The sequence below is a fragment of the Aegilops tauschii genome, chromosome 7 (assembly GCF_002575655.3).
Source record: "Aegilops tauschii subsp. strangulata cultivar AL8/78 chromosome 7, Aet v6.0, whole genome shotgun sequence".
Classification (NCBI taxonomy): domain Eukaryota; kingdom Viridiplantae; phylum Streptophyta; class Magnoliopsida; order Poales; family Poaceae; genus Aegilops; species Aegilops tauschii.
This window is the reverse complement of record NC_053041.3, coordinates 545,258,335-545,330,423: the sequence shown is the minus strand read 5'-3', so window position 1 is coordinate 545,330,423 and position 72,089 is coordinate 545,258,335. Positions and strand designations below refer to the sequence as shown.

Genomic DNA, 72,089 nt, shown 5'->3' with positions numbered 1-72,089 from the left:
TTTATCTCTAAGTATTTTCCTCCCGCTAAGATCATCTCTCTTAGAAATGATATTATGAATTTTAAGCAACTTGATCATGAACATGTTGCACAAGCTTGGGATAGGATGAAATTAATGATACGTAATTGCCCTACTCATGGTTTGAATTTGTGGATGATTATACAAAAAAATTATGCCGGATTGAATTTCGCTTCTAGAAATCTTTTAGATTCGGTCGCGGGAGGCACTTTTATGGAAATCACTTTAGGAGAAGCTACTAAACTCCTAGATAATATTATGGTTAATTATTCTCAATGGCACACCGAAAGATCCACTAATAAAAAAGTGCATGCGATAGAAGAAATTAATGTTTTGAGTGGAAAGATGGATGAACTTATGAAATTATTTGCTAATAAAAGTGTTTCTTCTGATCCTAATTATATGCCTTTGTCTACTTTGATTGGGAATAATAATGAATCTATGGATGTGAATTTTGTTGGTAGGAATAATTTTGGTAACAACGCGTATAGAGGAAACTTTAATCCTACGTCGTACCCTAGTAATTCCTCTAATAATTATGGTAATTCCTACAACAATTCTTATGGAAATTTTAATTAGATTCCTTCTGAATTTGAGACTTGTGTTAAAGAATTTATGAATTCGCAAAAGAATTTCAATGCTTTGCTTGAAGAAAAATTGCTTAAAGTGGATGAATTGGCTAGGAACGTTGATAGAATTTCTCTTGATATTGATTCTTTGAAACTTAGATCTATTCCTCCTAAGCATGATATCAATGAGTCTCTCAAATCCATGAGAATTTCCATTGATGTGTGCAAAGAAAGAACCGCTAGGATGCGTGCTAAGAAAGATTGCTTTGTGAAAGCGTGTTCTTCTAGTTTTTGGGAAAATAAAGATGAAGATCTAAAAGTTATTGATGTGTCCCCTATTAAATATTTGTTTTGCAATATGAATCTTCATAATGATGGGACTGAATATGATCCACCTTTACCTAGAAGGCGTTCCAAAAAATCAGAGTTTTTAGATCTTGATGCAAAAATTGATAAAAGTGGGATTGAAGAGATCAAAACTCTAGATATTAATGAACCCACTATTTTGGATTTCAAGGAATTTAATTATGATAATTTCTCTTTGATAGATTGTATTTCCTTGTTGCAATCCGTGCTAAATTCTCCACATGCTTATAGTCAAAATAAAGCCTTTACTAAACATATCGTTGATGCTTTGATGCAATCTTATGAAGAAAAACTTGAGTTGGAAGTTTCTATCCTAGAAAACTTTATGATGAGTGGGAACCTAATATTAAAATTAAAATTAAAGATCATGAATGCTATGCTTTGTGTGCTAGTGTTTCCATGATCCCAAAAACTTTGTGCGATTTGCTAGGTTTCCGTGATTTTGATGATTGCTCTTTAAACTTGCACCTTACAGATTCCACCATTAAGAAACCTATGGGAAGAATTAATGATGTTCTTATTGTTGCAAATTGGAATTATGTACCCGTGGATTTTATTGTTCTTGATATAGATTGCAATCCTTCATGTCCTATTATTCTTGGTAGACCTTTCCTTAGAACGATTGGTGCAATTATTGATATGAAGGAAGGGACTATTAGATTCCAATTTCCATTAAGGAAAGGCATAGAACACTTCCCTAGAAAGAAAATAAAATTACCTTATGAATCTATCATGAGAGCCACCTATGGATTGCCTACCAAAGATGGCAATACCTAGATCTATCCTTGCTTTTATGCCTAGCTAGGGGCGTGAAACGATAGCGCTTGTTGGGAGGCAACCCAATTTTATTTCTAGTTTTTTGCTTTTGGCTTCTGTTTAGGAATAAATATTTGATCTAGCCTCTGGTTAGATTTGTTTTTATGTTTTAATTAGTGTTAGTGCCAAGTTTAACCTATAGGATCTTCTTGGATGATAGTTATTTGATCTTGCTGAAAATTCCAGAAACTTTCTGTTCACGAAAATAATTGTTAAAAATCACCAGAACGTGATAAAATATTGATTCCAATTGCTTCTGATCAATAAACAAATTTTATAGGTCGTCCTATTTTGGCTGAATTTTTGGAGTTCCAGAAGTTTGCGATAGTTACAGATTACTACAGACTGTTCTGTTTTTGATAGATTCTGTTTTTCGTGTGTTGTTTGCTTATTTTGATGAATCTATGGCTAGTAAAATAGTTTATAAACCATAGAGAAGTTGGAATACAGTAGGTTTAACACCAATATAAATAAAGAATGATTTCATTACAGTACCTTGAAGTGGTGTTTTCTTTTCTTTCGCTAACGGAGCTCACGAGATTTTCTGCTGAGTTTTGTGTTGTGAAGTTTTCAAGTTTTGAGTGAAAGATTTGATGGATTATGGAACAAGGAGTGGAAAGAGCCTAATATTGGGGATTCCCATGGCACCCCAAGATAATCTAAGGACACCAAAAAGCTAAAGCTTGGGGATGCCCCGGAAGGCATCCCCTCTTTCGTCTACTTCCATCGGTAACTTTACTTGGAGCTATATTTTTATTCACCACATGATATGTGTTTTGCTTGGAGCGTCTTGTATTATTTGAGTCTTTATTTGTTAGTTTGCCACAATCATCCTTGCTGTACACACCTTTTGAGAGAGAGACACATGATTCGGAAATTGTTAGAATACTCTATGTGCTTCACTTATATCTTTTGAGTTATATAGTTTTTGCTCTAGTGCTTCACTTATATCTTTTAGAGCACGGTGGTGGTTTTGTTTTATAGAAACTATTGTTCTCTCATGCTTCACTTATATTATTTTGAGAGCCCTACAAAACAGCATGGCAATTTGCTTTAATTATGATAGGCATTCAAGATTAGTAAAACAAATTTTCTTATGAGTGTGTTGAATATTATGAGAAGTTTGATACTTGATAATTGTTTTGAGATATGGAGATGGTGATATTAGAGTCATGCTAGTTCAGTAGTTTTGAATTTGAGAAATACTTGTGTCAAAGTTTGTGATTCCCGTAGCATGCACGTATGGTGAACCGTCATGTGATGAAGTCGGAGCATGATTTATTTATTGATTGTCTTCCTTATGAGTGGCGGTCTGGGACGAGCGATGGTCTTTTCCTACCAATCTATCCCCCTAGGAGCATGCGCGTAATACTTTGCTTTGATAACTTGTAGATTTTTGCAATAAGTATGTGAGTTCTTTATGACTAATGTTGAGTCCATGGATTATACGCACTTTCTTCCTTCCACCATTGCTAGCCTCTCCAATATCGCGCACTTTTCGCCGGTATCATACACCCACCATATACCTTCCTCAAAACAGACACCATATCTACCTACCATGGCATTTCCATAGCCATTCCGAGATATATTGCCATGCAACTTACCACCGTTCAGTTTATTATGACACGCTCCATCATTGTCATATTGCTTTGCATGATCATGTAGTTGACATAGTATTTGTGGCACAGGCACCGTTCATAATTCTTTCATACATGTCACTCTTGATTCATTGCATATCCCGGTATACCGCCGGAGGCATTCTCATAGAGTCATATTTTGTTCTAAGTTTGAGTTGTAATTGTTGAGTTGTAAGTAAATAAAAGTGTGATGATCATCATTTTTTTAGAGCATTGTCCCAAGTGAGGAAAGGATGATGGAGACTATGATTCCCCCACAAGTCGGGATGAGACTCTGGACTAAAAAAAGAGGCCATAAAAAAAGAGAAAAGATCCAAATAAAAAAATTGAGAGAAAAAGAGAGAAGGGACAATGTTACTATCATTTTACCACACTTGTGCTTCAAAGTAGTACCATGATCTTCATGATAGAGAGTCTCCTATGATATCACTTTCATATACTAGTGGGAAATTTTTCATTATAGAACTTGGCTTGTATATTCCAATGACGGGCTTCCTCGAAATGCCCTAGGTCTTCGTGAGCAAGCAAGTTGGATGCACACCCACTTAGTTTCTTTTGTTGAGCTTTCATATACTTATAGCTCTAGTGCATCCGTTGCATGGCAATCTCTACTCACTCACATTGATATATATTAATGGGCATCTCCATAGCCCGTTGATACGCCTAGTTGATGTGAGACTATCTTCTCCTTTTTTGTCTTCTCCACAACCACCATTCTATTCCACATATAGTGCTATGTACATGGCTCACGCTCATGTATTGCGTGAAGATTGAAAAACTTTCAGAACATCAAAAGTATGAAACAATTGCTTGGCTTGTCATCGGGGTTGTGCATGATTTAAATACTTTGTGTGGTGAAGATAGAGCATAGCCAGACTATATGATTTTGTAGGGATAACTTTCTTTGGCCATGTTATTTTGAGAAGACATAATTGCTTAGTTAGTATGTTTGAAGTATTATTATTTTTATGTCAATATTAAACTTTTGTCTTGAATCTTTCGAATCTGAATATTCATACCACAATTAAGAGAATTACATTGAAATTATGCCAACTAGCATTCCACATCAAAAATTCTATTTTTATCATTTACCTACTCGAGGACGAGCAGGAATTAAGCTTGGGGATGCTTGATACGTCTCCAACGTATCTATAATTTTTTATTGCTCCATGCTATATTATATTCTGTTTTGGACATTAATGGGCTTTATTATACACTTTTATATTATTTTTGGGACTAACCTATTAACCGGAGGCCCAACCCAGAATTGCTATTTTTTGCCTATTTCAGAGTTTCGCAGAAAAAGAATATCAAACGGAGTCCAAACGGAATGAAACCTTCAGGAACATGATCCAGAGGACTTGGACCCTACGTCAAGAAAGCTACCAGGAAGGCACGAGGTAGGGGGGCGCGCCCTCCACCCTCGTGGAACCCACGTTGCTCCACCGACGTACTTCTTCCTCCTATATATACCTACGTACCCCCAAACTACCAGATACGGAGCTAAAAACCTAATTCCACCGCCGCAACCTTCTGTACCCGTGAGATCCCATCTTGGGGCCTTTTTCGGAGCTCCGCCGGAGGGGGCATTGATCACGGAGGGCTTCTACATCAACACCATAGCCTCTCCGATGATGTGTGAGTAGTTTACCTCAGACCTTCGGGTCCATAGCTATTATCTAGATGGCTTCTCCTCTCTTTTTGGATCTCAATACAATGTTCTCCCCCTCTCTCATGGAGATCTATTCGATGTAATCTTCTTTTGCGGTGTGTTTGTTGAGACCGATGAATTGTGGGTTTATGATCAAGTTTATCTATGAACAATATTTGAATCTTCTCTGAATTCTTTTATGTATGATTGGTTATCTTTGCAAGTCTCTTCGAATTATCAGTTTGGTTTGACCTACTAGATTGATTTTTCTTGCAATGGGAGAAGTGCTTAGCTTTGGGTTCAATCTTGCGGTGTCTTTTCCCAGTGACAGTAGGGGCAGCAAGGCACGTATTGTATTGTTGCCATCGAGGATAACAAGATGGGGTTTATATCATATTGCATGAGTTTATCCCTCTACATCATGTCATCTTACTTAAAGCGTTACTCTGTTCTTTTGAACTTAATACTCTAGATGCATGCTGGATAGCGGTCGATGTGTGGAGTAATAGTAGTAGATGCAGGCAGGAGTCGGTCTACTTGTCGCGGACGTGATGCCTATATACATGATCATACCTAGATATTCTCATAACTATGCTCAATTCTGTCAATTGCTCAACAGTAATTTGTTTACCCACCGTAATACTTATGCTCTCGAGAGGAGCCACTAGTGAAACCTATGGCCCGCGGGTCTATTTTCCATCATATTTAATCTTCCAACACTTAGCTATTTCTATTGCCCTTTTATTTCACTTTGCATCGTTATTTCTTTTTATCATAAAAATTCCAAAAATATTATCTTATCATATCTATCAGATCTCACTTTCGTAAGTGACCGTGAAGGGATTGACAACCCCTTTATTGCGTTGGTTGCGAGGATTTTATTTGTTTGTGTAGGTGCGAGGGACTCGTGCGTGGCCTCCTACTGGATTGATACATTGGTTCTCAAAAACTGAGGAAAATACTTACGCTGCTTTACTGCATCACCCTTTCCTTTTCAAGGGAAAATCAACGCAGTGCTTAAGAGGTAGCAACAACCAGCTCCACCGCTGGCCCAACAGGCCCGGGTGGAATGCGGCGACGGGCTCCTCCTCCAGCACCTCCTCCCTCCTCACCATCTCCAGCTCTGGCACGGCTACGTCGCCGGCGGCAGAGAGGGCCATCATGGTCTCCAGGCCCTTCCACTTGCGCTCGTCGTGCGTGTTCATGGAGTCTTCCATGACACGTTGAAGGAGCCGGGCCTCCTCCTCCTCTATCATGCGAGGAGGAGGTGGTAGCGACGGAGAGGGCGACGGCGTCGGTGTGCCGTGCACCACCCTACGCCCGCGCACTTGGGGAGGGCTCGGAGCGCGCGCGCGGCGCTCACATGGCCGCCGCGGCCTCGAGAAGGTGCCGGCGAAGGAGGCGCGCCGCGTTTCGTGCTCATCCTGGAACCACGTGTCCCAGAGGTCGGAGTCGACGGCGTACCTGGGGTCGTAGTAGAGGTCGTCTGGCAGGAGGCGGCGGCGGCGTTCGATCTCCTCGCAGCGCGCTCAGCCGCTCGTCGGGACCGGTGGGATCGGCACCCGGTCGGCGGAGAGATGCCAGTTATTGGGGAGGTGAACGTCGCTCCAGAGGAGCGGCGTCCTCATCTCCTAATAACAACGGCAAACATCTGCGTGGATGTAGTGTCGGTCGCGCTCACCGGCGGCCGTAGGGGCGATGGAGAATGCGGGCGGCGCGGGGGCCCTTCGTGGGGCGTGCCATTGTGTTGAGGCGGGCTCATTTTTTATGCCGCGGCGGCGGCGGCCCGAGGACGAGCCAGCCTCGTGGTCGTGCGCCCCCTTGCGGCCGGTGTTCCACCACCCCATGGCTGCGTGGCGGCCGGCCGGCGAGATCGAGGACGGGGAAAGGGAGAGCTAGGGTTTGGGGAGTGTCGGGTTTCGAGGAGGCAGCGCGGGCTGGAGCGGGGAGTGTGGACTGCGACCGGTCCACGGCTTCCCAATTAAGAAGGACGGCGACCGTTCGCCTGGGCGGATGACAGGTGGGGCCGACCGCGCGTGCGCATTTATGTTAGCCCGTGGGAGGTAGGTTGCCGCCTGTCACGCGGCCCGACGCGGATGAGCGGCGCCATTTGCTATCCGTCTGGACCCAAACCAGACGCATGTTTGCGCTTGAAATGGTTCGGGCCGGACACAAAACGAATAAAATGGGTGCAGGCCATCGCGTGCTGGACCGTCTGATTTGTGCGTTTTGCCTCAAACGGGCCGGATGAGACGGGGCCGCGCTCTGGAGTTGGGAGTTGGTCTTATGAACACGGCCGATCCCGTGACGGCAGCCGGCCCTGCCGAGACAGCTGTGCCGGCGCGTAGTGACGCTCCCGGTACGGCTCCGTGCATGCGCATCGCCCGCCGTGTGGGCCGCCTCGTGATCGGGCCAGCGCCTCGCTGCTCCGGGGTCCTTCATGGTGCAGACCTTGGCAGTGCGACCTAGGCCGGCTTCGCTTATCTCATTTTGGGTCCACACCTTATCTCATTCGTGGTACGGACGCCGGAGACGGGGCCGAGGTCAGTCCCACACCGACGCGAGGTTCCTCGCGTCTCCGTTGCCACCTTGCTGTATGTAGCTAGCCTCCCGCACTGGTGGCGTCTGTGACCTTCTGCATGCACAGCACGCGCACGTACAGGACAACGTGGCCCTCTCGAGTCTCGACCCAAAGCCAAATTCAATGGATCCTGGGCAGGGGTCCTTAAAATATCGCCCCACATCTGATATCCGCCATAGGAAATTCAAATCATGTCTCTGCACCCGCTCTACTCATTCCATCAATTCTCGCGATGCACGGTGATGGCACTGAAATAATTGTTTATTCCATCATTTGGCAGGTGCGACGTTCATGCGTGGCATTCATGGCCGCGCCGGCCGCAGCCTACCGTCGACCAGCCGGACCTACGCACACTGTACGTATTTCACCGGAGCAGCGGTGACCATTGCCCGGTGGCGCGGAGCACGCACGCACGGCAGTCCTGTGATTGGCCTGCGCCTGCTGCGCGCACGGCCGTGGGCCGGGGCGCAGGCGGAAGGCGACGCCGGCGGACGTACTACGGTGGTGATGTGCATGCATGCGGTTGGCGAATGGCAACCAGCTGTACGTAATCTTGGCAAGGGCCAAAGACACACGTCGACATCTGTTTCCTCTGCACTGCTTGGCTCTTGGACTCTGCGACGCTCATGTCGGTTTGCTCATCCCATGCCATGCTACTCCCGCGTGGTGCCTTCTTGCTGCCATCCATTTTCCATTTGTCTAATTTTTTGTTTTGAAAAATGTTACAGTACTATAGTAATACCATCACACGTTTTTCACTCCTATCTGAAGGAGCTAGTCTTAACCGCATGTCCAGTCGTTATCAGGTATGATTGTGAATGTTTGATGCAGATTTGTGAGTTAACCGTGGGGGATTATGACAGAGTAGCGTGAGTGTGCCGAGCAGAAAAACTGCAGAGGACAAGCCTGTAGGCAGTGAGATCCAGAGAAGATTAATAGATTTTGTGATGTCAAGAGCGTTGTTTTCCCTTGGTTTTGGCCTTGGTCTATACACTGCAGTTCGTGGTGCGCTTAGGGCATCTGCAACGCTGACACCCAAATTTTCTTCCCGGTCCGTCTGTGGATTTGAGGAAGCAATCCATGGACACAGATATGGGAGCTGGTCATCCAAAGCTAGCAATATAGGTCCGGTTATATTTCAAATGAATTTTAACGAAAATGATAGATTTGATTAAAACTCAAATGAATTGGCTCCTTCCTGCCACCACCACGTACACCTCTCTGCTTGATGTTGTTGCCGTGCTCGCCTCTGCTGATGTTCTCTGCATTTCTACTTATGTTGTGCCCTCATTCTTTTTGTTTTTTCATGCTACCAATGGTGAGTGGTCCTGTGAGCAGCAAGACAGTGAAGAGAGCATGTTTTTCTGCAGCCGCTGTGAAGTCGAGGTATGATTCTTTCATCTGTTCGTTTTTATGCAAGTAATTTGGTGTTGCAATTTTTTTTGTAACCTCGTGGCTAAACCTGCTCAGGATCTAGTGGTGGTTTATTTGGTGGTCATCTATCTTCACTGTTATTTCTTGATATGGGAGAGGGGGGAAGAAGAATTTAATTCTGGTTGGGACCTATTAGTTGCAGTTCATAAGCTATGTTGACATTTCGTTTCTTTCATTACTTCATTTCTGCTTCGGTACAACCCCCTTAAACACATTAACGGAGGAGATCTCTCCATACCCCTTCATAATAAAGGGTAGGATGGTCCTTTTACAAAATATGCCGGCGACAAAAAAAAATTGAGACAGCCCGTGACAATAAACACAGGCTAAGGGTAGCCTGGGCCGGCCCAACAGCAAGTCGTCTCTCTGAAACACTGGAACACTGCAAAATCTTAAAAAAATTGTGCATGGGGCAGGTATTGAACACACAACCCATGCACTATCAGGGAAATGAGCCAACCACTAGACTCACCCATCCGTAATGACAAAGGAGCAGCGCGGAGTATTAAGACTAACAACAGACATAGTTGAACAATTTTTTAGAATTTTGAACGCGACTTTTTTAAACGCAAAAAAAATTCAAAATTGATTTTCTTAACATGCAAACAAAATTTCCGAGAAGTAGAACTGATTTTAAACTCTGAATAAATTTTGAAAAACAAGAACTATTTTAAAATTCTGAATAATTTTTGAAAACACAAACAATTTTAAAACTCTGATTGTTTTTCTGCAAATGCGATCATTTTTTAAAATAATAATAAATATATAAATATGTTAAAAAAATTGACTTTGCGATTTTCAAAAAAAAAACCTACTAAAAGGTTCCAGACTGGAAAGCGGCCTGGTATTTAGGGAATTCTTTTCAAATCATAGTTCTCTATGTGCACGTCATCGTAAGGGAAATCCTTTTTAGGAACTCTATCATCGCAACTCGATTCGCTGTTGTCGCCGAACACATTCTCTTCTTCTTCTTTCATCTTACATGGATTGTACGACACACCGGCTTTATTCAATTTCTTTATTACTCTCTACGTTGATGAATGTGTAAAAAAAAGTGCTATGGGACGGACTATTCCGACTTAACCGAAACCTCCGTGTTGTACATGATGTACTTGCGGACTTTCATTAAATATACTCAAATTTTGCAGGCAACTGGGTATTGTCATGCTAGCACTCCAAGCAAAATTTGAACGAATTCGGACAACAAACACATGTTGGGTCACGTCCAATCAGTATTTTAGGGATTATTCACCGAAAAACCCTAGAAAATGCACGAAATGTCGACAATAGATGAAACATGGTCTGGATGCTTGCCATGATGATAGAATGATGTGGAAAAAATTTGGGGTCCATTTGATGAATATGCAAAAAAAAATGCTATAGGACGGACTCTTCCGACTTAACCGAAACCCCTACGTTGTACATGATGTACTTGTGGACTTTCATAAAATATACCCAAATTTTTCAGGCAGCTGGGCATGGTCATCCTAGTACTCCAGACAAAATTTGGATGAATCCGTACACCAAACACGCGTTGCGTCACGTCCGGTCAGTATTTTAGGGATTTTTCACACGGAAAAACATAGAAAATGCATGAAATCTAGAAAATATATGAAACATGGCATGGACGCTTGCCATGATGAAGTATTCTGTGAAAATTTTTTGGGTCCATTTGATGAATATGTATAAAAAAGTGCTATGGAACGGACTCTTCCAACTTAACTGAAACCCCTATCTTGTATATGATGTACTTGTGGACTTTAATAAAAGAGATCTCTTAATAAAATATATCCAAATTTTGCAGGTAGCTGGGCATGGTCATCCTAGTACTTCAGGCAAAAATTGAACGAATTTAGACACCAAACACACGTTGTGTCATGTCTGGTCAGTATTTTAGGGATTTTTCACCAGGAAAACCATAAAAAATGCATTAAATGTCAAAAGTCGGCAAAACTTGGCATGGATGGTTGCCATGATGATAGAATGCCGTGGAAAATTTTGGGCCTATTTGATGAATGTGTAAAAAAAAGTGCTATGGGACGGACTCTTCTGACTTAACCGAAACCCCTACGTTGTACATGATGTACTTGTGGACTTCCACAAAATACACCCAAATTTTGCAGGCAGCTAGGCATGGTCATCCTAGTACTCCACGCAAAATTTGAACGAATTTGGACATTAAACATACGTTGTGTCACGTCCGGTAAGTATTTTAGGGATTTTTCACTGGGGAAACCCTAGAAAATGCATAAAATATCAAAAATCAATAAAACATGGCATGGATGCTTGCCATAATGATAGAATACTACAGAAAAAATTGGTTCCACTTATGGATTTGAAAAAATGCTACGTGACAAAAAATACGTCACATGATGAATAATACAAAAATTAATAATTTAACAAAAATACAGCAGACATCAATGCTCTCATTTTGAAGAATATGAACTGTTTGTATGAACCTTACCAGTTCGGAACGGGCGAATATTCATGGTAGCAGTCCATACCCTAAACAAAGAGTACATTGAAGACCGATGCTTATGACTGGCAGAGGAACTGGCTATTTTCTTCTCGTTCGTCTTTCCTCTCGCTCGGACATAGATTGTTCGCACGAGTTTTTTTTTTTGCTTCATTCTTGTGCTCCCTTTCTGTTAGAGTTTACGGATTTTAGAAACTCAAATATCAAAATAGTTTGACAGGTTTAGAATATGGTTTATGAATTTGACAAATTTGGTGGATGTGAAAATAGTTTGCGGATCGGACAAAAAATTCACGAATTTGTAAACAGACAAATTTGAAGGAGGTTCAGGAATTTGAAAAGATTACATATTTGAAAAAAGTTCACGAGTCTGAATGAAGTTCATAAATTTTAATAAGTGCATAAATTTTAAAAAGATCACAAAATTTAAAAATAAGTTCATGAAATCCTCGAAAGTTTAAAATTTTGAAAAGTTCAGGACATTTGAAAAAGATCATGAAAATTTAAAAAGTTCTTATATTTTAAAAAACATGGATTTCAAAAAAGTCATTCATTTTGAAAAAAATCACTGATTTGAAAAAAGTTCACGAATTTGGGAAAAATCATGGGTTTTAGAATAGGTTTGTAAAAACTGAGACAAGTTCGTGCATTTTAAAATCGTTTATGTATTTGAAAAAAATCACGGATTTGAGAAAAAGTTAACAAGTTCAAGAAATTAGACACAGACTTGAAACACAGTTCACGAATTTATGAAAATTTCAGGATTGTAGAAAAATTTCGTGAATTTTAGAAAGGAAAAGAAAATGAAAATGGAATATAGAAGGAGATTGAGAAAAAAAGCAGTAGAAAAATTGGCTAGACAAAACCGGGAAAAAATGAAAATAAGGCGTGGCCTTTTTTGTTTACGTCACGTCTGAGGACGCATGGCTACATAGGTTGTTCACCTCAAAAAAAGGGTACATAGGTTGTTCACGACGTTTTTAGAATAAGTAGAACAAAAGTTAGGATCTGTACAGTAGCATTAGTTCTCCCAGTTGGTTAGTGGCTTTGTATGAATATACAATATACAACGAGGTAACGTGTTCGAATCTTATGACCCGCATCTATTTTTGAATTTTAAAAAATATTAATGGGCCGACCCTGTGGGTGCTAGCACATAGTTGGGTTCCTCGTACTACGGCGCGGGCAACGGAACATGCGTACGAAAATGTATACAAAAGAGTGAAATGACTATATTACCCTTTCTACGTTTTGTAGGGTGATTGTACCGAAGCGGGTCTGAACCTGATGGCCAGTGGCAAGTGTAGCAATAAATAAGGCTTCTGTTAGGCGAAGTTGATTAGGTTGTAGTACACACTGAATGCCTCCATAAGAATCTAGATAAAAAATGCCAAATAAAGATGAGATTGGGCATAGTCTTGATATAGTTTTGTTAAAAAATAGCATTAGTTCTCCCAGTTGGTTAGTGGCATTGTATGAATATACAATATACAACGAGGTAACGTGTTCGAATCTTACGACCCGCATCTATTTTTGAATTTCAAAAAATATTAATGGGCCGACCCTGTGGGTGCTAGCACATAGTTGGGCTCCTCGTACTACGGCGCGGGCAACGGAACATGCGTACGAAAATGTATACAAAAGAGTGAAATGACTATATTACCCTTTCTACGTTTTGTAGGGTGATTGTACCGAAGCGGGTCTGAACCTGATGGCCAGTGGCAAGTGTAGCAATAAATAAGGCTTCTGTTAGGCGAAGTTGATTAGGTTGTAGTACACACTGAATGCCTCCATAAGAATCTAGATAAAAAATGCCAAATAAAGATGAGATTGGGCATAGTCTTGATATAGTTTTGTTAAAAAATAGCATTAGTTCTCCCAGTTGGTTAGTGGCATTGTATGAATATACAATATACAACGAGGTAACGTGTTCGAATCTTACGACCCGCATCTATTTTTGAATTTTAAAAAATATTAATGGGCCGACCCTGTGGGTGCTAGCACATAGTTGGGCTCCTCGTACTACGGCGCGGGCAACGGAACATGCGTACGAAAATGTATACAAAAGAGTGAAATGACTATATTACCCTTTCTACGTTTTGTAGGGTGATTGTACCGAAGCGTGTCTGAACCTGATGGCCAGTGGCAAGTGTAGCAATAAATAAGGCTTCTGTTAGGCGAAGTTGATTAGGTTGTAGTACACACTGAATGCCTCCATAAGAATCTAGATAAAAAATGCCAAATAAAGATGAGATTGGGCATAGTCTTGATATAGTTTTGTTAAAAAATAGCATTAGTTCTCCCAGTTGGTTAGTGGCATTGTATGAATATACAATATACAACGAGGTAACGTGTTCGAATCTTACGACCCGCATCTATTTTTGAATTTTAAAAAATATTAATGGGCCGACCCTGTGGGTGCTAGCACATAGTTGGGCTCCTCGTACTACGGCGCGGGCAACGGAACATGCGTACGAAAATGTATACAAAAGAGTGAAATGACTATATTACCCTTTCTACGTTTTGTAGGGTGATTGTACCGAAGCGGGTCTGAACCTGATGGCCAGTGGCAAGTGTAGCAATAAATAAGGCTTCTGTTAGGCGAAGTTGATTAGGTTGTAGTACACACTGAATGCCTCCATAAGAATCTAGATAAAAAATGCCAAATAAAGATGAGATTGGGCATAGTCTTGATATAGTTTTGTTAAAAAATATTCCATTGATTTTCGTGTTTGCATATATTTATGATTGTTTACTTCTAACTGCATCTTAATATATGCTTTTGTAGACCGTCCTTGATAGGATAATGGCGATAATGTGACTATGTGAGCGACTTGTACTTCCAAAAAATGCACACTAGTAAAATCTGAAATTTCTTCTTATGTTTCTCATCTTTTTGTCTTCATTTGAATGATTAAAATGTAGCTTCAAACCAACAAATAGTTAATATTAAACTAAGTTCTTTTCCTGCTCCACTCTTAGTTGCCAAATCATGATTCATAAAGTTATTGTGCATCTTGCAAAGGTTATGATAGTATGATATTATTGGTTGCAGGGTCGATGATATAATGTGGATTTTTATACCAACTGATAGCCCATGGTCCATTTTAGCTCATTTTGACGTGACTGTGATGATCAAGGTTTTGACCTACAGTTTTGTATTTTCTTTGACTAATTCATGCGGCTTCCTTCATGATATATGCCGCATGCTAATATGAAATTTCTCATGGTATAAAAGTTTTTGGGAGAGCAAAAGGAATAAATATGCTACGGTTTTCCATGTAGCTCAATTTTGACACCCTTCCCAGGTTAATCTTCACTATTTTCTTCTCTGTACACACCTCATCAAAACCGAACCAAGAGGCATCACATATGTTTAGATGATGATGATGTGTGTGTGTGTGTGTGTGGACATGGTTTAAACTATGATGTTTTTTGGAGAGAGGAAACTAACCTTTTCCATTTGATGGTACGCTGATGCCTCTGCTTACCTGTTATTAGCAAAGTTAATAATGATCTCTGAAGGCAGGTACCAAATTAAAGAAAACATATAGAGGTATAGTCAGTCAATTTTAAATTTGATTGTTTGTAGGCGTGTTAAAATAAAACTGGTACATCAATGATGAAATTGCCGCTTTCATTGTCTTCTACGATTGGAATTTCTTTTTATGCATGCAGAACCAGTTTCCGGAGGTTATTATCAGACAATTTTAATTACTTCCTCCTCCTATTAGCTTTTTGTGGATTTACATCTTGTTCATTTGTGAAGAAGAGTTTGTGAGATTTCATACTCGGGAACAGCTCGGTTGACATATAGTACATCTAGGTTACTGTTAGCCAAACATTTTTGCGATGGTATAGCGAGTTGCTTTATTACTTATACAACTATCTATTCGGTTCAGATTTGGATTTTTTCACATGTTCGAAAAGATCATGTAACCAAATTCACTGTCAACACATTAATAAATACGACAACTTGATTGATGCGCACAATCCCACCTCAAGTACGATAGCTTGATTAGTGCGCATAATCCCACCTCAAGAGGCATCACCAGGTGGCGCTCCATCAAAAAGTACAATAGCAACAAACATTTTTTCGAATAGGAGGATTACCCCCACCTCTGCATTATCAATGATGCACACAGCCATTTTTATTAACGAGAAAACTGACGCCCACACGTGTGACATCTTGCACATCGCCCACACGCCTTCATCACCACTCATTTTGCCACGTATGAACAGATGACATCAGCAGGAATCTTTATGGTTTTCGGCTTAAAAATATTTATCTCCTAATTAAAAATTGAATTAAAAATCCGTTTTCACCATTAAATCCGTCTCGACGAGATCTTCAAAACTAGACCCCATGTTGATATGTTTGACGAAAAAACAATTTGCCCAAAATTTGCCATGATGTTTACACTGTAGTTGCCATAGTGCTTAAATTAAAGTTGGCATGTGGCAATTTTAGTTTGTAGAGCTTGGCAATTTTAATTTTTTGATGATGGCAATTCCAGTACTTTGACCATGAAAATTATTTTTTTATGAACCATGCCAATTTTAAGTGCATGTATCATGGCAATTTAGTTTATGGTTCATGGCAAGTCTAGTTTATTAATTCCCCGTTTATAATATGTCAAAATTTAATTTTAAATATGGAAGAAAATAGCTGAAACATATTATGGCAGTGCAAACATCATGGCAATTCATGTGCAATAGACATGGCAACTTTTAACCCAAAAAAATTCATCAAAATATATTGATATGAGATCTAGTTTCGAAGATCTCGTCGCGAGGGATTTAATGGTGAAAACGGATCTTCAATCGGATTTTTCATTTAAGAGAAAACATTTTAAAAACTGAGAATCAAAAAAGATTCTCACATGCATGCGGTGGCGTGGCGCAGTCTGTGTGTTATAAGGCGTGTGGGCGGGTTTGGCTCGCACCACACGTGTGGGCGTTAGCGTTGTCCTTTTATTAATTATTGACCAGAGTCTGACAAAATGAATAGAAGGATCAACCTGAAGCCCCTTCTAGGCGAACAAAGTCGTTACACCTATAAGTATACGGATGTGCCTATCCGCATGACAGACACAATCTAATCCAGTGGCCTGGAGACCATTCGTTCTAGGGGTCCCATAACATGCACCGCCTGCGCACGCTCTAGGATCCGCCGCCGCCATCTTCTGCCATCCCGTTTTCAGAAGGGATCACTGCATAGATCTTGTCAATCCCATTGTCGTCGACGTCACCACGACACCAGACAGCACCACCAGCATGCGCGTATCGATCAATCCGTGTCCAACTCTGAGACTCCACTGCTCCACGCCGCCGAGACCCACCGTCATCCATGCAGTCGATGTAACACCGCTCCACTTGTTGGCCTCTCCAGTGAACTAGTCCTCCAAGACGATGCCCCCAGGAGGGAAAACATCACCAAAGTCTCCATCATCATCCGATCCGGGAGACCCGGATCTAGGGTTTCCGCAGGAACAACTGCCACCTGGAGGAAGAGGGGCACACCATCTGCAACTACCGACGCACCTAAGTGGTGCCGACCACCACATAGCTCTCACGACGACGCCTTCAAGAAGGAGACGGCGCCAAGAGCGTCGTTGCCGCCCTAGGGTTTCATTCGAGAGACCGTGAGGTGAGAAAAGGTAGGTCGGGCCCGAACGACGTCTTCATGAAGAAAAATGGCACCCTCGGGGTTGTCGTCGCCGTCGCGGCCGACAGGAGCCGATCAGGGAATTATCCCAATCTGGATCCCCCACCTCCTGCTCCGTCCCAACCCGGTAACCGGCTAGCAGCACGACCATGTCCGGTAAGGATTGCACGCAACATGAGTTGAAGGAAGGACCAGCTCGGTGTCATTGGCCATCTGGGCAGCAAGCCGCGACACCAACCCGTCGGTGAATCGCCGGCCACCCGGTCCGATCCCCGGCAGCCCACCCGCCCTGCCGCACCACCGGACGGGGAAGGCTCGCCAAAGGGACCATCGTCCCTGATCCATGGATATCAGCCGCCGTACCAGCACCGAGCAGCCGAAGAAGGGCCCGCTTATACTCTTATATCACTTAGAGCATGGTTAATAGTATAGCCAATTGCTGGCTATAAGCAACTTCCATGTCATTTGCAGCCATTGCATGTAGTCACTAATACAATAAGGTTGGCTATTAGACTAGTACTTTTCTTCGCCTTCTCTCTTTCTCTTTCATTGTATTTATTACTTTTGCGGAGCACGCATATAGGTAGGCTCTTCATAAAAGCTTATTTCCACCCTTTTTCAACGTATCTCTCCTTCACATAGACAAAAAACACCATGTAGGCGGGCTATAAGCCCACTTTGTACTTGCTCTTATAGTAACATACGAGGAATCTTCACACTCTTCGAGAGGAAGAAAAAGGTCGACAAGAATTGATCGTCCATCCATCCCTGCTTATTCATTTGTTCATACATTATGTAGTTCCTTTTCTTTTCTACTGCCATTTGTGTACAAAACACAAACCATCTCAAAGGCTGTAGATACAGATCCAAGCGACCAATTTTTCTTTTTAAAAAAAATCAATAGATGTTGCACTGCCGCTAGAAATTTGCTATACGTCTCAATCGATTCTTAATGGCTTCTTGCTGTACGTGAGAGCCCATGGCGTCGCCATGTCGGGGCAGTCGGGCGTCCCATTTTCCATCAGAAATTTGGCAGCTACAGTCTACAGAGCCGGCCTGCCTGCTCTGTCTCCTCTCCTCTCCTCTGGCGCCAACTCACACGCATTACACTCCTCTCCGGCCAGTTCGCAGAACCATCCATCCATCCATCGGGCACACCACGCTCATTCATCTCCAAACCCCTATATAAACCCCTCACGCCCCGCTCATTCCACTCACACAAACACAAGCTTCCATCAAGCTTTCTCCTCCTCATCAACCTTCTTCTAGCTAGCTGCTTCAGTGAGCGTGCTTTCGCAGCACGAAACGCATGGCTCGCATGGCGGCGTGGGTGCTAGCGATCCTGCTCGCCTCTTGTGCCTTTGCGTTGGCGACCTTCGACAAGGAGTTCGACGTCACCTGGGGTGACGGGCGCGGCAAGATCCTCAACAACGGCCAGCTCCTCACGCTGGGGCTCGATAAGATCTCCGGCTCCGGGTTCCAGTCCAAGCACGAGTACCTCTTCGGCAAGATCGACATGCAGCTCAAGCTCGTCCCCGGCAACTCCGCCGGCACCGTCACCGCATACTACGTAATTAAGCCGACATCATCTGCTTCTCGATTTGCTTGGTTCATGTGCGTGCCTAACATAACTCGATTGGTTTGGCGTATGAATGTGCAGCTGTCGTCGCAGGGTCCGACGCACGACGAGATCGACTTCGAGTTCCTGGGCAACGTCACCGGCGAGCCCTACACGCTGCACACCAACGTGTTCACGCAGGGGCAGGGCCAGCGGGAGCAGCAGTTCCGCCTCTGGTTCGATCCCACCAACGACTTCCACACCTACTCCATCCTCTGGAACCCAAAGCACATCATGTAACTTGGTTCATCGCCATTGCCCAACCTTCGTTTGTTCTCAGTCTGTGCCTTGTGCAGCACAATCACATGGACTGACCGATCATGGTGTACTTAAATGCAGATTCATGGTGGACGACATGCCGATCAGGGACTACAAGAACCTGGAGGGAAAGGGGATCGCCTTCCCCAAGAACCAGCCGATGCGGCTCTACTCCAGCCTCTGGAACGCCGACGACTGGGCCACGCAGGGCGGCCGCGTCAAGACGGACTGGTCCCACGCCCCGTTCTCCGCCTCGTACCGCGGCTTCAAGGCCGACGCGTGCGTGGTGACCGCGGGAGGCCGGCCGCGCTGCGGCGCCAGCGTCGGCACGGAGGTCGCCCCCGGCACCGGCGCGGCGGGCGAGTGGTACAACCAGGAGCTGGACCTGACGCGGCAGCAGCGGATGCGGTGGGTGCAGAGGAACTACATGATCTACAACTACTGCACGGACCCCAAGCGCGTCGCCAAGGGCGTCCCCGCCGAGTGCTCCATGTAGCCCCTATGTCCACCCAGCAAGCTAGCACTGGAACGTCCGTGTATACATCGATCGCCGGAGAAAGGGGAGATGGGGGCGTCTGTATTGTATGATAAATAAGGACCGGTGTGGGGGATAATGTGAAATGTAGGCGGTGGTGGATCCTTGTGCTCGTTCTTTGTCACGCTCACGCCCACTTCGTGTGTAATATATGCCACTTCTTTGCAACGGCTTGGCTGGATTGTTCGATCGCGGTACGTGTACTGTGCGCTGAACTTATCCTGAGGCTTGACAAGCCAAGCCAGCAGTTGTTATTCACTGATAAAGCTTTGCCCCGTCAATCAGTCACTCGGTGGATGGAACTACGCTGCTGTACATGCATGCAACGTGACAAAGAAGTCACAGGGCACGGCCACTGCCTAGAAGACCACTAGCGTGATAGGGGTTCGTAATAATACGTCAGGTACTCGGGTCCCAGACTCGATCCCAGCTAGCTAGCTGCATGTCCTCATCCCTACACTGGCAACAAGGTGGAAGGCGTGTTCAATCCGGCGTTCGGATCAGGACGATACCGATCAACGTCCTGTTAGGCTCGTGTGTCAGTTGTTACACAGGACGCTACACTGATGGCATTTGACAGGCCACTGGTGTTCGCTTCTGTTCTTGTCTCGGACGAGAACGCCTTATCTTTCCATCGTCGAGGAAGTGTGTGTCACTGCAAGCTCGTGCTGACACGAGGCGGTCTGAATTTTGTTCTGTACCGTAGGCAAAGAATTGCCATGATGCATTTTTATTTATTTTTTGAAACAAGATAGCCATGATGCATTTCGTTCTTCTGCTTCTTTTCCAGAGCTATTGTACTGTATTTTTCTTACTTTTCTACTGGAGTGTCGCGTGCTTGTATGCCTGGGCGCCGATCTACCCAAGTGCCCATGACGGAGCTTAATTGTTGTACGTGGCGCAATGATAGACTCAAGAAGAGGAGACCTGCAATAATCTTGTCTGATTCATGGACTCTAGACAAGGGAGACGTATAATTGGGTTGGGTGTACCCGGCGTGTTTATTTGGGTGGGGCATATGCACTATGCTACATCACGCTGTCTGCTTGCTCCCTGCCTTGGTCGTATCCCGTAGTACTTCAGACCGCACGACTTCCTTACCACCGCAGGACCTCCCTACCATTTCACACTTGAACAAACCGTTAAAACCAATACAAACCGAGCAGGAGATGATACAAACAATAAAAAGAACTAATTCATCTGTTGGTAGTGCTTTATGAGTACTTCTTAACAAGGAGACTGTATCACAGAATGTTCTCGAATAAGATCAATGGGTATATAGTATAGAGGAGGTCCATTAGGAAAATATACAGGAGCTCCCGGGCGCTTCACACCCCTATACGAATATTAAACGTAAAAATACCAAAACAATGCAAAAAAAAAAATGAAATTTGGGCAAATCAAACCTAGGTCCTCAATCTACTACCGTGTGAAATTTCGTGAAAAAAATACCAGATAACATATGCGTGGCGAAGGAAATACTGTCTGAACAAAAATCCATCCAAACAGTTTTTTTCTACACATACGAAACTTTTGTCTTTTTTTGTCAGGAATTCATTTCCTGGTATTTTTCACGAAATTTCACACGGGAGTAGATCAAGAACCCAGGTTTGATATCCCAATTTTTTTTTTATTTCTCGGTATTTTTTTTTGAATTTAATGTTCGTATAGGGGTGTGGAGCATCCGGGTACTACAAATCCGCTTCCAGGTCCATTATTACTGACTTATTGTATCCTACACTTGCATACTTGCATGACATGACACTACTGTTGGCCAGCCTCTAGAAACGAAAGATTGTTGGTCCTCTATTTTGTGCAACACATGTTGTTTTGCGCAAACCATGAAGGGGAAAAACATCATCATTGCTATCACAAAGCCACCGATCCAAGATCTTGCATAGGTGTAGGCCATGTTTTCTTAACTATTGGAATGATTGCAAACTAGTATGCATTTGTACCAAAGGTAAATAAGTTGTGTACTTGTATAGGTTTTGATTATTTATACCCCACATATTACTTTTTGAGTTGTTTTTTACTTGTTAGGTAGTTGCTCATTATAAGTTTGTGCAACACTAGAATTTAAAATATGTAATTGGATCGCTGCACTTTTAGAAACCTATATTTGCAAATACTTCTTGTGTAATAATGGGTTTTAAAAAATGCAGTTGAGTTGTTTGCACATTATGAAGCATTGCATTGCACATAAATTTGCTAGATAATTTCTGGTTTTAGAATTATTCAGGATTTGTTCCGCATTTTGAAACATGAAGCAACACATTCAGGATTTCTTCCGCAGTTGAGTTGTCAGCATATTAAGAAGCACGTTCATGAGCAACCTTATTTGCTTTCCTGTTACAATGTTCAAACCTAATAAGAGAAAAATCACACGCCATAATTAGTGCATAATTGTTTCCCTACTACAATGTTCAAACCTAATAGTGTGTTTGTTCGCTCATTTCAGTACATATGTAGTCATATTGAAATATCTAAAACTTTTTATATTTGTGAAAGGAAGGAGTGCTTCAATAATGTGAATCTACGGTAGGAGTACGTGGGTTGGACTTGCGTCCATCCAACCGGAGTCTCCCCATAATTGGTACACACCAGGTGAGGTGAGTAGACAGTAGAGCAGGCACACGTGGACAGTGGGCCCACGAGGCCAAACTTGCCAATGATTTTCAGTGACTAGGGAGTAGTACTACCTTTCAGGCACCAGTGGCATTGCATAGCGATTTTGGGCTAATTCAGGGACCAGGTCGTCCCCGGCCGTATGCTACCCCTATTCCGCATAGACACTAGCTGTGGAAGTTTGGCGCTCGACGGCAGATCACGCCTTCAGATAGCCCTCGTGCATGGCCATCGATAATCAGCTTGCCTGCGATGATCAGCTTGGCGTGTGCACCGTGCACGAACCGCATGAGGGCACATGGCGTGAGATAATTGGCCAGGCATCCTGCACAGATGCTGGCCATGGTTAACTGAAACCCATCTGGAGCGAGAACCACGCGGGTGGAACGAGAGCTTCCTGAGCGGGCAGTTAACGCATGGTTGCTGTAGCTTCAGGTACAGTTGAAGCCGCACGGCCATCGTTCGAGCTGTGTCCAACTAAACTAGCTACTGGAGTACCCTATAACTAGCGGCTAATGCTTTGTTTTGGTTGATCGTACAGTACAGTAGAGGTTTAATTATAACTTTTGGTACTGCTCCAGCTACTGAGTGGCTGAAACCCTCGACTGTCTTGGTGCTGTACCGTGAGTCCGAATCATTAGCTAGCTACTGTCCGTAGCTAGGCAGTACTCCTAGGAATAGTAGTACACGAAGCAAAGCTTACCGCTAGGAGTTTCAGCCGGTGATAAATAGCTGACCCGTGATCCAACCACCACTTGGCTTCGAAATGATTTGGCCACTTAAGTAGCAACTGTAGTACCAGTACACGGGACGAAGATGGCGCATCAGCAGCTTGGGTCTCGGGTGTTCTGATCGGTGCTCGTCGGTGACCGGGGAGACCTACGGACGTACGCCGCAGCTGAAAACGATCGTGAATCGGCACGGCCCGGGCGATGGGTGAGTGGACGTGGACGGGACGAGCTCGTGGCGACAATGCCTGCCTGAACAGCGCGCCGACGACTTGCAGCTATTCCGCCGGCACGATGCCGCTGCCGACAGATTCTCGTGGAGCATATTTCTCTGTCGTATGATTCCCTTGGTTCCGGTCTCGTGGGAACGTGACCTTATGGTTCTACAGGCGCCATATGGTACGCAAGCGTGGCTTCATGGCTGCAAGAGATAGAGAGCGAGAAGAAAAAAATGCCCCGTGTGTTGTCAGATGAAAATGACTTATTTTCTCTTCATCAACGCGTACAACGTCGATCGCCGGAGTGCTCCATCTTGTCCCTGTATCGCCGGAGCAGAACGACCGGAGATAGGGAAGATGGGGGGTGTTATTGGTGACGGGGAAAATGTATTAACGTATTTCCGGATGCAAAGAGGCGTTGCGTGAAGCCAGTGGTGTCGCAACTCCAGTGGGTACTCCACCATACATGCATGCAAGAACATTTTGCTCTGCTTTATCCACCGGGTACGCTGCATGCCTGCACGGATGTGGTTTCGGTCAGGGCAAGGCATGGGCGCAGGCGCGCAGCTCACTGCCCGCAAACGACGCGAAAAGGCGACAGAGGAAAGGACGAGGGCCTTCGTGATGATCATCTCTTCTCAGGTCCCAGCTATCCCTACGTCTTCTTCACTGCCACGCTTGCTAGACTGCGAAATGCATGCGTGTACATTCGAGCTTCGAGGCCTTGTTAGGATTGGTCTGGATAAGCACGCAATGCACGCAAGGAACCGATCAGGCTTCAGACGCCTATCTTCTCGAGATCCGAGTGTACAGTACGTGAGTCACACGACGATCCAGCAATGCGTGCAGCTGGCTATTTCTACTTGCAGTTTCGTTTCAGGGGAGAGTTCACGTGCTCCCAATCCCTCTTTTACAAAATCAATTTTAAATGTTTCAAACAATTCTGAAAAAAGTGAATGTTCACAAGAAATGTGTGAACATTTTTTTTAGATCGAATGTGTCAACAACTAAGAAATGTGCCTACAACTCCTAAAATTTTCAGGCCCAAATATGAAATGCACATTGGAAAACAAAAAAAATTGAAAATTTGATTTTTTTTTTTTGTCTTCCATTGATTCCTGCTAATGATATGAAAAGCCAACGATTGTTGGATCTTTAAAAAAAAAATACAAATTCAGAGGTGAATAGTGTTAATTTTGTTTTTGTCTCTTCTTTCACGTTCATGATATATTAAACATTTTTGTTTCTCAATGTGTATTCCGAAATTGGATCCGATTTTTTAGGAGTTCTAGACACATGCCTTGTGAGCATTCACAAAACAAAAATCAAATTTTTTAGAAACATTTAAATTAAAAAAATGTATCTTGAAAGCAATTAAGGGGTGGTATCACCTGATACTTTCCCACAGTTCCAGCTGTCAAGTGCTGATAATGTGGAGCAAAAACACAAAATGTTTTGGAGAATGGCTAAATGTAGTACTTAGGAGCATGGACATGCAGTTGATTTTTTTGGGTTAATGCATATGCAATTGATGTATACAAGAAATTATGAATCATGTAATTAAGCTTATTGGGGGTTAGCCTAGCAGCGAACACGGCACCCCCAATAACACCTAGCAGAAACGCGTACTGCATATGCATTAGCCTAATGCATAACGCCCAAGCGATAGAAACCAACAAAGAAATAAAAAGAAAAGCAAAGAAGCAAAGAAAATCAAGAGAGAAACAAAGAAAATAAAAGTGTAACGAGGAACAAAGAGAAACCAAAAACCCAGAGAAAAAAAATTAAACAGAGGTATAACATAGAAAAAAAGCAAATAAACCCAAAGACGAAACAAATAGACCGAAGAAAAAAAAAGAAAAAAAAGTGACCAAAAAACCAACTGTGAGTGAGTGTCTGCCGAAAAACGGATGCTACTCTCACTATAAGCGAGATATAATTCCGTAGATTGTTTGGAAAGAAAACGGGCAGTACTTTGTCTCGCCTACTGCACAACGGCGAGAGAACTATATCTCGCTTATACAAATATGGAAGGATCTCTCGCTCGATAACTATTGTTAGTTCACTGGCTTTGTCGTTTGCTCGATCGCTATTGTTTCTTGGTTTGGTCTGTCTTTTTCAGATTTTTCATTTTTTTTCTTTTCGTTTTCTTTCTTTCTTCAGGGTTTTCTTCAGTTTTTCTATTTTTTGTATACACACCGAGTTTATCATTGTTTCTTTTATGATTTTATTATATTTTCCTCTCTTGTTATTTTTTCTTTGTTTTTCTTGCGTCTTTCTCGGTATTCTTTTCTTTCTTTGTTTCATTTCTTGGTTTTATTCGTCTTTGTTTCCTTCTCGGGTTTAACTATTTTCATTTTTTACACTGACTTTTCGGGTTTTTATTCTTTCCTTTTCCATCTTTTGTATTTTAATTGAGTTTCTTTGGATTTTTTTCTTTTTTCTCAAAACATGTTTATTTTTTATTGCAGAATATACATTTTATTTAAGTGTATACGTGAAACATATTTTTACACACATTGACCATTTTTTAAATATACAATGCACATTTCTTTTTATTACATATTTCAAACATTTTTTATATTAAATGGTCAATATTTCTTGAAATACACGTTGAACATTTTTGTTATAGGAATAGTTTTTTTCAAAAACTATGTAAACATTTTTTTTAAACCTTGATTAACTCTTTTGAAAGATGTTTTTTATGTCTACCTTTTCAATAAACATTGTATATTTTCTGTATATATCAGGAACATTTTCTATATACACATTTAACATTTTCCAAATACATGGTTAAATTATCCGCCAACATATTTTTTCCGATGTCTACTTTTTTTATATAGACCGTAAAAAATTTCTAAACTACAGGAATATCTTTTATATACATGTTTAAAATTTTCCTACATGATTAACATTTTTGAAACTTATTTTTAATATTTATATTTTCCTCTACTTTTTCATAGACATTGTACATTTTTTTATACATCATGATCATTTTTTATACTAGATGGTGCCCCGTGCATTGCTGCGGGAACCTTGGTAAAATATATGCATAAATTGACGCTTGAAAAATTTAAAGGTCCACACAAAATTGAAACTTGTGCATACATAGACTGGACCATCTGGACTCGGGCACAAGACGGTCATGTTCGAAAAGTTTCCCATTGATCGTCTATGCCTGCACAAAAATAAGTGAAACAAAGTAACATGCATGGTTGCGAAGGTGTCATGATTGCATGAATATATTAATGCACAAATTATAACTTATGACCACATGCATGACTTGCTGATGTGGCATAGTTGCATGAAGAGAAAAAATAGGCAGGGTTGCAACTATATAAGAATAGAGGATACACGTTTAACATTTTTTAAATACATGATTAATATTTTTTTATCTTGGATCCATGGATAATATTGGCATCCCTACTCTCGGCGAGTCAAAATCGATGCAAGAGGCCGGAACTTTTGCCAAATTAGGTTCTCAAATGGGCCGGTTCTATTTTTGAATTAGTTTTAATTAGTAAGTAGCCACCTAACACGCTCCATGCTGGTTAGGCCTTACTCCGTGGCAGATCCAGCATATCCATTTCTCTTACCTTCTTAATAAGACCATGGTTGAGCCAGAATTGCTAGAGGCGTAGAGCAGAGCCACTGAGCTAACATGTGTTGTTATTCATGGCACCTCATATAGGCGTTTCCTATTTGGCGCCTGATGCGCCTGTTAATGTGTTAAAACGTAAACCGGCGCACACAAACGTGTGCGCGACGTGTGTTCACGGTGATTCGAACCCGCGCTCTCCCTGTGCTAGGTAAACTGCACTCACCACCCGCTCACAATGCCTCTTGTGATCAATCCTTCCTTTTCTTCTTTATTTTCTTTTCCTCCTCCCTTTTCTGTTTTTTATTTTATCTTAATTCATGAACATTTTTAAAGTCATTGATATTTTTTCAAAATCAATGATTTTTTTCTCTTCAAATTTGTGAACTTTTCCCAGAATTGATTTTTTTTCAAATACATCAACTTTCTTGTCGAAATTGATGATTTTTTATGAAACGTGAGATTTTTTTGAAACTTGATGAGCTTTTTTCAAAATCAATTATTTTTTAAAAAATTGGTGGACATTTTTTTATAATTTGTGATCTTGTTTTGCCATTCAATGAACTTTCTTTAAAAATCGATGAACTTTTTTCCTATGTTGATGAACATTTTTTAGAATTTGTGAAGTTTTTTGAAAATCTATGGACTTTTGTCAAAATTGATGAGCTTTTTTTAAGATTTGTGAACTTTTTTCGAAAATTGATGATTTTTTTTTCAACATCATGTTTTTGTTAAATCTGTGAACTTTAAAAAAAAAATTCCCACAAAGAGTCACATTTTTCTAATATATGTGCAATAAATAGTATGGCTACAATTGTTCTTAAATTGCTCGGGCTGAAACCTTTGACTAGCGCCCAGTAGTTCTAGTGGTTTGGTAACCTACATTCGAGCTGAACAGTTGGAGCTCGATTCCTTGTAGGAGTAACTTTTTTTTGCGGGAGGGGTGGGGGGGGGGGGGGGGGGTCACGCAAAAATTCATTTTCGCCGCAGTGCATGGTTGTGGGCCGGCACATCGGGTGCGGCAGCAAGCGCCAGTTTCGTTAACCGGCACATAAAGCACCATATTGGAGCTCCCCCTCGTATATGCCGCAAAACAGGGAGCTCCTATCTGCCGCTCTTTGTGGCAGATTGTCGGTTGAACGCATAGGCTAGTACTTTAGTGATGCAAGGTAGAGCGAGCGAGGCTAGTACGTTAGCAATGCAAAAAAAATATTGCTCCACCGACATATCAAACCTACGACGTCTCGCTAAAGATGACGACCTGCCGAGAAGTTGAACTAGCGAGTGTTGTTGACCATACAACAACAAAAAGCCTTAATGGCCAACTAAAATGCAGATCCGATTTTTAAAAAAAATCAAAGGCAAAACATTTTAATAACAAGAACGTGAATGCTACATGAAACGCGAACACTTTTCGTATTCATGCATTTTTTTAAAGAAATTCAAAACTATTTTGAGAACACGAACATTTTTCTAAAATCAAACAGTTTTTGTGGATAGGAACACTGAAGATCATGATTTTTTTCAAAACGTGAACCTTTTTGTAATCCGTAAGACAATTCAAAGCGCAAACAATCTTTTCAAAATAGGAACATTTTGTGAAATTCCAAAATAAAATTTGGAAACACGAACAATTTTTGGAAGGGGAATTTCTTTACCCAGAACAAAATCTGAAAACACAAACAAAAAATTTGAAAACATGTTTTGAAACTACCGAACAAAATTTGAAAACATGAACAATGTTTCAGAAACGAACATTTTTCTAAAATTATGGAAAAGCGAACATATTTGGAAATCTATAAATAAATTGAGAACACGAACATTCTTTTTGAAACGGGAAGATTTTCTGAAAGTCCAAATCACAAATTGGAAACATAAACATTTTTTTATTTTTGGAAATCTAGAACCAAATTCGGAAACACAAACAGAGATTTTAGAGAGAAAAAAAATCAAAACAGCCTAACAAATTTTGAAACATGAACAATTTTTGAAAAATGGGAATTTACTTTAAATATTTGAACATCTGATGACAAACATACTTGGAAAATAAAAATAAAAAGGAAAGAAAAAGAAAGAAAAATAAAAATCTAGAAATGAAACAAACTAAAAGGAAAAAATAAAAAAAGTAACCGGAAAAAAAGTAAAAACCGGTTCAGGAACCTTCTAGAAGGTTCTAAAAAATAAAAATATGTCTAGGAAAGTCTAGAAGGTTCCCAAAACTGGAAAACGCTGCAACTTGTTAACTGGAAAATGCGTCAAAGAGGATATCCTGCAAAACATGTGTCATATTAGGGGTGTGACGCAAAACAGTTGACCCGACTAGGCCGGCCTACTAGGGTTCGAGCAACTTGTCTTTTTAGCTCCGCATGAAAAACAAAACAAAATCTATTTTCTCTTACCCCTATCGCTTGGGCCACGGTTAGGCCAGAATTGCTAGATATGCAGAGGAAAACTAGTGAGCTAGCATATGTTGTTGTTCATGGGGAGCGCGGCACAGTACAGTTCGCGCAACTGGGCTAGCCCAATGGGGTGCCAATGACTTGTTTTTTTAGTGAAAAAGTATGTTGTGCTAGCAACCTCATGCTCCCGAAGGTCCGCTTTTAACAACTAGAACTGATAGCCGTTGGTGATCAATGGGAAGCGCGAAATGTTTAAGAAATACTGCAACTTCGAGATTTGAAAACATTTTTTAACATTGTGAACAATTTTGAAATGCTAATTCTTTCTAAGAAATGCAAACAATTTTCTAATTTACATTTTTCTTGGAATTTATAACATTTCATGAAAACACGAACAAATTTTTAAAAATGAACAATTTTCGAAATTCCCAAAAAGTTTTCAAAGTGCGAACACTTTTTAAAAATCAAGAACAATTTTCTGAGAACAAGAATAGTTTTTGAAAATGCAAACAATTTTTTTCATGTGACTTTTTCTAAGAAAAGAGAACAAATATTTGAAATCTCAAACATATATTTAAAATTAAGAACTAAATTCGCAATTCCGGATATTTTTTTGAAAATGAAAAAATGTTAAAAACGTGAAAAAAATTGAAATTCTGAATAACTTTTTGAATTGTTTTTTAATTCTCAACATTTTTTGAAAATTTTGACTGAAATAAAAAAAGAAACCGGAAAACCAGAAGAAAATTAATTAAAAATGGAACAAGAAAAACGGAAAGAAAGAAGAAGAAACAAGACGCAAAAAAAAAAAAAAAACTGGGTGGCCTCGCACGTAGGATAAGTGGGCCGGCACACTCTGTCTTCCCTTGTGCAGCGTTTCGGCTCCTATTTGCTGCAGTGAGCTCCGCTCAAGAAACAAATCTCATCTGTACGCTGTTCCCCCTCGAAAAATAAAATAAAAATCTGTACGCTGTTTCTCGTTAAAAAAAATAGAAACAAACGAACAATCTGAACGCTGTTAGTTCTTTAAAAACTTGTACAGTGTTTCTAAAAAAGATGATCTAGTAGAAGCGCGACCGCGAGAGCCGACTGCATGCAATGTGCACTGCAGGCAAGCCTTTTTCCCATGTTTGTCCTGTATTTATGCTGAGTTTATGTTTCACACTTTGGAACATCCATTCTCATGATGGACGTTCCAGAGAAAGGCTAACCGATGTAGATCGTATCCATAGTTCCATACCACGCTTGAAATTTCTCCTGGTTCATCTTTGCCATCATAATGAACATATAGCTAATATCCGTGGATCACGTGGTTGGTAGGAACTGTTGGGGGAGAAAGTTATAAAACACAGCTCGCTATTCTCGTGGCTACTTTTCCCTCTTTTTGTACATTTACATTATTGCAAAAGACAATGCGAGTTGTTAGCCGGTCACTGCTATATGACACCCCGAAACCATTAATAACAGCCCAACCCCAGCCATGGCACACCTTCATTCCGAGGCCATGGAGGGTTCAGAAACCCGCCCGTCTGAAGCCGTGTCACCCAAAACCCACACCGAAAACCTTCTAGCAACACTTCCGAAAAGAGAAGGATGGTCCACGCCACTCCTCCTCTACAACAACTGCTGGATCAGACCACATTGCCTCAAGGATGCCATGGCTGTCCAGGACAAGCTCAAGCCCCGCCCCGACGACATCATCCTCGCCGCGCATCCCAAATGCGGCACCACTTGGCTGAAAGCCCTCCTGTTTACTGTCCTAAACAGACCCCGTTACACCTTCACCGACCACCCACTGCTCACGGTACGTCCTCATCAACTTGTGCCCTTCATCGCGCTACGGCCGGGAGACCTCGACAGAGCCGAGATGCTGCCCTCTCCGCGGCTGCTCTCCACCCACCTGCCGCTCCCCCTGCTCCCACCCGCAGTTTCCACCCTTGGCTGCCGGATCGTGTGCGTTTGCCGGGAGCCCAAAGACGCATTTCTCTCAAGGTGGCACTTTGAGAAGAAGTTGCACCAAGGTATATCCCTAAGTATGGATGAAGCATTCGCGATGTTTTCTGAGGGTTGCTCGCCTTACGGTCCTTTCTGGGATCGCTATCTCGAGTACTGGAAATTAAAGTCTGGCCAGACCACGAGAGGTGATGTTTCTAAGGTATGAGGAGATTGTGTCAGACACGCCCAAGGTTATTAGGAAGCTAGCAAGCTTCCTCGGCGTCCCGTTCACCCGAGAGGAGGAAAACGGTGGAGTCGTGAGTCAAGTAGCTGATTTATGCGGCTTCACATCACTTAGCAACGTCGACGCCAATCGGGCAGATCGTGTTGAAGTTGAGCATGCAGGAGCTAAGCTCGTTGTTAATCCCTCTTCGCTGTTTAGGAAAGGCGAGGTTGGGGATTGGGTGAACCACATGAGCAAGGACATGGCAGCTAGAATGGACCAACTTGTCGCTGAGAAGTTCAAGGGATCAGGTCTCACGTTCTGACATGTGCATGTTGTATCGTGTACTGTGTGCGATTGATCTCTACAACTTTGCATCGCATGTAGTGCATGTGTCTCGGTCTGGACGTCTCCCTTTTCTTCCCTCATGTATTCAGAAAAAGGGTAGTTACATCTTATATTTCTAAGCGGAGGGAGTAATCAATAACACATGGTTGTGTGCATCAACCGATGCAGAGGCCGAGTGTGATCCTGCTTTTAGAAAAATCACGATTTAAGTATTTAACCATTCGTTTTTTCCATATCAAATAAAAAATAATAATGTCATACTCAAAATAAGAGTTTTGCTATCCTGAGCTTTCTTTTAGTTTATTTTCTTTTCACTTTGTATTTCTTTTTCGCCTCTTGTTCTTACTCCATTTCTTTTTGTTCAGATTTATATTTTATTTTCTTTTTTATGGCCTTTTACATTATTTTTATTTTTATTTTACTAATAATAATGATTTTCCCTTATTTGGTAAAGATATTTTTTGAAAATGAAAATTTTCACATCATGAATTATATATTTTCATCTATAGAATATTTTTCCCATAATATAAATTTTCACATCATGATATTTCTTTTGACAATACGGATATATTTCGATATATAGGTACATTTAGAAAAACACTTGACGTACATGAGATTTATTAAACTTATTTGTTAAATTAGAAAAAAATACATAGAAGAGATTTATATGTTCTTTCATAATATATGTGTTAATTATCTGTTTTGGGGTTCTGTCCCATAATGTAAGACATTTTTTGACACTAGTGTAGTGTCGAAAAACATCTTATATTATGGGACAGAGGGAGTACTTTAGAAACATTCAATGGATTTCCTTTTTCTTATAAGTTATTTTCATGGTTTAGAGTACAAAAAAACATCGCGTTACGTAAGGGAAGAAATATAAAACAGTGCCAAAATTCATGAACACTCTAGTCACAGTGCACCAATGGTCTAAGATTTGTACTAATTGGTTCCATGGAACAACATCGAGATGTGATTGATAAAGTAAGAGATGGTGACTATGGAGTGTTGTGATAAAACTCAAGAGTTTAAAAATGTATCTCTCGTCAACTTTGTTTTGGTTTCTTTGAATTATGTGATGCATCCTCTTAATTATTAAAGTTAGGTCGTTGTTCTCACAAAAATAAACCATTGGACCGGCCAGTTAGCTTTCCATGTCCGTTTCATTTTTGTCGTTTCTCTTTATTTTTGTTTTTTCATTTTGTCTTTTCCCTTTCATGACTTATGTTGTTTTGGAAACACAAAAGAGTTTTACATGTTTGTTCTAGAGCAAAAACATTTTTGAATTACTTATACGAACTTGTTTGTCATAAATTGATAAACTTTTAATTAGTGCTAGACAATATTGCAAATAATTTTTTTCTATGTGGAACACAACTTTTAGAAGTTGCATGGTCATTTTTTATTGACATTCGTAATTCGGTTATTTGACATACATGATTTATTTCATAGATGGTGTAACATAAAAAAATCAATCTCAAAAATGTTTATCCGATGAAACATTTATTTAAAAGTTGTATGATTATTTCATATGACATAACGCGAACTTTTTTTCATAGATGGTATGCTACTTTTTTTTATCCTGCAGGATAATAATTAGAATTTGCATGAACAATTTATTTCACATGTACTCATCCGTTCCTAAACATTTGTCTTTTTAGAGATCTCGAATGGACTACCACATACGGATGTATATAGACATATTTTTGAGTGTAGATTCACTCATTTTGCTCCGTATGTAGTCACTTGTTGAAATCTCTAGAAAGACAAATATTTAGTAACGGAGGGAGTACGAGACATTTCAGCTGTTGAAACAAGTTTTAGCTGTTCCATGGACATTTTATTTGAAATGAGAGAATATTTTCTAAAACAATTTTAGTATTATTTCTTAAATCTGTTACATAAATTTGAGATATTTTCTATGGAATCCTGTTTACAAATATAGTTAAAAAGCAGAAATTAAACTTGATATTTTAGGGAAACTAAATATGGATCATATTTTTTGGGGACAAACTAAACTTGGAGCGGTTATGTGCAGCCCTAGCACGATAACCACGGCAAAGGCCCAGAACTATATGTGTGTTGGTATATTTTTCTTCCGCCAATTCCTATTCGCGCGGGGACTATATCTCTCTTGGGGCAAGTGTTTCTTCCGTCTCGCCTGAAGATTCCGCCCATGCACACTGTAAGCTACTGGGCCGACCAGTATTCGCCTGCTTTTCTGTTCGTCCCAGGGTTCGTTCTATCGAGTGTGAGTTTGCTGGTTCACTCGCATAGGTCGGTCTTTTTGGTTGTTCTGTTTTCTTTGCTTTTTCATAGGTTTTCTTCGTCTCAATTTGACTTCCACTATTTCTCGTTTTTCTTCATCTTTATTTCTTTCTTTCTTGGTTCTCATTGGTATTTTTTCTTTTGTTTATTTGTAATCTTTTTTTATTTCTTTCAGGGTTTTCTTTGTGTTTTTTCTTAGTTTCTTTCTCGGGGTTTCTCTTTTTTCATTATCTTAAATTGGTCATCGGGTTTATCATTTTCTTTGTATTTCTTTATGCATTTTATTGGGTTTAATTCATTTTATTTTTATTTTATTGTTTTTCATCGGTTTCTTTTCGAATCAATACATGTCCACTTTTATTCAGTACACATTTAGCATCTTTCGTACACATCTCAAACATTTTTATATATGCTGTTACAAAAATTATATACAGTGTTAGCATTTTTTATATATACATTGTACCTTTTTGGAATATACATCTAATGTAATTTTTTATATATGTTTATCATTATTCAAATACAACATTAACATTTTTTGAATACATGCAAAATTGTTTGTATCCACCTTTAACATTTTTTCAATTGCCTGATTAACATTTTTGGATTACAAGATGAACGTTTTCCAAAGGCTTGATTAAGATTTTCCAAACACTTGTTTAATATTTGATCAAATGCTTGAATAATTTTTTTTAATACATGATGAACTTTTTTCAGACACATGTATATTTTCTCAATACATTTTTCGTATGCATGCAAAACATTTTCTTTATACACATTTAACATTTTTCATTTGCGTCGCGAATATATATTTTCAATATTTTATGTAATTGTTTTTGTAATATATTTATCTAAAATAATTGGTAGTATAAACAGTATAAAAAATAAAGCAGATAAAGAAATCAAAAAAAGTGAAAAAAGGGAAAAACGTGTTGCTACAAGCTAGACATACGAACACGCGCCTATTCAGCGATCATCGCGCCGTTTACATACATCTGCCTACAACGCACCCACCCACCCAGACAGTGTGTGATACATAATTGGCCGGCTTAGTTGTTGTTTTTTTGTTATTTCGAGCCGGTTTTGTGAAGTTTCTAGACGCTTTCAACCTCTTTTGTGAAGATTCTAGAAGCTCCACATATATATTTTCTTTTTCCTATTTTTCTGAGATTTATGCTTTTTCTTGTTTGTTATTCTTTTTTCTCGCTTTTTGTTTTTATTTCTTTTCCTTTTTTATTTTTCCATTTTAAACAATATGGTACATTTTAAATTTTCTTAAAGGTTTTGAAAGTTCGGAAACTTTCTTACATTTTGGTGGATTTTTTTGAAAATATGCAAAGATTTCCAAATTTTACGCAATTTTCAAATTCGTGATTTGTTTTTCAAATTTGTCATTTCAATTCAGTGAACTATTTTTAAATTTGTGAACCTTTTTTTCATATTCGTTAACTTTTCTTGAATTACTTAAATTTGTTTAAACTTCAATATATTTTCAAAAAATCTGCGAAAATTTTAAATTTTGTGAACATTTTTAAAATACACGATCATTTTTTAAGTTTGTAAATTTGTTCAAATCAAATATTTTTATGAGTTCATGAATAATTTTTAAAGTGCATGAACATTTTTCTAATATTTATACACATTTTTTAGCGTGATTTTTTGTAAATTTATGAACTTTGTTTTAGGAAAGTCAATTGTCGATAGTCAATGGTCACGGTCAAAACCAGTGAACCAAGCCAGTCGCGGCCAATGTGAGGTGAGCGTTTTGTGCTGCGATCCGCTAGCTTCAGCATGGGCAGTATTCGGAGATTGGGGCGCCTTAAGTGCCGACTAGGAGGTCTATTTTCTTCCGGCGAGGTTGTGCGTCCATTTCTCGGGAGCAACTAAGTGAAGTTCACCCTTTGCGACAAACCACCAGGGGCATTTTTTGTGGCCTGGGAGCATGCCAAGTGGTGCTTCCAGCAGCAGTTAGATGTCACGTGCGAGGAGCTTCCCTTGGTTTCGCATAGCTCGGGGTTTTTTTTGTGTGTTTTTTCCTTTTTTCCTCACGGTATTTTTGGTTGTTCTGTTTTCTTTGTTTTTTCATAGGTTTTCTTCGTCTCAATTCGACTTCTACTATTTCTCATTTTTTCTTCATCTTTAATTGTTTCTTTCTTGGTTTTCATTGGTATTTTTGCTTTTATTTATTTCTAATCTTTTCTTCTTTTATTTCTTTCAGGGTTTTCTTCGGTTTACTTTTTTTCTTTCTTTCTTTCTCGGGGTTTCTATTTTTTCATAATTTTAAATTGGTTGTCGGGTTTATCATTTTCTTTGTTTTTCTTTATGCTTTTTATTGGGTTTAATTCATTTTATTTGTCTTTTATTGTTTTTCATCGTTTTCTTTTCGAGTCAATACATGTCAACTTTTCTTCAGTACACATTTAGCATCTTTCGTACACACCTCAAACATTTTTTATATACGCTGTTAAAAAAATATATATACTGTTAACATTTTTTTATATATACATTGTACCTTTTTCATATATACATTTAATATAATTTTTATATATGTTTATCATTATCCAAATACAACATTAATATTTTTTGAATACATGCACCATTTTTTGTGTCCACCTTTAACATTTTTTCAAATGCCTGATTAACCTTTTTGAATTACAAGATGAATGTTTTCCAAAGGCTTGATTAAGATTTTCCAAATACTTGTTTAATTTTTGATCAAATGCTTGAATAACATTTTTTAAAATACATGATGAACTTTTTTCAGACACATGTATATTTTCTCCATACATTTTTCGTATGCATGCAAAACATTTTCTTTATACACATTTAACATTTTTCATTTGCGTCGCTATATATATTTTCAATATTTTTTGTATTTTTTTGTAATATGTTTATTTAAAATAAATGGTAGTATAAAAAGTATAAAGAAAGCAAAGCAAATAAGGAAATCAAAAAAGTGAAAAAAAAGAAGGAAAAAAACGAGACTGTGGTCTCCCACGCTCCTGGGCCGGCCCATGATGCTCTTGCCTTCAATGGGACTTCCTACGTGTTGCTACAAGCTAGACATAGGAACATTGTCTAAAAAAAAAAACAAAGCTAGACATAGGAACACGCGCCTATTCGGCGATTATCGCGCCGTTTGCATACTTCTGCCTAGAACGCACACACCATCCCAGCCAGTGTGTGATACATAATTGGCCGGCTTAGTTGTGGTTTTTGTTATTTCGAGCCGGTTTCGCGCCGTATATATATTCTTGTTCCTATTTTTCTGAGATTTTATCTTTTTTCTTGTTTGTTATTCATTTTCTTTTTCTTTTTCCTTTTTTATTTATTTTTTATTTTTCCATTTTAATCAGTGTGGTATGTTTTAAAAATTTCTTAAAGGTTTTTAAAATTCGGAAACTTTCTTACATTTTGGTGGATTTGTTTTTGAGAATATGCAAAGATTTCCAAATTTCACGCAATTTTCAAATTCATGAGTTTTTTTTATCAAATCATCATTTCAATTCAGTAAACTTTTTTTAATTTGTGAACATTTTTTTCATATTCGTGAACTTTTCTTGAATTACTGAAATTTCTTTAAACTTCAATTTATTTAAAATAAACCGTAATTTTTTAATAAATTTGTGAACATTTGTAAAATACACGATCCTTTTTCAAGTTTGTAAATTTGTTCAAATCCAATATTTTTTATGAATTCATGAATAATATTTAAAATGCATGAATATTTTTTTAATACTTGTAAACATTGTTTTGTGTGAATTTTTCATAAATTTATGAATTTTTTTTAGGAAAGTCAACGGTCACAGTCAAAACCAGCGAACAAAGCTAGCCGAGGACTGAGTGGAATCACAACGGCGGCCAACGCGAGGTGAGCTTTTTTTTTTGCTGCGACCCGCTAGCTTCAGCATGGGCACTATTCGGAGATTGGGGCGCCTTAAGTGCCGACTAGGAGGTCTATTTTCTTCCGGCTAGGTTGTGCGTCTATTTCCAGGGAGCAACTAAGTGAAGGTCATCCTTTGCGGCAAACCTCCAGGGTCATTTTTGATAGCTTGGGAGCACGTCAAGTGGTGCTTCCAGCAGCAGTCAGATGTCACGTGCTAGGAGCTTCCTCTGGATTTTGTTTAAAAAAAATCTGTACGTGTTTTTAGGTTTCAGATGGTTCTTTCTTTGGTATTTCCGGCTTTTCATCTAGTTTTTCCTAGGTTTTGGAGAGAAAAATTGCACCGACTTTTTGGCGGAAAAGAAAAGTGTGCTTCCACGAGATGCACATATTTGTTTCTTGTGAAGGCACATATTTGCTTCCATGAGAAGCATAGTTGTGCTTCTCATAAAAGAAAAAGAAAAATGTGCTCCCATGAGAAGCATAAATTTGCTTCCTCAGAAGTCCAATTGTCACTACTGGAATCAGCTAATTTGCCATCTGCCAGCTCTTTGCCGTCTGCTAGCTGACGGCAAAGAAGCTCTTTGCCATCAGCTACCCAAAAGCAGACGGCAAAGAAACGGCAGACGGCAAAGAAGCTCTTTATCATCTGCGGCCTCTTTGCCGTCTGCCAGCGGACGGCAAAGATCTTTGCCGTCCGCTGGCAGACGGCAAAGAGAGAGGTGGCCCCCACCCCCCGCCCGTTTGGAAAAAACTTAACGGCCCACCTCTTTGCCGTCTGCCAGCAGACGGCAAAGAGGCAAAAAGGCGGACGGCAAAGAGAGGCGGACGGCAAAGATTGCACTACCTAACGGCCCGTACCCCCCGCCCGTTACTCTGTTCTCTCGCCGTTCTCTCCTCCCACCCCCCGCCGCCGCCGCCGCCCCCACCACTCGCCGCCGCCCCGGGGCCCCGAGCCTGACCCGACACCCCGACCCCGAGACCCCGACCCCGACACCGACACCCTGACACCACATCCACCCTTACCCCGACACCGACACGGCACCCCGACCCCGACCCGGCACCCCGACCCGACACCCCGACCCCGAGACGGCACCCCGACCCGACACCCCGACCCGGCACCCCGACCCGACACCCCGACCCCGAGACCCCGACCCCGAGCCTGACCCGACACCCCGACCCCGACACCGACACGGCACCCCGACCCCGACCCGGCACCCCGACCCGACACCCCGACCCCGAGACCCCGACCCCGACACCCCGACCCCGAGCCTGACCCGACACCCCGACCCCGACACCGACACGGCACCCCGACATCCCGACCCCGACACGGCACCCCGAGACCGACACGACACCCCGACCCCCGACACCTCCCGAAAAGGTGTTCTTTGGCCTTCCAGAAGCCGACGGGGTCATATATTTGTGAATTATTAGTTAGGTCATATATCTTTCGATTTTGTTATGAAAAACATCATATATAATTGTGTTGATCGGGTAGTTTTAAATGTGCAGTTGTTTCATCGCTGCGAGGTTTGGTGTTCGACGACCTCACCGTGCGTTTGACGAGCTCTGCCCCTTCGTTCGTGGGTGAGCACAAATGACATGTCCTCCTCCCCCATTAATTATTTGATCTATTCCGATGAAACTTGATAGCTAGCTATATATGTGTCTTGAATCATCAGTATGCGTAACCAATATGTGTCTCCCGTTCGAAAGCGTCATAGTTATAAATATGCATGCATTTGCATATTTATAACCTTGATTCTTTCGAATTGTCCAACGCTATCCATGGACATCCCGAGTATGTTTAGATTGGGTTCGTTTTCCCATATGCTTTGCTCCGGATCCGACGCATAAATTTCGTCAGTGCCTCCCGTGTTGTTCTCCGGGTACACATCCTCTCTGTTTATTGCAGAGACGTGTATCAGGAGAACAGCGGGGAGGTGCTGCCGAAATTTTGCGTAGGATCCGGAGCATAGCATGGGAAAATGAACCCAATCTAAACATACTCGGGTGGGATTAGGACCTATCATTTCCTATTAGAGTGTAGGTTGCATGGACGTAATAAAATTGACAAAGTAGATCAACTGATGAATATATACATGGTGAATTATATATATATATATTTGTTGTGTGTCTAGTAGCTCTAAAAGTCAAGATGAGTGATCGTGCGTGGATGTACACCGGTCACACTGGTCAGAACAAATGGAGCACTGAATGGTTCACAAAAACCAAGGGGTTTGTGCGAGCCGCATTTGCAAATGGCCAGAGGAAAACCTGGTGCCCCTGTTTACGGTGCGGCAACTGGGAAAAGAGGACAGAGGCTGAAATGGGCAAACACCTGCAGAAGAGTGGTTTTACGCCCGATTATACGGTGTGGACATTTCATGGTGAGTCTGCCCAACGTGACCGAGCTGAGGTGGATCGTCGTCGCACCGACGAGCATGGTACCGGGATGAAAACATGGTGCAAGACTTTGATGATGCTCGGGATTCGGACGAGGAGATGGAGGAATCTGCAAAGGCCTTCAATGAAATGTTGGAGTCTTCAAAACGTCCGCTCCATGAGCACACTGAGCTTTGTCAGTTGGATGCCATCTCACAAGTAATGGCTCTGAAGGCTCAGTTCAACTTGGGCAGAGAATGCTACGATGCAATGATGACAGTATTTGGACGCTTTCTACCCAAAGGCCATGTAATGCCTGCAAACCTGTACCAGTCGGACAAAATCCTCCGTGCACTGAAGATGCCCTATGATAAGATACATGCCTGTGAGAAAGGATGTGTCTTGTTTAGGCTTGACTATGCGGACTTGAACTATTGTCCCATTTGCAAGTCTTCCAGGTATGTTGTGGTAGACAACGGTATGGGTGAGAAGACACAGACCAAAATCCCCGTTAGTGTTCTTCGGTATATGCCAATCGTACCAAGACTTCAACGTCTTTTCATGGTTGAAGAGACGGCCAGACAGATGACATGGCACAAAACGGGCAAAAGAACCGAACTAGATGCAGATGGGAATGTGATGATTGTACACACATCGGATGGTGTTGCGTGAATTTTTTTTGATGAATTACATGGTGACAAAGCGGCAGATCCGAGGCATCCTCGAGTCGGCATCAGCACGGATGGGTTCAGTGTGTTTGGTATGACGGCAGCCCAATACAGTTGTTGGCCCGTATTTGTCTTTCCACTCAATCTCCCCCCGGACAGATTATGCAAAGAAAGAACATTTTCCTGACGTTGATAATTCCAGGGCCCAACTATCCGGGGGAAAATATGAATGTGTACATGCAACCGCTTAAGGACGAATTGCAAGAAGCCTGGGATAATGGGGAGAGGTACGTAAGTGCATTTAATATTTTTGTACCTTCTGCATTCACGTTTATTCAAGTAACTAATGCGTTGGCCTTGTCATGCTGCAGGGGTTGGGACCACCATCATAGTGTCCGTCGGCCCAACTCCGTCCTTGGAGTTCTTTGCCGGCAAAACTTCCCGGGGTTTGTCACGTTGCCTGGTGAGGGTAGGCTTCCAGAGCTTGGATTGAGCTGGGAGCACTACGTGGCTGCCCCGGCCTCGCCGGATGAGATTATCGACGGTGTCGTGTGCGACACGAGGGCAGACATGGTGATCAGAAAGTTCTGGGTAATTTCTCCTTTACACATTTAAAAATCTTCAACTAGCTAGTTATTAATTGTACTAATCAATATTGTCTCATTTGATTGCAGACATTCTGCAGGTGTGAGGAGGGATACGAGGAGGACGCGGCACATGTTATCGAGAACGTCTGCAAGCGCCTACTCCAGAACTTACGACACGAGGCTCGGGTGCAGGCTGTTCGAGACTACTACGCCTTGCGTGGTATCAAGAAAACCAAGCCGGCGTGCCGCGATAAGTTCCTGAGTAAGGAGCAGTACATGAAGGTAATTCTTAAGGCCTTCTACTTATCCGTTGGAGATGGACTTATCCGTTGTCCTAGCACTCTCCCGGAGATCAAGGCGCGCCAGTCGAGCTCCGCTCCTGAGATAAGGCCTCGTGAACGGCCAGTGCAACTCGCCATCAAGGTTAGTGATACGTACTCAGTTATCTTTCTCCATTACATTGTGTGCGCTTCCATCAATGATTACAAATGGTCATGTGAGTGGTGTTGCAGGCTGCTATACAGACTGAGAGAGATAGAACGGAGAAACTTCTGGCGGAGGCGGCGGAGAGGCAGCGGGAGATGGAGGAGAGGACGAGAAAGATGATGGAGGAGGAGAGGGCACGGAATGACATGCAGGCAAGGGCCATGTACGAGCTCCTTGTGGTAAGTTTCTTCTGCAGATTACTTGCTAGTCTTAACATTTGAGTCTCATTACTAACTAGTATGACTCTGTTGTGAAAACCAAATGTGCAGTCTGTGTGCGAGAAGTCCGGTCAGCCCGCTCCGCCGATGCCAGTGATTGCTCCTGGGAGCACGGTGAGTTTAATTTGAATGGACATTACTTGCTAGTCTTAACATTTCGGTGTCATAATGCTAACGAGACATTGGAAATGATCTTTGGTGCAGCTTAACTCCAGAAACGCATCGCACGATCCTTCTCCAGGTAGCGGCACTAGCCACCCCGCTCCTACACCTCCCTGATCACGGTAAGTTTCTCTAGTGTTTTGCTTAACAAATGCATAAAGACCTAGACTTAGCTTTATTTCCTCCAATATGCTTACCATAATGACCTAGAGTTAGCTTCTTTTCCTCAAAATGACCCATTTTACCTAGATTAGCTCCTAAATGATCCATTTTACCTACGTTAGCTTTAAAATGGCCCATTTCACCTAGGTTAACTCCAAAATAACCCATCTTACATAGGTTATCTCATAAACGATCCATTTGAACTAATTTAGCTCATAAACGATCCATTTCACCAAGTTAGCTAAAAAACGATCCATTTCACCTAAATTAGCTCTTCAATGATCCATTTCACCTAAGTTAGCTCAAAAAGATCCATTTCAACTAAATTAGCTCATAAATGATCCATTTCAACAAAGTTAGATCAAAAAGATCCATTTCAACTAAATTAGCTCATAAATGATCCATTTCAACAAAGTTAGCTAAAAAACGATCCATTTCAACTAAGTTAGCTCATAAATGATCCATTTGACCTAAGTGAGCTAAAAAACGATCCATTTCACCTTAGTTACCTCAAAAACGATCCATTTGACCTTAGTTAGCTCATAAACGACCCATTTCAACTTAGTTAGCTCATATATGATCCATTTCACGTAAGTTAGCCCATAAATGACATACTCTTCTTGTTCTAGTCTTCTTCTTGTTCTAGTCACCTATTTCTAACTTTCTTATTTTTCATTTTGCAGATTTCATTCACTTGACGAAAGCTTGCATAGATGGAGTGCTCCTTATCCCTTTCTCTGTTTCTTTTGTATCGTTGAACTATGCATGTATCGTCGGATGAAACTATTGTAATATATATGGTTGGATGCCTCTATGTTGAACTTGCTATGTATGATGGAACTATGCATGGAACTATGTATGATGAAGTTATGTGTTGGATATCTTATATGTTTGCTCTGTAATGGCCTTGTGAAATATATCTATATATGTCATATATATTTGTGATGAAAATTGTTGGATTTAATAAAAAACAGAAAAAAGAGCCAATATGCAGGCTCTTTGCCGTCTGCCACCGACGGCAAAGGGCTCTTTGCCGTCCGCGGCAGACGGCAAAGAGGCCACGTGGCATCCAGCTGTGCTTCCTGGGAGCTGACCCATTTGGTCAATTTGCCTACAGTGGCAGACGGCAAAGAGTAAAAGAGTTTGCCGTCAGCGGCGGACGGCAAAGGCCTGCCATGTGGTGACGTGTAGATGACATCATACGGCGGACGACAAAGACACTAGAAAGTTTGCTGTCCGCTGGCGGACGGCAAAGGCACTAGAAAATTTGCCGTCCGCTAGCGGACGGCAAAGGCCTGCCGTTAGCCACTTAACGGACTGAGAGCACAATTTTTGCCGTCCGCGGCTGACGGCAAAGGGCCTTTGCCGTCAGCCGCCAGGAAGCAGACGGCAAAGTAGCTGTTTACCGTAGCCTACTTTGCCGGTGCCTTTTGCCGTCCGCGGCTGACGGCAAAGGCCTTTGCCGTCCGCCGTTCATGCCTTTGCCGTCCGCCGTGGCAGACGGCAAAATAGCTGATTCCTGTAGTGTGTGCTTCTCGGAAAGGAAAAAAAACCATGCTTTCACCATAAGCACATATTTGGTTCTCGTGGAGTGCTTCTCGAAAAAAACTATGCTTCCACAACAAGCACATATTTGCTTAGATTTGCTTCTCGTGAAGTCATACATTTGCTTCTGCAAGCTGTGCTTCTTCGGGGGAAAAAATATGCTTCCACAAGAAGCACATATTTGCTTCTCGTGGAAGACTGATATGCTTTCGCGTGCTTCTTGAGAAAAAGAAAAAGGTGAAAAAACTATAACTGTCCTTCCGGCCTCACTTTTTCATGAAAAAAGGTTTGTCGAGACCTATTAACATTGGATCTAGTTTCCAAGATCTGGACGCAAGAAATCCGATGGTGAAAATAGTTCAGGATTTGAACACGTGGTTCAAGAGATAAAATATTTAAAATAAAATAATTACGAAAAGGAAAAACTATCAGTTTGCGACAAGTGAAGCACATGCAGTACGCCACTCGGCATCTGCTTAGAAGGTGGAAGTGACTTTTGAAAGGGGTAACCCTTAACTAGTGACATTGCAATTTCTTGCTTCGTGTGTAGCCAGATGAACTGCGAGCCTACAACGCCCGCACACATGGGCCGAATCAATTCGATGGAATTTCTTTTATTTCTCGCTTTGTTTTTCTTCTATTCTTCTGCATAAAACTCCAGAATATATTTTAGAGATACATGAAATATTTTTTTAGTGTTCATGTACTTTTCAAAAAGAGGTGTCCGCATGTTTAAAAAAAACAAGTATCTTCTAAAATGTTCACGCATTTTTTAAAAGTGATCCATAATTGCAAGAAAGTTCATGTAAATAAAAGGATGTTCACATATTTTTCAAAGTACATGGTGAACTTTATAAGAAAGAACATGATGAATGCTTTCTAAAAACACAAGCAGTTTTAAAAAAAAAATCCGATGGACTTTGAAAATGATGCGATGATTTTCTAAAAATACATGGATAACATTTTCTAAAACACGATGACCCATTTTTCCTAGAAATTCTACTTGGGATTTTTTTAAATTACAGAAAAAAGCAAAAACAAGAAATGACATTGGGCACTTGATCAATATGTTAGTCCAATAAAATTCAATGAAAAGTATGGCCAAAGTGTATGTAATTGATAGCAATATAGCATGAATTGTACAAAAATTATCAATACGTTTGAGACATATCATTGTTGCACGTTGTGTGGGTGGTGGTTGACGGTGGTTAGCTGACTAGTGCTCTTGGTTGTTGCCGGTGGCGGGTGGCGGTTTTGCCGGAGTGGCGATGGTGATGATGGGTTTGGTGAGCTCCAGGTGAAAACTAGCTTGATCTCGGTTGGTGCTAACGTCGGTGACGTCCTAGGACATTGTTCCCTCCCGGAGGCGTAGTTCTGGAGCCCCTTCAGCACCCTTGTCATCTCTACCTCATGCTCTTCGACTTCAGGCGAAAACCCATGCTTCGGCCTTGGTCAAAGCGGGCGTTCCCCTTGGGGCAACACCTTGGAGGTCCGGTCTCTTGTTAGTTGGTGATGCCTCTTGCAGCTTTATTAGCTTCGTGGACGGCTAGGCGGGTGCGCAACCTATGGGCCGGTGTGGAAGCTGGACATCGTTAGTCTCCCGCGCGTGGTGCTGGCTTTAGTCGGTTAGGTGGCAGTGTCATCGACTAGGCTGGATCACGGCCTTGGTGCTGGTGTGGAAGTCGGAGCGGTGACTTCGGAGATCTCCTGTACGAGGGTGTTGGCTTTGGTCGCCAGGGCGAGAGAGCCATCGACTAGGCTGGTGCGCGACCTTGGGGCCAATGTGGACATTGGAGCGGTGCCCGACTTCAGAAATCGGTCTTGGGTGGGAGGGTGTCATCTCTTGTCACTTAGGTGGCGGTCTCCTCAGCTCGATTAGGGCGCAGCCTAGGGGCTGGTGTGTGCGCTTTGTCGCAGATGTATTGATTTTCAGTTAGTTTTTCTTATAAACTAGCCAGTTTATTTTTCCTTAATGAAAAGAGAGGGCTTCTACCGGTTGCTTGAAAAGAAATCAATAAACCTAAGTTTTCTTGACGATCATCTTCTCCTTTATTTATTCATAAGGATAGTAGCTTTTATAATAAGAAGAATAACTGCATCCGGAGCGGTGTCCATGCAGAGATTCAAGGAAAAAAAATCCTAGCCAGTTCATAAGCTACTTGATTTTCCTTTGTTACAATGATCATAGATCACAAGAGTAAAGTCAAATGACATAAAATAACAGTCATAAGAAAATAGCAGAAGCTTTTTTTTGACCCCTGATATCTGCATCTGAGCGATGTATGTAACCATTTTATTAATTATTCACAAAGACTTAAAAAAAATACATCAGTAAGTCTGAAGCCACCATCTTGGCAGCATCTATCGCTACTCCTATCCACTTGATGAAGGGATGCCGATTGTTCGAGCCGAATACCAAACAGGCATCGCACCAAAGCCTAACATGTAAAACCGAATGCCCCAACCAAGCTGCATTGCCGGGTCTGGGGTCACACAACGGCCCGGCACTCTCAGAGGCCGCCGCAGTCTTCCACTGATCCAAACAAACATCCACCGGTCCCACGGAGAAGCTACCGAAGAGTAACCATCGGTTAAGGCAGCAACAACCTCCGCACAATCAGAGTCGACCTCGATCTTAGACCTTGCTAGAAGCCTAGAACACGTGGACATGTCCTGTACATAGTCTTACAACACTAGCCATACAAATATTTTAGCCGAAAGATCACATCACCCGTCTTCCGAAGCTGTTCGTGGGCGATGACATGATGCGGACCGCATTGTACATTTCCAGTGCTAGTGCACGTCAAACATCGCTTCAACGGCACCATGTGTGTCTGCTTAGTACCAGTCAAACCGTACGATGTCACGTCCTCGGCCCCGTAAGAGTGACGAAGTTTCCGTGCGGAGGAAGAAAGCACGGCAGCCACTTGAATGTTGCTGTCAAAGTGTCAAGTATAGGGGCACTACAAGACGTCCATCGGGAGGCCCCCCGACCCCCCCTACGGCACAGCCCAATAACTACACCAGTTCGACAATCTCTACAGGGCTCTTCTACAATGGGAGGTGTCGGCGCACGCACGCATGAGGCGAATGGGCTACACTTGTAGCCAGTAGCAGGACTGTAGCCCCGTAAGGCCACGACGCCATTGACCTACGCATGTCTTGTTCGTCCTTGGACAGGAGAGAGACCCATGAAATCAGGGTAGAAGACAAAGGCCCAAGCGACGGAAATGCTCATCTATAGTCTCTCGCGTGTCAGCTCTCACGATCCAGGGTTGTTTCAGACGTCCATTCGTGTCACGTCCACGACGGAATTGCTCCAGCAAAAGGCCATGCAACACAGATCGATCACGTTCTCGCCAAGCTTAAAGCTCAGCCCGAACGTACATAATGCTCCAGCAGTGCAGTGCAGTGCTAAACCTCCATGGAAGTTGATGCTGTACCTCCAACGTCACGTACGGCAGCAGTGGCAGCTATGAAGCGTCCAAGCACGGGCGGGTGCAGACCAGACCTGCGGTGGTGTTCCCCGGCCGTACAGGCCATAAGCAGCGTGTAGTAGGTCCATTCTGATGTTACTCGCCGCATCAAATGAATATGGGCCTGCCGGCCTCTGCCGCGCTGCGGCCTTGCCCGGCCGGTGCCATTTATGGCAACTCCGTGTACCGCCGGGCAGACAGCGACCGGATGATACGACGTCTGAAGGCCACGCGGTACTGCCCTGCCCCTTCCACCGGCCGTGCGCCGCTCGTTTGGATGTGGAAGGACCAACAAGACCCGGCGAATTCGCAAGTATTCAGTGCGTTGCCGTTTACTACTGTGTAAAACAGTGTTGGTATCATTATTTCCCATTATTTCCAGTGTGCCACGTGCCTGGGTGCGTCCACGTACGTACGGCTCCGGTGCAGGTGCAACTAACCTCCTCCTAAGGAAAAATGATTAACTGGTATACTCCGTATGTATGGATCGTGGGGCAGCAGCGTGTCATCTTTGGGGTAGCAAGTGCCCGAGTTTCCCTAATGAGCATGGAACTTAGCAGAGCAGATGTAGCATTTGTTTCTGATGCTTGTCTCACCCGCCACCTTTGGGAAAAAGAGGGAAGTAGCTGGAAAAGGGGGGGAGGGGTAAATATGCGTCGCTTTTAGGCAGTCGCCCCAGGCTTTGCGGCGTGCTCGCTCATCACAAACACAAAGTCACAATGCAGGCCGGCCCAACCCTCGCGACGTAGCAGTAACGCTGATCAGCCAAGCGCTAGGAACGCGTAGCAACAAACAGTGGAGACGGGCCAAGCCAGAGACGGCTTTTTACAACGTCATAATACTACTACGGATCAGTCGTGGCAGGATCAGTTATCATCACCACCCGTCCATGGGGCTGTGAATTAATCGAGCAAGCAAGCATGGTTTTTTTGAAGAAATAAGCATGAAATTTATAAACCATGTAGAGAAGGACTACGTAGACGCTACTGTTTGTTTGTTTGTTGTATGCATACTGCCACTGTTCGTCTGTTGTATCCAAATCATCCCACTGGGTTCCCAATGTGCCTGTCCATTTGCATAGCAAATCAATGCTCCATGCCAAAACTGGTGAAATCCATGGAGGACTCATGCGGTGCTTTTTTAATAACAAAGGCAGGGCCAGGAAGGATCCGCAGCATTTTCTGTAAAAACCGGAGACAAGAGCATCTACAGCCGGCCGCCCCAAATCGGGCTCAAACGTTTAGGCTGTCCGTCCGGTCATGATTTTTTTGACCCAGATGTTGAAAATATGCCTCAGGCAATAATAAAATTATTATTATCATATTTCCCGTTCATAATAAATGTTTATTGTTCATGCTAGTATTGTATTGACGGAAACTTAAATACACGTGTGAATATATAAACTACACTGTGTCCCTAGTATGCCTCTACTAGACTAGCTCGTTAATCAAAGATGGTTAAGGTTTTCTAACCATAGACATGAGTTGTCATTTGATAACGGGGTCACATCATTAGGAGAATGATGAGATGAACAAGACCCAACCTTAAGCTTAGCATCAGATCGTTTAGTTATTTGCTACAACTTTCATCATGTCAAGTGTCTGTTCCTTAGACCATGAGATCGTGCAACTGCCTGACACCGGAGGAATACTTCGTGTCTATCCAAACATCACTTCGTAACTGGGTGATCATAAAGGTGCTCAATAGGTATCTCTGAAGGTTTTTGTTGGGTTGGCACGGATCGAGACTGGGATTTGTCGCTCCGTGTGACGAGAGATATCTCTGGGCCCTCTCGGTAATACAACATCGTAAAGAGCTTGCAAGCAATGTTCTTAATGAGTTAGTCACGTGATCTTGTATTACGGAACGAGTAAATAGACTTGCCGGTGACGAGATTGAACTAGGTATGGAGATACCGACGATCAAATCTCGGGCAAGTAACATATTGCCGGACAAAGGGAATTGCATACGGGATTGACTGAATCCTTGACATCGTGGTTCAACCGATAAAGATCTTCGTGGAATATGTAGGAACCATCACGGGCATCCAGGTCCTGCTATTGGTTATTGACTAGAGAGGTGTCTCGGTCATGTCTACATGATTCTCGAACCCGTAGGGTCCACACGCTTAACATTCGATGACGCTAGAGTAGTATTGGGATATGTGCATTGGTAACCGAATGTTGTTCGGAGTCCTGATGAGATCCTGGACATCACGAGGAGCTCCAGAATGGTTCGGAGGTAAATATTTATATATAGGAAGTCCTGTTTTGGTCGCCGGAAAAGTTTCGGGCATTATCGGTATTGTACCGGGAGTGCCGAAGGGGGTCCGGGGGTCCACCTACCCCGGGGGCCCACATGAGCTATAGGGGGTGTGCACCTAGAACAAGGAAAAGGGGAAGAGTCCTAAGGGGAGAAGGCACCCCCTAGGTGCCTTGGGAAGGGAGGATTCCTCCCTAGGCCGTCGCCCCCTACCTTGGAGGAGGGGCCAAGGCTGCTCCCCAACCCTTCCCCTTGCCTCCTATAAGTAGTGGGGGAGAGGGAGGGCCTGAACACACCAAATCCCATGCTCGGCGGCAGCCCTACCTCTCCCAAAACTCCGTTTTCTCCTCAGATTGGTTCCGGCAGCGTTTGGCGAAGCCCTGCCGGGATTGCACCACCACCATCTCCACCATGCTGTCGTGTTGGTTGAGATCCCATCTACTTCTCCTCTGTTGCTTACTGGATCAAGAAGGAGGAGACTTCATCGAGCCGCACGGTGCTGAACGCGGAGGTGCCGTTCGTTCGGCGCTATATCGAATTGGATTGTGATTGGATCACGAAGAGTATGACTACATCAACCGCGTTATATACACTTCCGCTTTCGGTCTACAAGGGTATGTAGACACACTCCCCTCTTGTTGATATGCATCTCCTAGATTAGATCTTGGGTAGGGATTTTTTGATTTTCATGCTTCGTTCCTCATCAGTGGCATCATGAGCTAGGTCTATACATAGATGTATATGCATGAATAGAACACAAAGAAGTTGTGGGCGTTGATGTTCAAATTGCTTACTTCCTGATGTCTACTACGCAACTTTATTCTTATAGACTCGTGTTGGGCCTCCAAGCGCAGAGTTTTGTAGGACAGTAGCAATTTTCCCTCAAGTGGATGACCTAAGGTTTATCAATCCGTGGGAGGCGTAGGATGAAGATGGTCTCTCTCAAACAACCCTGCAACCAAATACAAGAAATCTCTTGTGTCCCCAACACACCCAATACAATGGCAAATTGTATAGGTGCACTAGTTCGACGAAGAGATGGTGATAAAAGTGTAATATGGATGGTAGAAATATATTTTTATAATCTGAATAAATAAAAACAGCAAGGTAGTAACTGATAAAAGTGAGCACAAACGGTATTGCAATGCTTGAAAATGAGGACTAGGGTCCGTACTTTTGCTAGTGCAATCTCTCAACAACGCTAATATAATTGGATCATATAACTATCCCTCAACGTGCAATGAAGAATCACTCCAAAGTTCCTATCTATCGAAGAACATAAGAATAAATTGTTTGTAGGGTACGAAACCACCTCAAAGCTATTCTTTCCGTTTGATCTATTCAAGAGTTCGTACTAAAATAACACAAAGCTATTCTTTCCGTTCGATCTATCCTAGAGTTCGTATTAAAATAACACCAAAGCAAATTCATATTCATAATCTGTCAGCGGGATGGACCCCGGGCAGGCAACGGAACCCGGATCCTCTTCAAAAAACAACGGGGTTGGCACGCCCCTCAATACCGGCACGCGCTTGGCCGGGTCGCTCGACCCGGCCAAGCCCCGCAAGCCGGCCAGACTAGCCGACCCGGCAAGACACGTCGACTCGGCCCCAACGACTAGCGCAAGACAGCCGAACCCGGCACGGCCAAAGCCTCCTCAACAAGCCAGCGCCACCCATGGCGTGCTACGCAATCCAGCCGCGGGTCAACTCCTGTCCCATACAGGCCGTATGATGGGGACGAGACTTCAATCAACGATGACCGAGGCAACAGTGCCCCGTCCATGCCTCTGGTCAGCAGGAACGTGGCAACAGTGCCCCTCACCTACCCGCTGACCAGGGCTGGCGTGGCTACAGTGCCCCCCCCTCACCGCTGACGACAGCAAGCGGCAACCTGACGGAGAGCACTATACGCGACTCGACTCGGCCACGCCCTGACGATCGACAAGACGGCGCACAGTCCCCCTAGGCTTGCGGGGCCCGCACCTAGGGGAACCCGGCGAACCACAAGCCCTCAGCGGGACCCTGCCCGGGTCCCCGGACACCGACAATACGGACCCACCGACTTGTAACATTATCATTGTACCCCCGGGGGGTTGGACTATAAAACCCCCGAGAGCCCACGATCATTCGGGGGGCGAGCGAGAGGGCAAGCAGAAAACACATACGAGAGAAAAGCAAGTAAGCAATAGGACTAGCCACAAAACAGCAACACCGGAGAGAAGGAGCAGTCCAAGCCTTGGCCAGCTTCGTTCCTCCTCCATACAGCTCCAGGAGCAACATTGTACTATCAATCATCCAACTACACTCGGCAGGACTAGGGGTATCATCTCTCCGGAGAGCCCCGAACCTGGGTATGTACGGCGTCCCGCGCCCGCTCATGCCAACCTCGCCTCTGGAGTCCACCAGCGCCCTCGAGCCTCCTCCTCTCTTTAGCCATCCCTTGGCATCTGCCGTGCGCCCACCACGACAGTTGCCGCCCACCGTGGGACAGCTCGAGGAGCTGGCCGGGAGCATGCTTCAGACGAGGCCCTTCTCCTACACCGACGAGTCCATCGCGCTGGCGGACGACGTCGTCGGCGCGCTTGTCGCCTCCTTCGCCGCGCTGCGCATCTCCGATGCGTTCGTGGCCGACGAGTACCCCAGCGAGGTGCTCAGCTACTCCGACTCTCCCCTCTACCCTCTCCCTCGGTGGCGGCGTTTCCGCCGGGGCAATGGACGTCCATGTGGAGGTCTTCGTCACCGGCGACGGCGCCTCCTCCTCGTCGAGCAAGACGAGGAAGGCTGCCGAAGCCAAGGCCGCAACGGATCGGATCGAGCCGTCCAATCCGTTGTGCGTCGCGATGCAGAGCCTCCGCATCCCCATCGGCACCGACGTCGACGCCACCAACGCCACTGAGGCCCGAACCCAGCTCGAGGAAAGGCGCCAGCAGATGCTGGACCTGTCCGAGACGCTCGCCGCCACTCAGCGTCGCCTGGACGCCGCTGAGCTGGAGCGCGATGCCGCCTACGGATTCACGCCCGCCGCGGTCGAGCCAAGCCGGGTCGCCGATGTGCGTGCCTGGGGAGGAGCGATCGGCCGGGCCCTCGGCGCATCCGGGAGGAGCCCTTCCCCAAAGGATTCATGCTCCCCTGCGACACCCCCAAGTACAACGGGACGGTGAAGCCAGAAGACTGGCTCACCGACTACACCACGGCCATTGGCATCACCGGTGCCAATCGTCGTCTCGCCGTGCGCTACGCACCACTCATGCTCCAAGGGCCGGCCCGCACGTGGTTGAACAGCCTGCCGATGGGCAGCATCAACACGTGGGTGGACTTCGAGGAAGCCTTCGTCCGCAACTTCATGGGGACCTACAAGCGACCCGGCCGCCCTAGCCAGCTCGCCATGTGTGTGCAAGGGCCTACGGAGACCGGTCGCGAGTACCTCGCACGCTGGACCAAGCTCCGGAACAGCTGCGAGGGTGTCCATGAAGTCCAGGTGATCCAGTACTTCGTCAGCGGGTGCCGAGACGGCACCCTCCTCAAGCACAAGCTCTTATGCTCCGAGCCGGCCACCATGGCCGCGCTCATGGTGATGGCGGACAAGTACGCCAACGCCGACTCCGCCATGAAGACCCAGCTGGCGCTGGATGAAGCCGGCAAGGCGAAGCCGGTTCCCCCTCCGAAGCCGGCCGGCGAAAGCACCCGGCAGCAGCATCACCAGAACAACAAGCGCAAGGCCGACCAACCGGCGCCGCGTCACGACAACCGGCTCGTCGCGGCCACCGAGCCCGCGGCGGACCCGGCGGCGAAGCGCCGACAAACCGGCAAGACGGCATGGCAACCCGCCATGAGCTTCGAGCAGATGCTCGACGCCCCTGGAAGCACCACAGTGGCGCAAGACCCTCCACGCACACGCTTCGGCAGTGCGCCATCACCAAGCGCATCATGAGGGGCGACGTCCCGTCCTCTCCGGCTCCGGCTCCAGGCGCGGGACAGCCGCCTCCGCCTCCACCGCCGCCTCCAGCTCGCGGCGCGATGCGCGACGACGCCTACCCGGACCAAAACGCGGCCTACGTCGTCTTCACCAGCCTCGGCGACGACAAGCGCAGTGAGCGCCTCCTTCGGCAGGAGGTGAACACCATCGTCCCGGCCAAGCCGGAGTTCATGCATTGGTCGGATCGCCCGATCACCTGGACCCGGGAGGATCACCCGGCAGTCATGCCGAGCCCGGGTGGTTACGCCCTCGTCCTCAACCCCACCATCATCGCGCGGCGCACATGCAAGTTCTCCCGAGTCCTCATCGACGGCGGCAGCAGCATCAACATCCTCTACCGCGACACGATGACCAAGCTCGGCCTCAAGGCCGAGGACCTGGAGCCAACCCCAATGATCTTCCGCGGCATCGTGCCCGGCCTCTCCTTCTCCCCCATTGGTCGGGTCCGGCTAGATGTCCTATTCGGTGACAGCAGCCACTTCCGGCGCGAACTGATCTGGTTCGAGGTGGTGGACCCGTCCAACGCGTATCATGCGTTGCTGGGCCGGCCCGCGCTCGCCAAGTTCATGGCGGTTCCCCACTACGCGTACCTGAAGATGAAGATGCCGGGTCCCAAGGGCCTCATCACCCTCACCAGCGATTACCGCAAGTCCCTGGAGTGCGCTCGAGACGGCGCCAAGTTGGCCGAGTCGCTGGTCATTGTCGAGGAGCGGCGCCAGCTCGACCGGATCGTCGCCTTGGCAGGCGAGGCCTCCGCCGCGTCGATCCCGACCCCGGACCCGGCCGACGAGGCCGCCTTCAAGCCCTCCAAGGAGACCAAGAAAGTGAAGCTCAACCTAGAAGACCCCAGCTGCAGCAAGTACGTTGTCATAGGCGCCCGCCTCGACAGCAAATAGGAAGGCGAGCTCGTCGACTTCCTCCGTGAGAATCGGGATATCTTCGCATGGACCCCCAAGGACATGCCGCGTATCCCGAGGAAGTACGCCGAGCACAAAATTCACGTCCGCAAGGACGCCAAGCCTGTCCGTCAACCCCTACGACGATTTTCCGAAGAGAAGAGAAGAACCATTGGTGAAGAGGTCACCAAGCTTTTGGCGGCCGGCTTCATAATGGAAGTGTTTCACCCCGAGTGGCTGGCCAATCCAGTCCTCGTCCTGAAGAAGAACAAGACCTGGCGCATGTGTATCGACTACACCAGCCTCAACAAGGCCTGTCCCAAGGATCCGTTCGCCCTCCCGCGGATCGACCAAGTCATCGACTCGACCGCCGGGTGTGAGCTCCTGTCCTTCCTGGACGCTTACTCCGGCTACCACCAGATCAAGCTGGACCGGGCCGACGCCCTGAAGACGTCCTTCATCACACCCTTTGGGGCGTATTGCTACATCACCATGTCGTTCGGCTTGAAGAACGCCGGCACCACCTTCCAGCGCTGCATGTAGAAATGCCTACTGCCGCAACTCGGCCGCAATATCCACGTATACGTGGACGACATTGTGGTGAAGACCAAGCAACACCTCATGCTCCTCGGCGATTTGAAGGAAACATTTGCCAACCTCCGCGAATACAAGGTCAAGCTTAACCCGGAAAAATGCGTCTTCGGCGTCCCGGCCGGAAAGCTACTCGGCTTCCTCGTCTCGGAACGCGGCATTGAGGCGAACCCGGAGAAGATCAATGCCATCGAGCACATGCGCAAGCCGGCTCGGCTGCGCGATGTCCAGAAGTTCACCGGATGCTTGGCCTCGGTCAGCCGGTTTCTAAGCCGGCTGGGCGAGAGGGCGCTACCCCTGTACCAGCTGATGAAGAAGACAAGCCCGTTCAAATGGAACGACAAGGCAGACGAGGCCTTCCAAGACCTCAAGCGCATGCTCTCCACCGCACCAGTCTTGGCCGCACCGACCGACAAGGAGCCGCTGTTGCTCTACATAGCCGCGACCTCGCGGGCGGTCAGCACGGTGCTGGTGGTCGAGCGACCAGAGAAGGGCAAGATCCAAGCCGTCCAGCGCCCAGTCTACTACCTGAGCGAGGTGCTCTCCATCTCCAAGCAGAACTACCCGCACTACCAGAAGATGTGTTACGGCGTGTACTTCACCGCCAAGAAGCTGAAGCAGTATTTCCAAGAGCACGTTGTCACCGTGGTCAGCACGGCGCCTATCAGAGAAATCATCGGGTGCCGGGATGCCTCTGGCCGGGTTGCCAAGTGGGCGATCCAGCTAGCCGGCCACACCATCCTCTATGAGCCCCGCACCGCGATCAAGTCTCAAGACCTGGTCGACTTCCTCGTCGACTGGACCGAGACCCAGTACCTGCCGCCGCCTCCCGACTCGACGCATTGGCGCATGCACTTCGACGGGTCCAAGATGCGACTCGGCTTGGGGGCTGGCATCGTACTGTCGTCCCCGAAGGGCGACCGGCTCCGCTACGCGCTCCAGATCCACTTCGCCGCCTCCAACAACGTCGCCGAGTACGAAGCCCTTGTGCACGGCCTCCGGCTTGCCAAGGAACTCGGCATCCGGCGCATCCTGTGCTACGGCGACTCGGACCTGGTGGTGCAGCAGTGCTCCGGCGAATGGGACGCCCGCGACTCCAACATGGCAAGCTACCGCTTCCTCGTCCAGAAGCTGTCCGGATCCTTCGAGGGCCGCGAGTTCCTCCACGTCCCGCGCGCGGAGAACGAAGCAGCCGACACGCTCGCCAAGATCGCCTCGTCACGACAAGCCATCCCGTCCGGCGTCTCCCTCGAGCACCTACGCAAGCCGTCCGTCAAGCCATCACCGGACTCCGAGTCCATCCACGTTGCAGACGACCCGGCCGCACCTCAACCCGGCCCGGGGACTGCTGAAACCGGCCCAGGGGCTGCTCAGCTCGACCCGGCCACCATCGCCCCGGACCCGGCCGTCGCCATCCCCGACCCGGGGGCTGCTCAACCCGGCTCGGGGGCTGCCGACTCGGAACCCACCCTGGTGGCCGTCTTCGCCGTGGTTACGGCTCCATCTTGGGCCCTCCCAATATCAGAATTTTTGGAGAACGGGGTTCTCCCCATGGACGAGACCGAAGCTCGGCTAGTGCAGCGCCGGGCGTCCGCCTACAGCATCATCAACAACGAGCTCGTCAAGCGCAGCTCCACCGGCGTGTTCCAGCACTGCATCGAGCAGGAACGGGGCATCGACATCCTCCTTGACATACATCAGGGCGAGTGTGGGCACCACGCCGCATCATGATCCCTGGTGGCCAAGGCGTTCCGCCACGGTTTCTACTGGCCCACGGCCCTCCAAGATGCCGAGTCGCTCGTCCTCAAGTGTGAGGGATGCCAGCGCTTCAGCAAACGCAGCCACCAGCCGGTGTCAGCACTCCACACCATACCGATCGCCTGGCCCTTCGCGGTCTGGAGACTCGACATGGTGGGACCCTTCAAAACCGCTCGAGGCGGCATGACGCACTTGCTGGTGGCAGTGGACAAATTCACCAAGTGGATCGAGGCAAGACCAATCAAGAAACTGGACTGGCCAACAGCCGTCCGGTTCATCAAGGACATAGCGGTGCGCTACGGCATGCCAAACAACATCATCACCGACAACGACACCAACTTCGCCAAGGGCGCGCTCGAGCAATACTGCTCCGTCTCCGGCGTCCGCCTTGACCTAGCCTCCGTTGCGCATCCGCAGTCCAACGGGCAGGTCGAGCGGGCCAATGGACTCATCCTGTCCGGCGTCAAGCCGCGACTCGTCGAGCCACTCATCCGCTCACCCAGCAGCTGGCTTGACGAGTTGCTAGCCGTTCTCTGGAGTCTACGCACCACGCCGAATCGGTCGACCGGGTTCACCCCGTTCTTCCTCGTCTATGGAGCCGAAGCCGTCATCTCGACCGACGTCGAGTTTGACTTGCCGCGCGTCGCAATGTACACCGAAGCCGAAGCCAGAGAAGCCCGCGAAGATGGCGTCGACCTGCTCGAAGAAGCACGCCTCCTGGCGCTCAGTCGCTCGGCCATCTACCAGCAAGGCCTGAGGCACTACCACAGCAAGAAGATCAAGCCCCTCGTGTTCCGCGAGGGCGACCTCGTCCTCCGACTCGTCCAAGAGCAGGTAGGCCAGCACAAGCTGTCCCCTCCATGGGAGGGCCCATTCATCGTGAGCAGGGCCTTGCGCGACCGCAACGCCTACTACCTCATCGACGCACGCAAGTCAAGGAAGCGCAAGAAGGACACCGCCGGTGAAGAAACGACCCGGCCGTGGAACGCGGAACTCCTCCGCCCGTTTTACAGTTAGCCGCACGAGCGTATGTATCGTCGCCTTTCGTAAACGCATGAAACTATGGGGTCCCCGAACGAGACTCGGGGGCTGCCTTTTGTCGACCAATTTATTGTGTCCCTATTTTCTTGCATCACTATACCACTGAACCCGGCCACCGGCCCGACTCGCTCGACCCGGGGGTTCGGGGGCTGGCCGGCTCGGTCGCCACCCCGCCGCCTTACTTGGTGATTCCTGATAAAGTTAGGATGCCGCGGTCTCCCACTTCGCCCTAAAGCCACAGATCCAGCTTTGGCTGTCGGCTGGCAAGCACAACGGGCCAAAGCTCCTTTACGCTTCATACACTAAGTCAAAGGCTGCCGGGTCGATCAACCCGGCCCACCATTCATCAAATGAACAGCCGCATGACCGGCTGCTCGCCAACCGGCTTCGCCGGATTGCCGCCAGCCGGCCTAGTGGGTGTTTCGCTCGCGCTCAACGTTTCGAGGGACCCAAGTCCTGCGCGCGGTTCTCAAAGAACCGAACTCCTTATCACGGATCGGAGCCTCGGCCGTCTGACTCACGGGGGAGGGGGGGAGGTTTGAGAAAGGAAAAGCGCATGAAATCGGTCCAAAAAACGGAAGGCAAAAAGCAAAAGCACCCACGACATCTACACAAGTATTTAAGAAAAGGCCCACGGCCCGAGTTCATTACACCCTAAAACCCCCAATGGGTGGGTGGACCTGCTATTTAACAGATTTTACACAAAGTGTCTCAGGCATCTCCAGCGCCGCGTCGCGACGTCGGCGGCTTTCCCCTGGCGGCCTCCGGGTCCAGCGAGGCGCCGGTGTCCTCCTCAGCACCCGCGTCGTGGTAGACGCCCGTCTCCTCCGAGCTCCCCTTCGGATCGTGGAGGAGCAAGCCGTAGTCGTCGCCGTCCACGGCCCTGCCATCTTCCGTCCGCTCCGGATGGAACTCGTCGTGGAAGGCAAACTCGGCGATGTAGCTGGCCCGGGAGGCGATCTGGCCGGCTTGCTCCTACAAGAGCTGCTCCGAACCGGCCCGCTGCCCCATCAACGTGTCCAGTTGCAGGTCCGGATGCCAGGATAGCACGAACCGGAGCGCCATCTCAGCACCGGCACAAGCGGCGGAGACGCGCCACTCGCCAAGCCGGTCCGGCCCCATCTCCAACCAATGCGCCAGGCGCGAGAAGCTGCTCGGTTGGACGGAGTCCGGCCATAGGGCCGCCGTCGTTGCGGTGCCGGCCTGGGACAGCCGCCCCAACTGCCTTCCCAGGACCTGCAGGCAGGCCTCAGCGGCGGCGATGATCTCCGGGAAGGTCCAGGCCACCCGCGGATCCGTCCCGGACCCAACGACGCCGGTCGGGTCGCGCTGATAGCGGACGGCTTCCTCCGCCAGCCGCTGCGTCTCCGGGAAGGCCCCTGCCGCAAAGGAAGAAGCGAGTTAGAAGAAGAACAACAAGGAAGAAAGGCCGGATCCCGACTCGGCAAACGACAAGAAAAAGCACTTACGGGAGAAGGACTCTTCCAGGTGCTGCGCCTCAAGCAACGTACCACGCCGCTCCCGCTCGATGGCGCGGTCGCGCTCCTCGAGCGCCTTCTCCAGATCGGCCGCCTTGGCAAGGGCCGCCTTCAGCTTGGCGTCCTTGTCTTCGGCCGCCTTCTCGGCCGCCTTGCGGCGACGGGCCTCGTCCCGACGGGCCCCCTCAGCCGTGGTGACCTGCCCCCGCAGGCGATCCACCTCGCCCTGGAGCCGGCCCTTGTCGTCGGCCAGCTGGCCGCGCTGCTGGTCCGCCTCCACCAGGGCCTGCTGTGCCTCTGCCACCTTGGCGGCTTCCGCCTTAAGGAGCTCCACCTCGGCCTCGAGGCGGCTCTTGTGACCCGCTAGCTGTTCATGCAGCCGGTTGGCCTCGTCGAGAGACCGCCGAGCCGTGGCCGCCTCCACCCTCGCCCACTCCGCCTTGACGCCAAGACGGCCGGTGTCGGCAACGAGCCGGTCGTAGTGATGACCGACCCGGAGCAGACGAGTCCGCCAGGACAGCACCTCGGCTGCGAAAAAGAAGGACTCAGCAGAAGAAAAAAGCAAGACTTAAGATTTGGCCCAACTGTTACACAGTTGGCCCGAATCTCGGGGGCTACACCCAGTGTGTGCGCTAGCGCGCCCCCACTAGGAAAGAGCACAAGAATACCTGCGGTGACGCGGAGCTCCTCCTCCTTGGCGGCAAGCTGCTCCATGAGCTCCCGGTGCTTGCCCAGGAGACGATTGTAGGCGGCGATCCGGAAGGCGTCGAGATGCTGAAGAAAGCAGAAATCAGGACAAGGCCAACACTCTAAAGATTCGACCCAACTACTACGTAGTTAGCCCAAACCTCGGGGGCTACACCCAGTGGGTGCGCTGGCGCGCCCCCACAAAGAAGAAATTACAAGAAGACTTACGAGAACGGCGCGCTCCAGGTCGCGCGTCCGCTCCACCTCGACCTGGACGAAGGCCTCGAGCCGTTCCGTCCGGCCTCGCAGGCGGCGAGTGACGGTGTCCAGCACCGCCTCCTCCTGGGTCTGAGACCCGAAGACAACGGCGCCCCCGCTCCGCGCCGGCTGCGGCACGGCAGCTCGACGCCCTCCCTGCCAGGGCACCAAGGCGTACTCCCCGCTGGCCGCTCGCGACGCGGCCAGCACCTCCTCCGACGCCCCTCCCAGCGCCGACGACGACCCGGACGCCCTGCGTCGCCGTCTCTGACCCGGACGCCGGGACACCTTGCGCCGCCGTCTCCGTCTCCAAAACCGGCGGCACCTCCTCCGACACCGCCGCCCGCAGCGTCTCTTCCAAAACGACGCCGCCACCACCATCAGTCCCCGCTCGCTCGACCACGTCGGCCCGCGGCGGGGTGTCATCCGCCACCTCCACGACCTCCCGGTCGGAGATCACCACCTCAACCTGACCTCCATGGCCGCGCTCCCTCACCGACGACGGCTCAAAGACCGTCGCCGCCACCACCGTGCCCTCCGGCATCTCGCGCCAGGCCGATTCCGCGCCGGCTCGTGCCCATGCTGCCGCTGCGGCGGTCCAAGCATGGACCGACGCCGCCTCCAGCTCCGCCTCGGCCCGGTTCTTGTCCCGCCAGGCCAAGGCTTCGGCGTCGTTCGGATCCAGGCCGAGGTCCGAGTCGGCCCGTCCCTCCACCTCGGCCTGGTCGACGAGGTCGGACTGGCTCCAGCGGAACGCGGCCCCTTCGGCGGTCGCGGCTTCCGCCGCCGCCCTCGCCAGCGCGATTGGCGACCTGGAGAAGAAGACAGAATGACCAGAAAAGAAACAAGACTAGCTCAAGAAAAAAAATCTGAGCGCAAACGAGAGATGAAGCTTACCCCTCCAAGACCGGGACCGGGGATGGCCTCCCGTGCCCGTCGCCGCGCTTCCTCTTGGTCGGCCTCCCGGCCTCGGCCGGGTCTGCCGTGCGCTTCAGGGCCCGGGGTCGAGGCGCGACGCTGTCTTTTCCATGCGGGCGGCTCGGCGCCACCCCATGCGGGGACCCAGCTCCGCCCGCGTCGCCGCCTCCCCCGCCCAATGCCACTAAACCAACAACTGGCGTCAGCGCCGACCGTTCCGTGCCATGGTCAGCAATTCAAGACACATGAAGAAAAACACGAGACTTACCCGCGCGACGCCCAGCGCCGGCGTCGGACTCGGCCTCCTCCTCCCCGCCATGAGCCGCGGGCTCCTCTGGCGCCACCGGCGCCACCTGCGACGGGGCCCGGGCATAAGGATGCCGAATCGCGTTCAGAAGTACCCCCCGCATCGCGTCAGGGCGGATGAGAAGGTGTGCGGCAGCAAAGTAAGAAGACCAGACACTCACCTGCAGCGCCGGGTTCGACTGGCTGTACGGCGCCTTGCCAAACCGCATTGACAGCCGCGTGCGATCTGCTCCGCGGACAGCCGCGTCGACCCCATGCGGTTGGGGTCTTGAAGGCCGGCCATTTCACCGATGAGGCAGGAGCGCCCCTGAAGCGGAAGGACCCGGCGCATGATGAACGCGGCGAGGAGGTCGGTGCCGGTGAGCCCCTCCTGCGTCCTCATCACCGTCACCCGCTCGCAGAGATTGACGATCTCCTGCGACGGGCGCCTGGGCGAGTAGCCCCAGTTCGTCTTCGCCCGCGGCGGTGCGATGGGGAAGGCCGGAAGGTTGATACGATCCGCACCAAGGTTGCGGACGTAGAAGAAGGAGTTTTGCCACTTCTTGGCAGAAGCCTCCAGCGGGATCTTGGGGAAATCCGCCCCCAACCGCTTCAAGATGACGGCGGCACCGCAATCGGCGAACTCCCCGGCCGACGGGCCCTGCTGCTTCAAGGAGAAGAAGCGCGCCCAGAGGTCGATCGTAGGCTCGACCCCCAGGTATCCCTCGCAGAGGGTGACAAAGTCGGAGAGCTGGACGATGGCGCCGGTGCCAAGATGATGCGGCTGGAGCCTGAAGAACTCCAGGAACGCGCGGAAGAAGGTGCTCGCCGGCAGCCCGAACCCGCGCTCAAAGTGCGTGAGGAAGGCCACGCGCTCCTGCCACTCGGGCTGAGGCCTCTGCTCGCCGCGCGGCAGGCGGACGCCGACGTCCGTCTCCCGCGGCAGGCGCCGCGTCGCCCGGAGTTGGGTGATGTCCTCGGAGGTGACATTCGAACCCATCCAGGAGCCCGATGGCAGCGACATGATAAAAGGAAGAAGAAGGAAGATGGACGGCGAAGGAGTTCTGCTCGGAGCAGCGGGCGCCACAGTGTGTCAGTTGCAAAGAGCAGAGCGAGAGCAAAGGGACAGGAGGGCGCGAGCGAGAATAATGTCCGCCGCCCCCTGCCTCCCGATTTATAACCCTCGGTTTGAACGTGGGGAAGTGGGGAAGTGGGATCATCGGCATGCGCCCATTCCACTACCCCGCAATATGTGCGCACGTACACGCGTAGTAACTGCCCGGGGAAGAGCAACCGCCCCCGGACGCCGCAATAAATCCGCGCGCTTGGGCTGAGGGCGCGCGGCGGTGGGCCCCAGCCCGTCGCCCGGTCCCGTCACGCGCGTGGCCTGTCAGGCCCCTCCGACTTCCGGGCACCACGTGGCGCCCGCGCAAAGCCCGAGGGATTGCCCCAAGATTCGGCGGCTTCTCGGTCCCCGCCACGGCTGGGATGCCACGATCCGGTTTCCGAGAAAACCGGCACACAGTGGGTGTTGCCGGACCCGGTGCTCGCAGAATCCACCTTGCTTAAGGGGGAAACTGCGAAGGCCCACTCATCCGAAGACGGCAGACCTTCACAGCTTCGGGGACTACTGTCGGGGGGATGGACCCCGGGCAGGCAACGGAACCCGGATCCTCTTCAAAAAACAACGGGGTCGGCACCGCCCCTCAATAACGGCACGCGCTTGGCCGGGTCGCTCGACCCGTCCAAGCCCCGCAAGCCGGCCAGACTAGCCGACCCGGCAAGACACGTCGACTCGGCCCCAACGACTAGCGCAAGACAGCCGAACCCGGCACGGCCAAAGCCTCCTCAACAAGCCAGCGCCACCCATGGCGTGCTACACAATCCAGCCGCGGGTCAACTCCCGTCCCATCCAGGCCGTATGATGGGGACGAGACTTCAATCAACGATGACCGAGGCAACAGTGCCCCGCCCATGCCTCTGGTCAGTAGGAACGTGGCAACAGTGCCCCTCACCTACCCGCTGATCAGGGCTGGCGTGGCTACAGTGCCCCCGCCCACACCGCTAACGACAGCAAGCGGCAACCTAACGGAAAGCACTGTACGTGACTCGACTCGGCCATGCCCTAACGATCGACAAGACGGCGCACAGTCCCCCTAGGCTTGCGGGGCCCGCACCTAGGGGAACCCGGTGAACCACAAGCCCTCAGCGGGTCCCAGCCCGGGTCCCCGGACACCGACAATACGGACCCACCGACTTGTAACATTACCATTGTACCCCCGGGGGGTTGGACTATAAAACCCCCCGGGAGCCCACGATCATTCGGGGGGTGAGCGAGAGGGCAAGCAGAAAACACATACGAGAGAAAAGCAAGTAAGCATAGGACTAGCCACAAAACAGCAACACCGGAGAGAAGGAGCAACCCAAGCCTTGGCCAGCTTCCTTCCTCCTCCATACAGCTCTAGGAGCAACATTGTACTATCGATCCTCCAACTACACTCAGCAGGACTAGGGGTATTATCTCTCTGGAGAGCCCCGAACCTGGGTATGTCTGGCGTCCCGCGCCCGCTCATGCCAACCTCGCCTCTGGAGTCCACCAGCGCCCTCGAGCCTCCTCCTCTCTTTAGCCATCCCTTGGCATCTGCCGTGCGCCCACCACGACATGATCCCACACAAATAAATTCAAAGAGTGCCCCAAGATTTCTACCGGAGAAACAAAGACAAGGACATGCATCAACCCCTATGCATAGATTACCCCAATGTCACCTCGGGGATCCACGAGTTGAGTGCCAAAACATATATCAAGTGAATCAATACGATACCCCATTGTCACCACGAGTATTCAATTGCAAGACATATATCAAGTGTTCTCAAATCCATAAGAGTATTCAATCCGATAACAACGAAATATCAAAGGGAAAAACTCAGTTCATCACAAGATAGAGAGGGGAAAACATCATATGATCTGACTATATTAACAAAGCCCGCGATACATCAAGATCGTGACATCTTAAGAACACGAGAGAGAGAGAGCTTAAACACATAGCTACTGGTACAAACCCTCAGCCCCGAGGGTGGACTACTCCCTCCTCATCGTGTCGCCGCCGGGATGATGAAGATGGCCACCGGTGATGATTCCCCCCCTCCGGCAGGGTGCCAGAACGGTGTCTAGATTGGTTTTCGGTGGCTACAGAGCCTTATGGCGGCGGAACTTCTGATAGGGCTACCCCGAAGGGTTTTGGAATATTTGTGAATTTATAGGGCGAAGAGGGGGTGCGGGAGGCCGCCGAGGTGGGCACAACCCACCTGGGCGTGCCTGGGGCCCAGGCTTGCCCTGGTGGGTTGTGCCCCCCTCGGGGCACCCCCCAGGTGCTGCTCTGGCCCATCCTGGGTGTTCTGGTCCATAAAAATTCTCCAAAAAGTTTCACGGTGTTTGGACTCCGTTTGATATTAATTTCCTCCGATGTAAAAAACAAGCAAAAAACAACAACTGGCACTGGGCACTGGGTCAATAGGTTAGTCCCAAAAAATGATATAAAGTTGCTATAAAATGATTGTAAAACATCCAAGAATGATAATATAACAACATGAATACTTCATAAATTATAGATATGTTGGAGACGTATCAGCATCCCCAAGCTTAATTCCTACTCGTCCTCGAGTAGGTAAATGATAAAAGTAATAATTTGTGAAGTGTGAATGCTAGCAAAGTGCATAAGTTTGATCGATGATAATTTCAATCACTTTTCCTAGCATCATAACAGCAATTCTTTCTTATAAAACTTCTCATGTTATAGTAGCAACCAATTCACATGTTAAGGTTCAAACAATCAATTCTCTTGAAACTCAACAACCTATGTTCTCAGTCACCAAGCAATTGTAATTCAACTTATTCAACAGAGTTTAAGTAAGAGCTCCACATACTCAACCATCACATAGTCTTCTATGATTGCTTACACTCACCGCATACACATGAGCAAAACGTTTCAACCAGATACATAGAAAGATAGAGGCATATAAATTCGCCTCCCAACGTATTCACCTCAAGGGTGATGTCAACAATAATAACTCATGCTACCCTATTCAACTGGACATATGTGCCTAGATCTTTCCTCACCACATGATGCTTGCCAAAGGAGAAAAATAAAAAGGAATAGAGAGAAAAACTTTGACTCTTGCATAAAAGTAAATACTGAAAAGTAAAAGATAGGCCCTTCGCAGAGGGAAGCAGAGGTTTCCATGCGCTTATTTGTTTGTATGCTCAACCCCTTAGTGCAAAAGAACGTCACATTATATTGCCCCTTGTGATGGAAACCTTTATTATGCAGTCTGTCGCTTTTATTCTTTAACATCACAAGTTTGTACAACACTCAATTTTCTCTTACACTAAATGATCTCACACTTTCAGAAGCAATTTTTATTGCCTTATTGCACCGATGACAACTTACTTGAAGGATCTTTCTCAATCCTTATGTAGGTATGGTGGACTCTTGAAAATAAGATTTGGGTTTAAGGGTTTTTGGATGCACAAGTAGTATCTCTAGTTGGTGCAGAATTTTTGGCTAGCAGAGATGGGGGGCAAGCACCACATGTTGAAGGATCTATGACAATATAACTTCTATGTGAATATGAACAAACACAAAAACAAATTTGGCATATAATATTTTGATGGGGGCTCACAATCACAAAAGATTTCCAAGATAGTGTATTTGCATGTGAAAGTTCTCTTCCTTCTACTAATCATTCATGAATTGCTTGTATGACCAATATTGTCATTGTCAAGCCTCAAAAGATTCCACTTTCTAAACCCAATGTGAAGCTACCACTAGGCATGATATGAACATATAATTTCAACTTCATTACATTCAATTTATTCAACAATTTACTCATAGGATATAAGTGAAGCACAAGAGTAAATGACAAACTACTCCAAAAAGATATAAGTGAAGATCATGCGAGTAGTTAAGTAAATAGATAGCTATGTGAGGACTCTCTCTTATTTAAAACTTTCAGATCTAAGTATTTTATTAAAACAGCAAGCAAAACAAAATAAAATGGCATTCCAAGAATAGCACACATCGTGTGAAGAAGCAAAAACTTAGGCTCAACCGATACTAACCGATAATTGTTGAAGAAGAAAGGTGGGATGCCTACCAAGGCATCCCCAAGCTTAGATGCTTGAGACTTCTTGAAATATTATCTTGGGGTGTGTTGGGCATCCCCAAGCTTGAGATTTTGTGTCTCCTTAATTCCTTTATATCACGGTTTCCCTAAATCTTAAAAACTTCATCCACACAAAACTCGACAAGAACTCGTGAGATAAGTTAATATAAACCAATGCAAAAACCTTATCATTCTCTACTGTAGAAAATCACAAAAAATATTATTCAACATTGCATACTAAATGCCTCTGCATATTTACCTATCCTCAAATAGAATCATTAAACAAGAAAAAATATGCAAGCAATGCAAACATAACAGCAATCTGCCAAAACAGTATAGTCTGTAAAGAATGCAAGAGTATCAATACTTACCTAACTCAAAAACTTAAGAAAATTTACCACACTGTAGAAAATTTATCAGAGCTTATTGTGCAAAAAGTTTCAACATTTTATCATATTCTGAATTTTCTCGGGAATTTTTGCAACAACGACAAACTTTCTGTTTTGAAACAACAACTCATATACTTGCAAAATAAGCATCGTAAAGGCTATCCTTGACATTTTTATTGAAAATAAAGATGCAAAACATTATTATAAATAACAGAAAGCAAATACTAACAAAATAAAATGACGCTCCAAGCAATACTCATATCATGTGATGAATGAAAATACAGCCCCAAGTAATATTACCGATAATGTTGGAGACGAAAGAGGGGATGCCTTCCCGGGCATCCCCAAGCTTAGTTTCTTGGATATTCCTTGAATATTAACTTGGGGTGCCTTGGGCAACCCCAAGATTAGGGTCTTGTCACTCCTTATTCTCCTCATATCGACATCTCACCCAAAATTTGAAAACTTCAATCACACAAAACTTAACGGAACTTTGTGAGATAGGTTAGTATGATAAAGAGCAAACCATTTCACTTTGGTACTGTCAAAGACAAGATTCATAATTGTTTCCACACAATTGGTACTGTAGCATATCATTATCCACAATTTATATTGAGCAATATAAGCCATAGAAACAAGGAAACAAGCAAACTATGCATTGAAAACAGAATCTGTCAAAAACAGAACAGTCTGTAGTAATCTGTACTCCAACCATACTTATGCTACTCCAAAAATTCTGAAAAATTAGGACAACGTAGATAATTTGTATATCTATCACCTGTAAAAAATTCAGATCAAAATCACATTCCAGTGAATTTCCAAATTCTTGGACTGAGTGCAAAAGTTTCTGTTTTTGCACAGATTCAAGTCAACTATCATCCACACTATCCCAAAGGCTTTAGTTGGCACTTTATTGAAACAAAAGCAATAAAACATGATAGTACGAGAACACTTTATTTGGGGCAAGGGGTTTCGGATGTTTCCCGAAATGTTTGGGTACGAGAACACTTTATTTGGGCCAAGGGGTAAAGCCCACGAGGCTTTAGGAAGGTGCAAAAAGGATATTTGCGGAGGCCAGGGGGCCAGACACTAGGGACCCTGGCATCTGGGGCCAGACGCTGAGGACCCTGGCGTCTTGTCCTGGAGTCCGAGAAGGACTCTTGCCTTGCGTGCCAAACCGACTTTGGGGAAGCTCTTTCTCCAAGAAACGACCCCAGGGCTCAACATATAAATAGAGGGGCAGGGCTAGCACCCGGAACACATCAAGATTCACCAAGCCGTGTGTCGGCAACCCCGTCCCCTCTAGTTTATCCTCCGTCATAGTTTCTGTTGTGCTTGGCGAAGCCCTGCGGAGATTGTTCTTCACCACCACCGTCACCACGCCGTCGTGCTGCCGGAACTCATTTACTACTTCGCTCCTCTTGCTGGATCAAGAAGGCGAGGATGTCATCGAGCTGAACGTGTGCTGAACGCGGAGGTGCCGTACATTCAGTACTTGATCAGGACGGATCATGAAGGTGTACGAACACATCAACCGCGTTGATAAACGCTTCCACTTAGCAATCTACAAAGGCATGTAGATGCTCTCCCCCTCTCATAGCTATACATCTCCATGTATAGATCTTGCGTGTGTGTAGAAATTTTATGTTTTCCATGCAACGTTCCCCAACAGCATCTACTCATAAACCTGCTCATGATGCCACTGTTGGGAAACGTAGTATAAAACAAAAAATTCATACCTACGATCACCTAAGAACAATATGAAGATGCATAACGGGTTGTGATCAACGATCGTTACCGACTCCGGAGTGCAGTGGAAGTAGACGAGTCGGTGTAGATCGTACTTGAAGTCCCTCGAACATTGATGACGCCCTCGAACGATCCCTCGAACTAAAGACTGAAAGCACGACCTCTCTACTTGGTTGCAAGCGTATGGTCTTCACGATCCGGCAGCACTTCGCTATCTAGAGCTAAACATCACTGAAGAATTAGAGGGAGGAGATTAGAACCACACAGGGCTTCTAGTTACGAGGATTAGAGGTGGCTAGGGCTAGCTCTTTAGTCTAGGACCAACTAGAACTAGAACTATATCAACTAGAGGAGGCTCCCAAAACTTGTATCCAAAGGCACTACAAAAAAATACACTTCCGTGATGATACGTGTTTGTCATAGTAGGTCACATTTTCTGTCATGCATGTACATCCATGATGATTTTATGACAGAATCAAGATAGTCATACCTGTGCTGCCGTAGAAGTGTTCCATGACAATACCGAAATTATCATCACGGAAGTGTCCACTTCCATACGATAAATCACACGTCATGGAAATGCTTTTGTCAAGGGTAACCGACATGTGGCATCCACCATAGCGGGTTGCTGTTAAGCTATCGGGTTCCGGTTTGGATCCGATAAGCCGTTAATAGCCCCAACCAATGGGGATTTTGCACGTGTAAAATTCTTATTCGCCGGAGTATCCACGTGTCAGCTCAGTGCTAGGCCAGATGTCATCCAGCGAATGGACGGGACGCACCTATGATACATTGACACATGGCTCGGCCCAATAGTGGCCCATTCAGGTCAAAAGGCCAGCCCGTTTGACTTAGTCAAAAGGTAGCGGCCCGGCCCATGGAAGGCCTGTTAACGGCCTGCTCGCATATAGCCCATTTACAACTCGCTAACTCATGGCCCGCTATAGCCCATCTGAATTGGGCCCAGTAGCGGCATATGGGCCGTCCAATATGATTCCAGCCCCTTGTAACTTCTGGCCCATGTATAGCCCATGACGTCTTTTGGCCCATATGAGGCCCTTTGTAAATCTTTGCTCATAAACGGCCCGTGGCGAAACTGGCCCATAATAAATAGTGTATCGCTTTATACTCATTAACGCCCATTATTTCATTGGGCCATTCCAGCCCGTGTTATGTTTTGGCCTTCTAAGGGTCCATTTATTATTGGGCTAATTTCTGGCATTCGATTACTTACGGCCCGTTACTGGCCTATTCCGCTTGTGGGCCATATTCAGCTCGTGGTTAAAGTCGGCCCATCTGTGGCCCTTTAATCCGTTGGGCCGTTTTCATAGCGTCATCAAATATGGCCCATTAACGACCCGTTATGCCTACCGACAGAATTAAGCCCGTTGTACACATGGGCCTATTAACGACCCGTTATGGTCGGCCCATAAACAGATGATTCCCATTATAGCCCGTTTACGGCCCATGTTGTGGTCCATTAATTGTCCACAAAAGTATGGCCCATGTTTGGTAAATCCATCATACGGCCCGTAGTAGCCCCATTGAATCTACGACCCGTAGAAGGCCCATGGATCATACAGACCTTACACTGGTATGCGTCGGTGCTATACACACGGTTTTTAACCCCTTTCCGCGACGACATTTGGAACCGTCGCCAAGTGAGTGTGGGCGATAGGGGGGTCCTTCCCACACGACCCAGAAACCGTCGGGGATATGGAGCCATGATCCAGAGGCCTTGCAAAATGTAATCGTGTGCGATGCAGCACACACTAAATTCTTTCGCACGTGTGGGATCAGTGATTAAACGTTTCTAATGACGTGGTGAAACCAAACGATGTGTCGTAATGAACCATTTGAGAAATAGTATGTAAGGCACATGGGCCAACATATGAGCTGTGTGCGATATGTGCCCCATCGCACACGAGTTTCTGCGGAACCCGTCTGCCATGCAAGACTCCATCGCACACGTTTCCCAACAATTACCGTGTGCGATAATGTTCTATCACAAACGGTTCAGGAGCCCCTTCGCACACATACAAGTGTTGCAGACCGTTTGTGATTTGTTGTGTATCACCGACGGTTGCGGCAAGAGTGACGTGTGCTTTTCGTTTGGGATCCCACACGTTTCCTGAAAAAATTATGACTGGGATTGTATTTTACATTGGGCACGGTTTACTCCAAGCTCTCGTGTGCGATACCGTGATATCACAAACGGTTCCGGAGACCCTACGCACATGTAGTAGCGCTGCAAATCATTTGCGATCTGCTGTGTATCACTGACGGTTCCGCTACGATTGACGTATGCTTTCCAATGTGGATTGCACACACTCATTTAGTTGAACTGTGTGCGGAGCAATTGCCAGGTTAAAACAAAAATATCCCATTTTGAACCGGCATGCGAAAAGCAAATTCGCCACAATATTCAATTGAACAAATAGTGTCCACAGGAAGAACATTCATCAGATTTTGCAACAATTACAATTGAACATATGGTAGCTAAATTCCAATGATTTGTCCACACATATATGCATTACATAATTAATCATAGTGTACGAAATACGAAGACCTCATCAGATGGAAAATAGTGGATCCATGCGTATATGTTTAGCGGCTAACTCTTACTCAGTGTTTCAGGAGAACGCATGCTGAAATCTTCATTATCACCAGTGGATTGATGTAGTGATCCAGGAAGAAGTCACTGATAAATCTCTGAACCATCAGCTATTCACCAGCCGGGAGCGGTTTAGGGGTCCTCGGTTGTAAGATGAGCTGCAGTATTTTTAAGATCAGAATGTGCCATATGAGTGGAGTAGAAGATATTAATTAAGATAGACTTACTAGTACTAATTCGCGAGGATCGTCACAACTATCAGCAGATTTGCAGATGGAGATCATGTGTCTGCAAACATAGTATCCACAAAGGTTGGTCCCTGCTTGTTGCCGAGGACAATAATTTTTTTGTACAGAATTAGTCATGTATTTGTCCTGTTAGGAACAACCTAACCGGTGTTAGATGTATTATTTTTTCTTTGGACAAAAATAGGAAGAGGTTTATTTAGAAGCTTGAACATTTGACTAGTGTAAGAAAAGGC

The 72,089-nt window shown here is 46.1% G+C and overlaps 2 protein-coding genes and 1 long non-coding RNA gene across 4 annotated transcripts; all 3 read left to right on the top strand.

Moving 5' to 3' along the window:
• Positions 1–18,410: 18,410 nt before the first annotated feature.
• On the top strand, positions 18,411–19,795 carry LOC109737783 (probable xyloglucan endotransglucosylase/hydrolase protein 25). Of its 2 annotated transcripts, XM_020296916.4 has the most exons (3): positions 18,414–18,786; positions 18,877–19,070; positions 19,174–19,795. In XM_020296916.4, the coding sequence occupies exons 1-3, from the start codon at positions 18,526–18,528 to the stop codon at positions 19,586–19,588; spliced, it is 870 nt and encodes a 289-aa protein (XP_020152505.1). In that variant the 5' UTR covers positions 18,414–18,525; the 3' UTR covers positions 19,589–19,795. The 2 variants fall into 2 exon arrangements, with proteins under 2 accessions (XP_073361217.1, XP_020152505.1); XM_073505116.1 differs by having other exon boundaries at positions 18,411–19,070.
• A 10,883-nt stretch (positions 19,796–30,678) lies between these two features.
• Positions 30,679–42,199, top strand: LOC141027366 (uncharacterized). Its single transcript, XM_073504372.1, has 6 exons — positions 30,679–31,219; positions 39,365–39,439; positions 41,108–41,192; positions 41,277–41,496; positions 41,580–41,915; positions 42,005–42,199. Exons 1-6 carry the CDS (start codon positions 30,679–30,681, stop codon positions 42,197–42,199), a joined length of 1,452 nt encoding a protein of 483 aa, XP_073360473.1.
• Positions 42,200–42,247: 48 nt separating this feature from the next.
• On the top strand, positions 42,248–43,496 carry LOC141026409 (uncharacterized). Its single transcript, XR_012188489.1, has 3 exons — positions 42,248–42,310; positions 42,401–42,480; positions 43,204–43,496. It is a non-coding gene; the product is annotated as an uncharacterized lncRNA (long non-coding RNA).
• Positions 43,497–72,089: the final 28,593 nt, after the last annotated feature.

Excerpts from the sequence above, each read along its gene's own strand:
- LOC109737783 (XM_073505116.1), top strand. The coding sequence starts at position 18,526 with ATGGCTCGCATGGCGGCGTGGGTGCTAGCGATCCTGCTCGCCTCTTGT. Across the intron at positions 19,071-19,173 it reads TGGAACCCAAAGCACATCAT|ATTCATGGTGGACGACATGC; the intron begins GTAACTTGGTTC and ends ACTTAAATGCAG.
- LOC141027366 (XM_073504372.1), top strand. The coding sequence starts at position 30,679 with ATGGCACACCTTCATTCCGAGGCCATGGAGGGTTCAGAAACCCGCCCG. Across the intron at positions 31,220-39,364 it reads TGAGAAGAAGTTGCACCAAG|TTGTTTCATCGCTGCGAGGT; the intron begins GTATATCCCTAA and ends TTAAATGTGCAG. Across the intron at positions 41,497-41,579 it reads TGGTGATCAGAAAGTTCTGG|ACATTCTGCAGGTGTGAGGA; the intron begins GTAATTTCTCCT and ends ATTTGATTGCAG.